This window comes from Parasteatoda tepidariorum, chromosome 7, assembly GCF_982258835.1.
Source record: "Parasteatoda tepidariorum strain Cologne lab strain chromosome 7, Ptep-v5.0, whole genome shotgun sequence".
Taxonomy (NCBI): Eukaryota; Metazoa; Arthropoda; class Arachnida; order Araneae; family Theridiidae; genus Parasteatoda; species Parasteatoda tepidariorum.
The window spans coordinates 2,967,821-3,039,909 of record NC_141761.1 but is presented as its reverse complement, the minus strand read 5'-3'; the positions used below and the strand labels follow the sequence as shown (position 1 = coordinate 3,039,909).

Here is a 72,089-nt window from a genome sequence, read left to right as displayed (position 1 = left end):
TCTATACATTAAATTCTAATTTTAGGCGGAGTTTGAAATTTACAGGTTAATATTATAGGGAGTTACAGGGTGTTATGTGTGCGTACCTCCTGATATGACTTTTGTCCCTTTTTCAGCCATTATTCGCTCTTTATCAAAGAAAAATATTTCTTTCCTCATATACAACACTTTATTCGCTTTAAAATATTGAAAAAAAGTTAAATAAACAATATAAATTAAAATAAATAAATGAATAAAATTTATCAGAAATTTATCCGATTATTAGCTATTATTCGCTGTTTCCCAAAGAAAAAATAGTTTTTTTTTATATACAGAACACTTGAATCACAGTAAAATATAAAAAAATTTATTAAAAAAAATAATATATAAAAAAAGAAAAGATTTGAATGTCGACCGTCGCAGGGTTTCGAACCCATAGCCCCTTGGACACAGAAATCTGACTTGCCACTCAGCTTCACCAATTGCGCCATGATTCACATGCCTGAACGCGAATATTTAGCTTAAAACGCCTTCTCCCGGTCAGTAAACAAAACTTATTTTGGCAGATTGTGGGCCCACTTATTGGTATATAAAAAAATCCTTCGGTACATATGTTCTCTACATTAAATTCTAATTTTAGGCGGAGTTTGAAATTTATAGGTTAATATTATATTGAGTTACAGGGTGTTATGTGTGCGTGCCTCCTGATATGACGTTTGTCCCTTTTTCAGCCATTATTCGCTCTTTATCAAAGAAAAATATTTCTTTCCTCATATAGAACACTTTATTCGCTTTAAAATATTGAAAAAAAGTTAAATAAACAATATAAATTAAAATAAATAAATGAATAAAATTTATCAGAAATTTATCCGATTATTATCTACTATTCGCTATTTAACAAAGAAAAAATAGTTTTTTTTATATAAAGAACACTTGATTCAGGTTAAAATATAAGAAAATATATTAAAAAAAATAATATAAAGAAAAGAAAAAATTCGAATGTCGGCTCTCGCAGGGCTACGAACCCATAGCCCCCGGGACACCAAACCTAACTTGCCACACAGCTTTACCAACTGCGCCATGATTCACTTGCCAGCCCGCGAATATTTAGCTTAAAACGCCTCCTCCCGGTCAGTAAACAAAACTTATTTTGGCAGATTGGGGCCCACTTATTGGTATATAAAAAAATCCTTCGGTACATATGTTCTATACATTAAATTCTAATTTTAGGCGGAGTTTGAAATTTATAGGTTAATATTATAGGGAGTTACAGGGTGTTATGTGTGCGTACCTCCTGATATGACTTTTGTCCCTTTTTCAGCCATTATTCGCTCTTTATCAAAGAAAAATATTTCTTTCCTCATATAGAACACTTTATTCGCTTTAAAATATTGAAAAAAAGTTAAATAAACAATATAAATTAAAATAAATAAATGAATAAAATTTATCAGAAATTTATCCGATTATTAGCTATTATTCGCTGTTTCCCAAAGAAAAAATAGTTTTTTTTTATATACAGAACACTTGATTCACAGTAAAATATAAAAAAATTTATTAAAAAAAATAATATATAAAAAAAGAAAAGATTTGAATGTCGACCGTCGCAGGGTTTCGAACCCATAGCCCCTTGGACACAGAAATCTGACTTGCCACACAGCTTCACCAATTGCGCCATGATTCACATGCCTGAACGCGAATATTTAGCTTAAAACGCCTTCTCCCGGTCAGTAAACAAAACTTATTTTGGCAGATTGTGGGCCCACTTATTGGTATATAAAAAAATCCTTCGGTACATATGTTCTCTACATTAAATTCTAATTTTAGGCGGAGTTTGAAATTTATAGGTTAATATTATATTGAGTTACAGGGTGTTATGTGTGCGTGCCTCCTGATATGACGTTTGTCCCTTTTTCAGCCATTATTCGCTCTTTATCAAAGAAAAATATTTCTTTCCTCATATAGAACACTTTATTCGCTTTAAAATATTGAAAAAAAGTTAAATAAACAATATAAATTAAAATAAATAAATGAATAAAATTTATCAGAAATTTATCCGATTATTAGCTACTATTCGCTATTTAACAAAGAAAAAATAGTTTTTTTTATATAAAGAACACTTGATTCAGGTTAAAATATAAGAAAATATATTAAAAAAAATAATATAAAGAAAAGAAAAAATTCGAATGTCGGCTCTCGCAGGGCTACGAACCCATAGCCCCCGGGACACCAAACCTAACTTGCCACACAGCTTTACCAACTGCGCCATGATTCACATGCCTGCCCGCGAATATTTAGCTTAAAACGCCTCCTCCCGGTCAGTAAACAAAACTTATTTTGGCAGATTGTGGGCCCACTTATTGGTATATAAAAAAATCCTTCGGTACATATGTTCTATACATCAAATTCTAATTTTAGGCGGAGTTTGAAATTTATAGGTTAATATTATAGGGAGTTACAGGGTGTTATGTGTGCGTACCTCCTGATATGACTTTTGTCCCTTTTTCAGCCATTATTCGCTCTTTATCAAAGAAAAATATTTCTTTTCTCATATAGAACACTTTATTGGCTTTAAAATATTGAAAAAAAGTTAAATAAACAATATAAATTAAAATAAATAAATGAATAAAATTTATCAGAAATTTATCCGATTATTAGCTATTATTCGCTGTTTCCCAAAGAAAAAATAGTTTTTTTTTATATACAGAACACTTGATTCACAGTAAAATATAAAAAAATTTATTAAAAAAAAATAATATATAAAAAAAGAAAAGATTTGAATGTCGACCGTCGCAGGGTTTCGAACCCATAGCCCCTTGGACACAGAAATCTGACTTGCCACACAGCTTCACCAACTGCGCCATGATTCACATGCCTGCCCGCGAATATTTAGCTTAAAACGCCTCCTCCTGGTCAGTAAACAAAACTTATTTTGGCAGATTGTGGGCCCACTAATTGGTATATAAAAAAATCCTTCGGTACATATGTTCCATACATTAAATTCTAATTTTAGGCGGAGTTTGAAATTTATAGGTTAATATTATAGGGAGTTACGGGGTGTGATGTGTGCGTGCCTCCTGATATGACTTTTGTCCCTTTTTCAGCCATTATTCGCTCTTTAACAAAGAAAAATATTTCTTTTCTCATATAGAACACTTTATTGGCTTTAAAATATTGAAAAGAAGCTAAAAAAATAATATAAATTAAAATAAATAAATAAATAAAAACTATCCGAAATGTATCCGTTTATTAGCTATCATTCGCTATTTCCAAAAGAAACAAAAGTTTTTTATAAATACAGAACACTTGATTCACATTAAAATATAAAAAAATTTATAAAAAAAAATAATATAAAAGAAAGAAAAGATTTGAATGTCGACCGTCGCGGGGTTTCGAACCCATAGCCCCCGGGACACCAAATCTGACTTGCCACACAGCTTTACCAATTGCGCCATGATTCACATGCCTGCCCGCAAATATTTAGCTAAAAACGCCTTCTCCCGGTCAGTAAACAAAACTTACTTTGTCAGATTGTGGGCCCACCAATTGGTATATAAAAAAATCCTTCGGTACATATGTTCCATTCATTAAATTCTAATTTTAAGTGGAGTTTGAAATTTATAGGTTAATATTATAGGGAGTTACGGGATGTGATGTGTGCGTGCCTCCTGATATGACTTTTGTCCCTTTTTCAGCCATTATTCGCTCTTTAACAAAGAAAAATATTTCTTTTCTCATATAGAACACTTTATTCGCTTTAAAATATTGTAAAGAAGCTAAAAAAATAACATAAATTAAAATAAATAAATAAATAAAAACTATCCGAAATGTATCCGTTTATTAGCTATTATTCGCTATTTCCCAAAGAAAAAATAGTTTTTTTTTATATACAGATCACTTGATTCACATTAAAATATAAAAAAAATTATTAAAAAAAAAATTATAAAAAAAGAAAAGATTTGAATGTCGACCGTCGCAGGGTTTTGAACCCATAGCCCCCGGGACACCAAATCTGACTTGCCACACAGCTTTACCTACTGCGCCATGATTCACATGCCTGCCCGCGAATATTTAGCTTAAAACGCCTCCTCCTGGTTAGTAAACAAAACTTATTTTGGCAGATTGTGGGTCCACTAATTGGTATATAAAAAATTTCTTCGGTACATATGTTCCATACATTAAATTCTAATCTTAGGCGGAGTTTTAAATTTATAGGTTAATATTATAGGGAGTTACGAGGTGTGATGTGTGCGTACCTCTTGATATGACTTTTGTCCCTTTTTCAGCCATTATTCGCTCTTTAAGAAAGAAAAATATTTCTTTTCTCATATAGAACACTTTATTCGCTTTAAAATATTGAAAAGAAGTTAAAAAAATTATATAAATTAAAATAAATAAATAAATAAAAATTATCTGAAATGTATTCGTTTATTCGCTATTTCCCATAGAAAAAATAGTTTCTTTATATACAGAACACTTGATTCAGGTTAAAATATCAAAAAATATATTTAAAAAAATGATATAAAGAAAAGAAAAAATTTGAATGTCGACCCTTGCAGGGTTTCGAACCCATGGCCCCCGGGACAACAAATCTAACTTGCCACACTGCTTTACCAAATGCACCATGATTCACATGCCTGCGCCGCGAATATTTAGCTTAAAACACCTTCTCCCGATATGTAAACAAAACTTATTTTGGCAGATTGCGGGCCCACTAATTAGTATATAAAAAAATCCTTCGGTACAATTGTTCGATACATTAAATTCTAATTTTGGGCGGAGTTTGAAATTTATATGTTAATATTATAGGGAGTTACGGGTTGTGATGTGTGCGTGCCTCCTGATGTGACTTCTGTCCCGTTTTCTGCCTTTATTCGCTCTTTAACAAAGAAAAATATTTTTTTTCACATGTAAAAGACTTTTTTCGCTTTGAAATATTGAAGAGAAGTTAAAAAAATAATATAAATTGAAAAAAATGAATAAATAAAATATATCCTAAATTTATCCGATTGTTAGCTGTTATTCGCTGTTTTCCAAAGAAAAAATAGTTTTTTTTATACAGAACACTTGATTCGCATTAAAATATCAAAAAATATGTAAAAAAAGAAAATATTTGAATGTCGACAGTCGCTGGGATTCGAACCCATAGCCCCCCGGGACACCAAATCTAACTTGCCACACAGCTTTACCAACTGCGCCATGATTCACATGCCTGCCATCGAATATTTAGCTTCAACAAAGAAAAGTATTTCTTTTCTAATATAGAACACTTTATTTGCTTTAAAATATTGAAAAGAAGTTAAAAAATTAATATGAATTAAAATAAATAACTAAATAAAATTATCCGAAATTTATCCGTTTATTAGCTATTTCCCAAAAAAAAATAGTTTTTTTTTATATACAGAACACCATATTTTTTTTACATACAGTTCACGTTAAAATATCAAAAAATATATTTAAAAAAATAATATAAAAAAAAAAGAAAAAATTTGAATGGCGACCGTCGTATGACGATCGTTGCCTATAATAAATGTATTTTTATTATAGGCAATTTTGCTTTTTTTATCTTTGTATTTTTAAGGAATTATTAGCATGCATAGATTCCTCAACAGGAAGAAACATTTTTGGTGCAACTTTTATCCACATATTTTTTTTCACTCTTATTACAGAGAAGGTAATAAATCCCAAAAATACACTGGAATCATGCGCAGAACATAAAGCTTGTAATAATTGATAGACTGCAAATAAAGGTTGAACAGTTGATCCACCAATTATGTGAGGACTGAAATATCATTCAAAGAACAGTTGATTTGTTCACATAACAGAAGAGCATAATTAGAACTACACGAAAGGTTTGCAAACAGTTAGTGTCTCTGCAACAAATTTATTTCGTATTACTTTTTTTCAACCTTTTCTTATACATTTATACAAGTGCATTTATGAATACATTATAAAAATAAATTTCATCACACAATTAAAATAAACTGTAATAACAGTTAATATCTGTGATATATTGGTGAGGTGACCCTTTGAAATATCAAGAACGTGATGAAATGAAAAAGTCATTACTACAAAAAGCAAATCAAAAAAATTATTACATTAGTTTTAAGAAAGTAGGAGTCATCAGGTATACACTCGATTTAATTGCAATGCATAAATATATTCGTTTTCCAGACACATAAGCAGGGCTCATATGCAAATAGTTAAATACTAGAGTTTAAAAATCGAATTTAGTAAACACTTTGTAGATAAAACACTAAAAAATGTACAATCAGTTCACTTAAAATTAAGATACATTACAGCTGAACAGTTTGGGAACAAAATTGCATTTTCAAAAGATTAGTAATTTGCATTTAAGATAATATTTTAAGTGTAAGAATAATTTTTAAACAATTTATTGGGAAATTTTTGGATTTATTATCAGAGATTGCCAAATGCTAAAGGTATATTGCGAAGATGAGAGGAGAGAGCTTTTGAAGCGAAACTGTGGTAGGCTTCACGTATATCACCGTGGACTGGATGGTAGGCACCAGAAAAGCAAGTTCGCTGCTGGAGGGAGGTTTCCTGGGTTCGAATCCCAGGAACGGACAAATTTTCAGAAAATTTTCTTCTATTTTTATTGTTTATTTTAAATTATATTATTTTTTATGTGTTTTTCGATATTCTGTAGGGTCCTGCATGTTGGAAATAATTTTTTTTTTAATTTGGAAAATGGGAAAAAACTGGAAAAATCCTGGAAAATCAGTTTATTTGCTCTTTTTCGACTTCTTTTGTAACATTTTGGATATTCTGGCATGCATGGTTTGTTTTCTGTGTGTGAAATCCAGCAAAGAAAGCGTAATGGAATAATAAAAAAAAGATTAAAAAAATAAAATGGCTCGAGAAAGGTTCAAATTTCGAGACCCCTAGCTCCCTTTAATGACAAGGTATAATTTTCAAACTCGGACCCTAAGTAAGGGTCTATGGTTCAAACATGGCTGCCGAAGAAAATTTTTATCACTACCCTCGAAAGAAAGAGACTGAAGCTGGCCGCTGGTAAGCCTGGTAAGCGCTGTCTGGTCCTTGCGGTTGCACTGAATATTGAGTGCACCTCCTGGACGGGTGCTTTGGTACCAGTGATACTTGGCGGGGGGGGGGGGGGTACAAGCCAATAAACATTGTCTTCTTTTTTCTTTTTCGATTCCAGCTCCATGAAGGTGAGTGAATTTGGACTCATCAAACTTTCTTCTGTCCCCAATTTGTTAAATGGAACAAAATGAAATCAACTGTTCAAATGGTTCACTATTAGTTTCTTCAGAATTCTAATTTTCCAAATGTTGAAGGGATGGGAAGAGACCTTTATTAAATGTCAACTTTTAACTTTCCATTACGACACGAACGTAATATTTTAGTTATATAAATTTTCTATTATGAAAAGCAATCTACTGACTAAAGTGTACGCATTTTCAATAAAGTTAATGAAGTGTTATTAATTCTTTGACCCAGAAGTTTCATTAAACGTGTCGTACTTTTTCATTATATTACATAAAAGTCAAAGCAATTGAAAATATTGTAGTAAGTCAATTTTTTTACTTGTTGTTGCTGTATAGATAAAATTCTTGTAACGCGGCTCACTTCTAAACTTACACTTATTAAAATGAAGTTCATCATTGAAGTTTCCTTAATTAACAAAATCAATTATTAAATTTTTGACTATAAATTAAAAAATTAAAACTACTTTTTGGATTATATATTTCAGTATAGATTTCAGATTATTTAAGATTTTTTAGTAAATATTAGACTGATATTATGATTTATTATACCGAAATATATTTTTACTTGCAATTAAGGTGTCAAAAGTACATAAAAGGGAAATTGGCTCATCTGCGTCAAAGGTTAAGGGAAGCAAGACGTTTTCGATGTCGAAAAAATGATTTTTTCAACCTTATCGACAAGCAATTTTTTCTTAATATTAAATACATTTTAAAACTTCAAACTTTACATTTATGAAAACTACATATTAATATCTTTCAATAAAAATAAAAAGGAATTTAAGATGTTTATAAATTTAATTTTTATAAATATTTGAAAATTTAATGTAAATAATTTTTTTTTTTACCAGACATAACTTTCGGTACGCTCGTACAAAAAACAAATCATTGTAAAGTTATGAAAATTTCTATGCTTGTACATATACCTTATTTACATTTAATTAACTATATAAAGTGTATTTTTTTCATTATAATTTTGTTATACAGGGGAGGTTTTTCAAAATTTGAACGAAATTTTGCATTTTTTTCAGAAATGCAACATTTATTTTGCTTAGATATAATATATTCTGTACATATTATAAAACAAACTAGTTCACCTGATTTTTCAAACATATTTACATGAGTGTATGCCAATTTTTTGTTGATATTTCATGTAGAAAATTTTTTGAGCGTACCGAAAGCTATGTCTGGTTAAAAAAAAATTATATATACATTAAATTTTCAAATATTTATAAAAATTAAATTTATAAACATCTTAAATTCCTTTTTATTGTTATTGAATGATATTAATATGTAGTTTTCATAAATGTAAAGTTTAAAGTTTTAAAATGTATTTAATATTAAGAAAAAATTGCTTGTCGATATGGTTGAAAAACATCGACATCGGACATTTTTCGACATCGAAAACGTCTTGCTTCCCTGGAATTGTGTATTGGTAGGTTAACAAACCAAGCTCCGTTATTTTATGTACTAATTCTTTTTATTCATTGAAAGCTCTTTTACACGTAGTTTCCAAATTTAAAAAAGTTTTTTTATTTAAAGATTAGACTAATAAAGCTAAAATTTAATTTAAAACTTACAAAAAAATTTTGAGTTAAATGTGACTAGGTTCAATAGAACGAAATTTGAAGAATTAAATTAACTGCTCAAATGGTTCTCTTAGTGGCTTCAGAATTTTCCAAATGCTGAGGTGGAGGGCAGAGATCTTTTTAAAACCATGAAATATCAATTATAATTTTCCGATATTACATGTAATTTAAAAAATCAAATTTTGGAAATATGTCTAAAAATTTTGTATTTGGATTTTATATTTTAGTATAAAGTAACGATTTTTCAGTAACTATTGAATTGTTTTTGAAATTCAAAATATTTTTTTACTTGTAATTAGAGAACTTGAAAATATATATAAGAAATACTAGCGTCCGATCTGCGTCGGTTAAAAAATTTTTCTCATTGTGTACTAGTATGTTATACTAAATTTTGTTATTTTATGTAATTCTTCTTATTCATTGAAAAATCTTTATGCACCAGGTAACCAAATCTAAACAGTTTTTGTAGTTAAAAAGTAGACTAATAAAGTTTTTAGAGCATTTTTAAAACTTTTAAAATAAGAAAATTTAGTAACATTTTGATGATTGATTGATTTGTTCATTTGCGTCGCACTAGAGCTGCACAATGGGCTATTGGCGACGGTCTGGGAAACATCCCTGAGGATGATCCGAAGACATGCCATCACAATTTTGATCCACCACAGAGGGGATGCCACCCCCGCTTCGGAAGCCCGACGACTTGCACGCGAAGTCAAGCACTTTACGGTAGAACAGTTTAACGGGGGCCAATACCGCACACCCTCGGTCCCAACGCAGACTGATCCATGTGGTCACCTACCCGCACATTGACCGCAGCCAGTGATGATTGACTTCGATGATCTGCTGGGAACCGTTTCTTAACGATCAGTCCACTGCGGGACGTAACATTTTGAGAGTAAGTTCAATAGAACAAAATTTACTGAATAAAATAAACTGTTCAAATGGTTCACTTAGTTTCTTCAGAATTCTAGTTTTCTAAATGCTAAAGGGCTGGGAAAAAGACCTTGTCAAAACCATTATTAAATCTTAATCTTCCATTATTACACGAACGTAATATTCTAGCTATATAAGTTCTCCATTATGGTAAGCAATCTCGACCAAGATAATTTTCTACTGACAAAAGTGTACAGACTAACAATGAAGTTTTCTGAACTGCTTTGTATCCTCGAAATACAATTCTATTAAAACAGCTAATAGTTTCCATTGCGTTTAAGATTTTATAGCTTTCAAAGCTTTTGATTATTCCACAAAAGCAGATCCTTGTAGAAGTACTAATTGCTTAACTGAAATTCTTACTTCCTTAATTAAAACTATACAAAAAAATTAGAAAACTGTAACGGAAAATCTTAGCAGTTTATATGAAGATCTTGTGACTAAATACTCCTGGTATCAGAGCTTTAAATAACGAAAAAAAATGCGATTTTTACTTAGAAACATGTAGCGCTGAAACTCTTGTAAAAAATGTAAGTTTAATTCATATTGTTAGGACTGAATATATTTTAGCCGCTCTGAAATCGCAAGATAAAGAGATTTCAAACAGAATTTCTTTTTAGAACTAGACTATTCCGATTCTTTAAATGAAATCAGTGAATGGAAGAAGAATGTGAGAAAGTTTCCAAATTTCTAATCAGAAATTTTTTTTTTATTACCTAAAACATACTGAGCTGGTAATTAAAATTTCATCATTCCTTTTTTGAAATGTTTAAAATATGGCTATTTTATCTGCCGTTTCATTTGATGCTAATTTTCACGCAAAACTAAGTTTAATCACCCTTCATTGAAGTCAATTAGACGGACAGAACGAGTGGCGTCTGTTAGGTCAAAATTTAAATTTTCAAACCACGAGTGAGTCTATCCATACACAGCACAAATGTTTCGAGCAGCTTTTGCTGCCTTAGAATCTAAATTAACAGCAAAAAGGAGGAAGTGCTGAAAATTTTCAACTGGCCATTCAATTTTAATGATCTGAAAATTACCATCAATTCATTCAGAAACAAATCAGTCTCTTTCGAATGATCTGAAACATTATGCCTCAAACTTTTAATTAAATATACAACGTTAAAAATTAAAATGTATATATATATATATGGGAACTTACCGACCCAATATTATTATCCACATGGGTAGAATGGATAATTAAGTTAAGCATTCATGCAACAGCCCGATGTGTCCAAAGTAGGTTAAGGGTTTACTCTTGATTATTGTAGTTGAAAAGTGAGTAAATCCGAACCAGGACCCATATTGCTAATGGGTAATAACACTTACTCGGCTATTAGTTGCTTCTTGATAAATGTCGCGTTTAATTGAATGGTTCCATTTTTGTATTACCTTTTCGGGGAACACATTAGGCCCATTTTTATAATTACTTCTTTTACATTTCGGTACTGAAATACAATATTATTTAAACAATAATCTGAAGAATATAGCGCAACCGACGAACAAACGAAGCTGTTGTTCAATAACAAATATTTAAAATTGGTGGTTAATGAGTTAAGAACTACTGTTTGTGACGTCGCTAAAAGATCACAACGGCCTTATTTCTCGGTGGCTATGGTTCAGAGCCGGAGTTTTTCCTTCTTTTTTTTTTTTTTCGTCTTTCGAGCTTAAATTTTATTTAATTTTACAACCGTCGTTGAACAGCCAACCCGATTCTATGGGTTTACGACTACTAATGTTTAACTCCGTAGCCTTGTAATTTTGAACCCAGTCCAAAGACAAGGGAACTCCTGTATAGTATTGAGAGAAATTTGCCTTCGTGATGGACTTTTTGATGGAGCTAACCCTTATTTGCGTTACATGGAGGGGAAGACCACGAGAGCCTCCCACGGTTAGCCTGACTGTAAGGGAACTCTAACCTATGATCCGTCAACCATTGAGGATATTTCATGTAGCACAGTGGTCGGTGCAAGCCGGAAGCGGAATTTGTATCAACTGGGATTCAAACCCAGTTCGCCTCATTGGAAGGCAAACGCTCTATCCCCTGAGCCATTGCCGATCTTTAAGCTTAAATTCGTGAAATCTTCAAAACATAAACGCATTTTTTATAATGTACTATAAAGGTCATGAGTGGTGCTGGCTCAGGGGATTAAGCATTCGCCTTCCAATGAGGTGAACCGAGTTCGAATCCCAACGATGACTAGTCGATGTGAATTGCGCACCTGACTCGCACCGACTACAGTGCTGACGTAAAATAACCTCATCGGTTAACGGATCATTGGTCCTCTTGTAGTCAGGCTAACCGTGGGAGGGTTTCTTCTCCATGTTACGCCAATGCTGGTTAGTTGCATAAAAAAATTCTCAATAAAGGCGAATTTCTCCAAATACGTGATACAGGAGTACCCTTGGATTGGGTTCAAAATGACAAGGCTACGGAGTTGAACACGGGTAGTCTTGAACCCAAAATTGGGTCCACGAGGAAACGACGGTTGTTCATCGATGGTTATGGTATAAAATAAAAATAATCAGAGTGGATGAGAGGGATGCATTTGTATTCTAAAGGCGATACGTCGAAAATTCTTTCGTATATATTTTTAGCAACTATAGATTTCATTTTGCTTAGCATTTTTATTAATTACTATCATCTGAACGGTATTAAATTGCACAGAAATTCAGTATATAAAAAAATTATCACGAGATATTTATTGTAGATTGAGATTTCGGATAATCTTTCCTTAAGAAAGGAAACGCAAAATAAACTTTCTATTCAATTTGGGGCCACCCTCTGATGTGGGGGCCCTGGGCAACTGTCCCGTATGCTCCTGCCTTAGTCAGGTCCTGATTACAATATGGTTCAACTTATCATTTAAATGCTGTATCAAATTTGAACACAATTACGGTTTCTAACGGTATATTATAGAACAGATTTCGCATGTTAAACTATCGTGAAAGTATTGTAAAAGGAGTTTAAAAAATAATATAATATAAAGAAACAAATTTTCCGGGAATTTTCCAGTTTTTAAGCATTATTTGAAATTTCCCGAATAAAAAAATTCTATTTTATGTATGGGATTCTTTAATAATATCGAAAAACACATTATATAAATAATATAATGTAAAATAAATAAAAGAAGAAAAAAATAAAAAAACCTTTAATATATCGAAAAACACATTAAATAAATAATATAATGTAAAATAAACAAAAGAAGAAAAAAATAAAGAAATTTAGAATTTGACCACAGCTGGGGTTCGAACCCACGCCCCCTCGTTCCATGCGTAAGTCAAAAAGGGTTTTGGGTCCTAAATGCTCTATAAAAATTTCCTTTGGTGCGATTATTCGGCCCATATGGTACCCTATTTTTGGGCCGATAGGAGTAATTAACTAATAATTGATATTTATAATAAAATGATATTTTGAGAAAGGAGAAACAAAAATGATAACAAAACATTTTCAAAATAGGCGTAGAGAGCCCTGACTTTAGATAGGCTAAACTTGACCTCACAGTCATGTCATGAGAAACAGTTGCAAATTCACTACCGTTGTAACAATTGATTATTATTTGCAAAAAAGCATCATTTCATATTACGGCGGATCCTTTCGAAAAACAGCCATAACAATCAAGTGTGTAGTCAAGCTTGATACAATAGTAATTTGATAGCTTTGCTTAAAACTCTGGAAACGAAAGAAGAAGAAAAATTCTGGAGCTTAGGGTGAAACTGGATAGCTGATTTTCAATCCAGTGGCCTTTAATGACTTTCTTTCCTTTTTTAGGTGTTTTTCTCTTGTCTGTTGTTTTTACCAATTATATTACAAGTTTTTATTTCGTTTTAAATTTTTTAACTGAACTGAAATACAAATCCAAGAAAAGTTTTCTTTTATTTAATTTTCTTTTATTACACACCTAATCTAATTTTCCTCAATTTTGTGGTTGGTATCGTTGCCATTATCATCCGCCCTTAGCTATTGTCCCGAAGTGCATTCTAGAACACATACTATTTAAATATTACCAAAAATAGTACGCTAAAATTCAAATTAATTAGTAATAAAAAAGGAAATTTCTTCTCAAGTAAGAAAATTTTCAAATTTAAGAATTGAAGGATTGAAGAATTAAACAGTCTACCAAGTCTTATGTGTAGAAATCAATAATTTATGAATTTAAAACTGACTGTTCAGTTACTGTGTACAATTTTATGTTCTCAGTTACAAAAATTAAATATCGCACTATCACACCTGAAAAATTTATAACAAGAAAAAAATGCCTAATTAAACCATAAAGAACCATTTAAACTGATTAATGAAAAACTAGTTCTTTCTAGGCTTTTTTAATGGATCTAATTTCACAAATAATAATCTGAGATTTTAGAAAATTATTGAGTGGCAAGTGGTATTTTTTTAGATTGAAATATGCTTAAGATACATTCATTATGGCACAAAAAAAATTTCTTTTATGAATAATAAATTTTATTTAAAAAATAAAAAGTTGCGTGCATGCACCATTGGCCAAAGCAGTGGACAAACCATTAGTTGAACATTAGCTATTTTTTCATGAAATTTGTTATATTTTTATTTTATTTACTGAACGCTGAACTCTTTTCCGTCATGAAAACATAGGATCAATCTTAAAGGGAATAATTATACATTTTCAAAAAGTCGAATTGAATAAAATTAGTGAAAAATATACATCACAGTGTTAATAAAAAAAATGTTTATTGAAATGGTGTTTTTACGCACCTTGCTTTAACCGAAAATGAGTTAAAGCAATCAGATCAATAGAACCTGAACATTTATAAATTGCAAAATGTTATTTAAAAAGCATTTTTTTAAATTTTTTGTCTTGAATTAAGCTTTAGTTGCTTTTTTTTTCTGTAGTGATGCCAATCTTTAGGGTAGATATAAAAAAAATTATGAAAATTTTTAGTTTGATGTAATGAATATGAAAAAACCAGTTTTCGAATCAAAATATATTTTTAGAAAATAAAGAGATGTTTTCGAAATTAAGGGAGCGCGAAGTATGATTCAAAAATGTTAAAGATTTTAACAAGCAAGTAATACTTAAAAAATTTGCATTTTCTTTTTCTTCAGAAATTTTAATTTTAGTTAAAACACCCCTTTTGACTTTTCCTTAGAGAAAGTGTAAGTGTTTGGAAACTTAAAGTTGCAAGAAAAGTTTTAAATACGCTTGTAAAAGTACGTTAAATAAAAGAAAGTTAAATAAAAGAATAATAATTTAAAACCACTCTTTTTTATTATTTTTAGAAAAGTCTTTCACTGCATTCGAATGCAGGGAAAATTGTGAGCAGAATCCTGTTCACAATTTTTAGATTTTGAGTTTCAATAGTTTTCTACATTTTTTGTAATAATTATATTTTTCGAATTTTTTTGTATTAATGTTCTAAACAAGTCATGGAGTGACTCTTCAAAGGTATTTCCCTCTTCAAAGAAAAGATAAATTACAATTTAATTGCATTATCAAAAAATTAATTTTTATTATTAAAAAATAAAAAGTAATAATTTATGTCATTTTCTTTAATCATCTAGCTTCTAGCTTCAGCAAAGTCTCGTTACTATACTCCAAACCACCGTATTTTGACAGGGCTGTCAGAAAGCACGCGAACCTATGATCCCAACCAGTGTCATGGAAACTATCTAACCCCCTCTCCAAAAAGTCCAAACTGTGATGGCAAGTCTGAAAAACTTTCAATACATATTTTCTCTTCCGTTTTTAGTACTTCTCTATACCCAAGTCTTTTATTTTAGCCTTTCTAGTTAAAGGATTTCATTTACCAGGTTATGCTTCAAATCTCTGTCTACCATTCGCGTATTTTTCTTAAACAGTGAGAATGTCCCTTGAGGTTAAACAACGGGTGAGTAGATGCTTTAGGCATTTTAGTAAAATTTAAGATTAAAGAACTCATGTAACAGAAATAGAAGGTCAGAAACGTCGTAATCAAAACAAACTGAATGCAAATTTGGCAGAAAATTTAATTTTTTGTTTTTTCAATAAGCTTCGAGAAATGAGCTTAAAATTTTCTATTTTTATAAGTCTATGAAGAATGGACCTCATTTAAGAAATCTATCTTCTCTTGGGAATTCCTTTAAAGAACATTAAGCATGAAACTTTAATAATACAAGTATAGTTATTTTAAAAAAGGAATGTAAAAAAACTACATTTCCTGTTATTATATTAAATTGTAATTTATTTAAATTCAAATATGTTTATGTAGGAACAGATTGCTAAACAATTCTATTTGGCTATTTTTACTATCACCCATTTCATTCAATTTATTTCGGTTTTATTCATTTTTTTTCAATGTCCTGGAAAAAATAAGCTTTTGCCAGTAAATATTCCTAACCATTACCAATCCAAAATTTCTTGACAATCTGGAATAGAAAATTTTGTTTACTATATTTTCCCTTTGGTTTTTGAGCCCACATTTTTTGTTGAAAGTTTTTTGCTTTGGTAAATTCTTTTACCCTTTATAGTTGAAACCATTAGTTTTGTCATATCTTGTATACTACTAACAGCTATGTTATTGATTAAATTGTTCTCAGTTAAAAATTCTTGCAAATAAAAGTTTATTCAGCTAACTTTATTTTTGTTGAAAGAGACAAATTTTTGAATTTTTAAAACTAAGTTTTATTTGCTAAGTTGAATAATTGAAGTTTATTATTTTTGTGAAATATGACTAATTTATTGATCTATGCCAATAATACTTACTTTTTTGATGATGCTACTGAAATTATACATAGTTTTTTTTATTTTTTAAAAAATTTCTGAAAAATATATGTTGTATAAAATAATTTTTTGATAATCTAATTTACAACATCAGATTACTGTGTTTTATACAATCTACCTCTCTTTTTTAGTAATTTATTGAATAGCACCCTTCTGTGTTTTTCACATTTTTTAATAATTATGAAGCAACAATACTGTGAATTCTGTTTTTTATTTAATTACGTAAACCAAGTTGAAAGATTAGATGAAATAATGATAGGTGGATAGTTGAAAACCCTTAGAATGTAGTAATCATTGATAAGAAAAGGACAGTAGAAAAAAGTGAATTTTTATTTCTGTCTAAAAATACCCTTGAAGAACATTTTCTTTTTTTTTGGGGGGGGGACACTTTTTTTTTAGATTTAGGTAAAATATACAAAAATTATTTAAAGAAATTATGCCAGAAGAATGAGATAGTTTTGATGTAATAAACGTGTGTTCAGTTATATATTAAGATTATTTTATAGGTAAATAAACCCTTGATGTACTTATTACAGTTTAGGAAATTTTAGATATTGACTTACTGACATCTTGGTAGACACTCATTAAGAATTGTATCATTAAGAATTAATCTTCTCTATTATGGAATTATAGAAAAATTATATGATTATAGTCGTTACACGTTTATAGTCACTGTCCACTGCAATAAAGTTTCTCATTCAAACTTTTTATTCTTTCACAGGAATGGACACCAGATGAATATATACCAAATTTTTTTTTACAATCTCAGAAAGCTCTCGGGTATCTGAACGACTTCATCACTGGATTGATTTAACTCTTGGTTATAAATGGTCTCTTAAACAAATGGATTTGTTTTTGGTGTGTTGAAAATCGTATTCATTTTCTGTACTGTGATTTTTAATTAGCTTTTAGACTTATCACTATCAATATAGATTAGTTTTTCAGGTAAAAATTAAAATAAATAATGTGAGAGAACTAATTTTTTTTATTTCTTATTAATTAAATTATTTATTAATAATTTAAAATTTAAATTATTCTGGTTTTAATTTAGGTGGGGGAAAAAAACGAACATGGAAACGTCAACTTAATTTTTTTTTTTTAAATCTAATATTATGGCAGATATTCTTGCATTTTGTAGGGGGGAAATACACTAATAATTTCCTTTTAAGCAATTTTGTTAATTCTCATCACATTAAAATAAAATCATAAAAAAGTTGTGAAATCCATAGCAGTAACTACCGGGGGAAAAAAAGATTGAAGCGAAATCACGAGAATCGGTTTCTTCGAAAAAAGGTTACTAAATGCGTGTTTTCATTTCAAGATTCAGTTGCTGTAATAAATAATATCAAATTAGTAATATAGGATTTTAAAAACTATGTGAAATCAAAAGTAATAACTAAATAAAAAAATTTCTGGAATGAAAATTTCTGCTGAGAGGAAAACCAAAATTATTTACTTCCTAACAGAAAAATCTTTTTTCAAGAACTTGGTATTGTTCTGTGACAATGTTGCCACAGGGGAGAAAAATATCACCCATTAGTATATTTTTAAAATATGTCACATATATTAAAATACAATCTAGTTAATTCCTACCTGAAAGATTACGTATCTTATGAAACTGAAGGTTTACTTTAAGTTTAAATCATTTAAGCTAGTGTATTTTATTTTTCTTGGCGGAAGAGCTTTTAAAAATCAAAATCAGGTTTAAAATGCTTATAATTAGAGATAGGTTACTTTAATATTTCTAAAATGATTTTCATCCTATGTAATTATTTAGAATTAAAACTTACTATTTATTCCACTTGACATTTTTTTTCTTTTTATACTATGATATAAAACTTATTTAGCATTACTATTTTTATTTCCAGGGAATGTATGAAAAAATATTTGAGAGAAAGGGGTGATATGGTGCTTGTTATCCTGCATGCTAATGTTGCTCAAAAATCATATGGCAGTGAAAAAAGGTAAAAATTTTATTTTTTTCTTTTATAAATTAAAATTATAGTTAAACCTGTATATCATGAACTTCAATTACATTTTTTTTCTAACGGTGAAGGGGGGGGGGGGGAGACTCCTTTTGATAGCCAAATATTTTATTTCACAAAATATTTATAAAAGGTTCTTATTTTTTGTTGAAAAATTTGGTTATGTCAGAAAATTTGGCTATGTCAGAAGTAACTGTTTTTTGAGGCAAATATGTGCTTTTTAAAATTTAAAAGGCCAACACAGTTATTATTTTGGGGAAAATGTTAAACAAATTACCGTCTTCATTCATTAACATATTTTTTTGCTTTCTCTTTGAATTTGTAATGTAGATGTATGACTGTAATTTTATTGCTTTTAAAACTGCTGACGTACAAAATCATGCATTTTGGTTTTTTTTGCCCTCCCCCATCTGTCTATCTACTTGGAGATGGTTGGAGGAAAAAACAGGAGCAAATAGTTCGAGATGGTGAAAGTGAGCAAGGCTCTCAATTATGCGCTTTCATTGGGATTGGAAATTCTGATCAAGAAATGCAACAGTTAGATTTCAATGGCAAAGCAAGTACTCATTATGTAAAAACTTGAGTCTTTTTATTTATTGATTTACTTTTCTTTTTTAATGTATATTTTATAAAATTTACATCATGCTGCTTTTCATTTTTCTTAAATTTAAGTGAAATTTTTAAAACAAATAGAATGTTGGCACAACTTTTATCAGAACTTTTTAATGTTATTATTGAAGTTATAGTTTATTTAAATTAAATGTACTTGAAATATTTGTAATTATTTAAATCAGTGTTTCCCAAACTTATAACTTTTGTGTACCTTTTTTAAATTTCTCGTTACGCTGTCTACCACTGATAAAAAAATGAATGGATTTTTTTACTTTAAAAAAATGGCACTAAAGTTAAAAATCACATCTGGCTGTTGATACCACTAATTAAACTGCAAAAAATAGTCAATAGAAAAATACTTAATCATAAAGTTTCATGGCTAGTTTTATTTTGAAATAAAATTGTTTGAAATTTTCGTTTGTTGCAAGATATTTTGCGTAAGAACGTGTACCCCAGGGGTGAAAGTGAGACGGAAAAGAGGAAAGGCTGGTAGAGAAACCATTTAAGTTATTGCTAGTTTTCGACAGGAGTTTACTTTAAAACTATTCAACAATTTCTTCTTTATCTTGGAAAAGAAGCAGTTTTACTTATATCTTAAATAGAAAAAATATTGATAGTTACAGATATTTTATTTTTCTCGAAAAAATGCTAAAATAAAATGTCTTTCGTTGCAGTTTTTGCTCTTTTCCGTCTTACTATATAAGGGCTTTCAGCCTTTGTGTACCCCCGATGAACTGTTCCCGCACCCCTGGAGGTACGCATACCAAACTTTGGGAAACACTGATTTAAATTTTCAATTAGTTGTTTTTATTTTAAAATATTTCTGTAGCTTTATGAAACAAAATTGAAAAAGTAGAATCATGTTGAATTAATTAAAATAAAATACTTTTGATTGTTAACTTTGTCATCTGGCTGCAAAAATTTCATATCCTTGCTGACATTAGGGCGGAATTCAGCTAAATTTTCGCAATTACAATGGCTCACTCAAGCCAATCAGAAACCTGTAATTTTGTAAACATATCGCATTTTGCTATACGCAAAAATACAGGCTTTTGATTGACAGAATTTTTCCACCGTATTTGCAAAAATTTAACTGAATTCCGCACTAGAAAGCCATGAATTTACAAAATATAGATTTTTCTTTTGTGTTCATATGATAGATTTATGAAGGAGTTAACATAAAACTGGCTGATTCTACACTGTACACATATTTTGTTAAAAAAAAGTTCATTAATGAAGGAAACCTAAAATAAAGTTTTAATTCGGCTTAGGGAGCCCCTCTGATGTGGGGACCGGGGCAACTGCCCCTCATGCCCCTGCCTTTGTCAGTCTTTGACTGAGTAATGCTGTTATTTTTCCACTAAATAAATAACAATAACTAATTTCATTCACTTTAAATATTTTTCTTTTTCAGAATTATTCATTATGAACAAAGAATTCGAACTTTATTCTACAAAAAAATAAATTGCAAGAAAGAGTGAGTGACTCAAAAGCAAAAATAGAGGTATTTTCTTATTATAATTTATTGTCAAAAAATGAAAAATTTGTATTTAAAATTATTCCCATCATTTTTACAATGGTTTTATTTTTTTTTAAAAAAACGTTTTTCTAATTTTAGTGTTCAAAGTTATTTTTTTTAATGATAAGGATATTTTTTTTCCATTTGAAGTTATAAAAAAAATTCTTCAACATTAAATATTTTATATTAGGTCATTAACAATACATCTTTTTTATAAAAATATACATAACTTTAATTTTTATACTTGTTGGTGGAATAAGTGAGCATCAGATATAATTCTAATTTTATTCTCAATATTCATTTTTTATGATGTTTAAATTTTCTCATTCAAACCCTGCTTTGGAATAGATATTTTTTAGAATCAGGGCTGATTGTGTTCCGGAAAAAATCTGGATTTCCGGATTTTTCGTTGACAGTGATCCGGAAGTTTCCGGAGATCGAAGGTCCAGACGTTTAAAAAAATCATTGATCACAGAAGTTTCCGGAATTCAAATTTTCAAAGGTGGAACTTAAAAACACAGTTTATTTTAATTGTTGGTAAGGGAGAACCAGAGGGATACTTTATAAGCTTATTTTCATAATTAATATTCATTTTTAATCAGTAAATAGTTGTTATAATCATTAATTTAAAAAAGAAAGACATATTTGTAAATTTTAATTACTTCTCCATGTCATCATAAGTATGTGTAAATGATATAGGTATGTGAAAATTTTTAAATTTATTTTAAGTGAACTAAGAAATATTGATAAAAAGGAAAAATTTTCTAATTTTTCAATTTAAACTGGGTTTTTTTTTAAACCCAGGAAATTTTCCGGAATTTTGACTTGGGCTCACAATCACCCCTGTAGAATGTAACTAAAAGAAAAATTAGATTCAGATTTTCATAGACATAATATGTCTTTATATAAAGTTCTAGCATAAGGTTCATAAGGAGGAAACTAATTACTATGAAGTTTTTTCAACATTATATCTTATAAAGTTTCATCATAAGGTTTTGATCAATAACAAATAGTCTGTTATAAATTTTCAATTCATGTTTACCAAACTCAAAAATTTGTTAAAAGGTAAGTGGAATATGGTATTATATCTCACTTTGAGCTACCTTCTTAACTTTTATATGTCACTTTGAACATTAGAAAGCCAGAAAATCTATCTTTTTCACGAATTTCAAAAAGGTCACTGTTTTCTCTGCATCATGTAATGTTAGGTTCTATACAAAATAATATTATTTAGAGTTTGCTGTAATATTTTGCATAAGTTTTTATGCTATCTAATTTTATGTTTTCTGTTATTATCTTGCATTAATTAATATTTTTGGAATAAACAAGAGGATGATTTGGATGGTAGTATAATATTTAAGCAATATAAATTTACTTAATTTTCTGTATTGTTGTGAAACAGTAAAACATGGATCAGTAGCTTTGTCATTCACTCATTGTTTACTTAGCAGTACATACTAAATAATAATTAATTCTGCTATCGTCAGTTTTCTTCCTCTTCCTGCAAATTATACTTTGTGTCCAGCTGGTTTTTTGTGAATGATGAGATGGCATTGCATATTTCTTAGGTTTTAAAATTTCTTTAATTTCTTAAATTTAATTTTTTTAATCATTTTTAATTCAATTTTAATTAAATTCAACTAATTATTTCATTTTTATTATATTTTATATAAAGCTAATATAAATATTTTATTCTCTTCTTAACAATCAATGTAACGGTTAGTGTTTTAATTTAATACAAATGTATAACTCATTAATTCACTGTTGTGGCTAAATTGAATATCAAAATCTATTTTTAACTCTTTATTCCTTTAACTATTTTATTTCTATTACCACAGAAATGTTTCTGTTACAGGGTTATATTAATTCTTATGGTCTTTTGGGTGATAAAGCTGTAACCAAATTATTTAAAATGGCTTGGGACTTTCGCCCTTCAGTCCGTCATTGACAAAAATTCTCATCATTTTTAATAATGTATTTCTTCGTTCCTATAAAACCTTTTATTTTGTCTTCCTTGCCATGGAAGTAAATTTTGAAATGCTCTCTAAACAAAACAATAATTGCTTTATAAATGCAATAATTTATTTATCGTTTTCTGTAATGATTATGTCGATAAAGAAAACTATTTTAAAATTTTTTAAGTTACTTTCTTCCAAAAATTTTCTTTTACTTTTTTCAATGGTCATATTCTTTCAGTTTTTGAAATTCTACCTAACAAAAAATCTGAATCAAAATCCAAAGGCACCGAAAGAAATTTTTTAAGGATTAAAACCAGGAAAACATGAAATATTTTAAAAATTGTCAATATTTTTTTTATTGTAAAAATAATTTTATGTGTGCACATCACAAATTTTTAACATTTCTATAATTATTTAGTACTTAGTACTACACCAACAATGTTTGCAAAAAATTAACATAACATTTAAATTTCGAAACATATAAAAAGGGTAATAAAAATTTTTTTATCTAGAAAAAAATTTACACAAACATGTAATTGCACTTAAAGCAGATGAAAAACATACTTTTTAACATCAACTTAAAAAGCTGTATTTAGTACTAATGATCAAAATTAGACTACTATCAGTTACTATTTTCAGAACGTAATCACAAAATTTATTTTTGTTTAAAGCAAGCCTATACCATTGCCTGTATTTTGCTCATTCAAAATTGTGGATTGCAAGAATCGTAAAAAGGTTTACAAAAAAGAGGCGTAATATGTAAACCTTTTAATGGGGCATTTTAAGAGAAGAAAATACAAAAATTGAAGAGATACTAAAGTTAAATTTCGGATATTGATAAATAGGCGATAGAAAAGGCTATATTAAGCATTTACAAATCTTGTTTTTACAAAGACTATACAGGACCTTTCAGATGAAAATTTACACAAGATTCTTTTCTACTGTGATTTCAATTTTTTTTCTTCCTTTTTACTATAATGTAGATGTTTTTCAGCTAAATTTTAAACTTTAAATCAATCGAAGAATTTTTTTGCTATTGTCATTATTTTACCGTTATATTATTTTAAACATAATGAAAATAAAAAATTTATATACTTGTTTCAAATTTCAGTCAAATAATTCAAAATTAAAGTAATAAACACAATTCTGATAATATAAATGCTCGCAAACTTAAAATGTTGTTTATTGTCAGTGCTAAAAGAAAATTGCTTCTAATATCATATCTTTACATTTTAATGCAATTAAACGAATACAAAACATTTTGTAACAAATCTATTAATGCAATGAATGGTGACCTTTATATAAGAGAAGAAAACAAATGCCAAGAACAAATTAATAAATGAATCTTAGAGCACATTATTATTTACACAAAAGACTTATCATTTATTAAAAATGAAAGAAAATTCATGAAAAATTAAAAGAAACCAAATTTTAAATACATTCAACAGTTTCATAAGGAGGAAACTAAGTACTATGAAGTTTTTTCAACATTATATCTTATAAAGTTTCATCAATGCTCATATATCTGCCAACCCACTTTTTCTATCATTCTAAAAATTTATTGCAAAGTTGCAGAATAAATACTTGACCTTATTTTTTTCTGAATTTTTAAATTCTTATTTGAGTTAACAATGAATAAGAATAAAAAAAATCATGATAAACATTACAACTATTTCAATAAATAACTATTTAATTTCAAAACTAAACATACTAAGAAATAAACTTCATCCAATTATAAAAGCAATATATTTTTACCATTATCCTTTTACATAAACATCTCTATAATCTTTTGGTGAAACACAATTTTAAAAAAATATTTGTTATTAAATACGTTTTTATTCTTTGTTCAAAACAGCAATAATGCTTATAATTTTCTTATTACTTTTATTTTTAAGAAATCTTTCTATTAATTTTTAAAAAAAATCTTGTCTGTTTAATATATCTTTCCATGAATTTACCACCATTTAGAGTTTATTCTTTCAATTGGAAGTCTTTATTTTTGTTTTTAGTTTTCTATTTATTAAATTATAAAATCTTAAACAATTAGGTAGATTACATTTAATGAAACCTTGGATATTCTTATGTTTAAATCTAAAATTACTTGTGGGGTAGGTGTTTCTCTTTGTTTGAAAAGTGCATGAATGTCTTTGAAACATTAATTTTAAATTCATGTAGTGCTCTCATTATAATTTGTTTTTGTAATTTTTTTGTACCATTTCATTAGTTTTTAAAAGAGCTTTAATTGTTTTAAAACTAATGGTTTTCTTACTGTTTTAAATTATTTTTTTTATGTAATATTGTCTTTTTAAAATCTTTTCCATTAAAGGGAAATGAAATTTTTTTCAACTATTTCTGAGGCATCCAAAGAGCTTCTGGGGAGACTTTTTGAACTAATTCTGGAAATTCCATGAATCGTGGTGCTCGAGGAAATGCTTCTGGTTACCACTTATCTAACTTAAACAGGATTGCTGATACAAAATCAAATATAAACCGGAATATGACTTTACTGCATTATATTATTGATACTTGAGAGAAAAAAGTAGGTATTTGTATTTACTTTAACATATAATCATGGTTGCTTTTGCCTTTTGCAAAGCCACATCCCCACTAATTAAACTAAGAAAAATCCAAATCAAGCTCAATTTCATCTAAAAATTTATGTGCAACTTCTTACTGCATTGCAAGCAAAGGAAAGAACACTAAAGTTGCAAAAAGCATCACAGTTTTGCTTGAAAATATCGATTTACTATGTTTTGAGGCATTGAATAATTTTTTTTAAAAATAATTATTCAATTTGAAAAAAATATTAATGTATAGTATTTAGTATTTAAAAAATATAGTATATAATTTAGTACTGGTATTTAAAAAAAATATTAAAATTAAATTTTTTCAAGTTAGATAAATGATATTTGTTTACATTTTAGTCAATTTTAAAATAATACTCGCGTTAATCACTTCTGTAAATTTTAAGATAAATACACTAGTGTTCAAAAATGAGAGAGTTTTCATATTTGGTAGCCTATCTCCATTATGACAAACCAGATTTTAATACACTATAAAGTTGATATCTGCCTGGAAAATCGATTCAACAAATATCCTCTCTTTTTAAAGTTTAAACTAGGTGAGCTTGATGGCTGCCTAATTTCCATTAAAATAAAATCGCCACACGATTCTATTCTGTAAAGGTTATCATTGAATTTTAAGACTTCTTCCATATACCTCACACCAGTCAAAGAACCTCTTTCAAAGACATGGATGGGTCAATGACCATTCAACATTTTGCCTATCAAGACAATCAAACCTCTTTTGCCTTAATGTCCAATTTTTCAGATATCTGGAGACATCAAATTTCTGGTTCTTTCCATACATAATTATGAATTATTCAAACCAGGCACTCACTATCTACCTACCAACTAAATAAATCAACTGCTTTAGCAGAGGAAGTTTGATAATCTTGGCAGGCATCATACTAAGTAATTAAAAATCTTTCTATGTTCTTTAGAGAGGTAAATTAGCTAGTGTGCAGCATATGGATAAATTCTAAAAGCTCTATGATTGCCTTGATCAACAATAGACACTCACTTAAAGCTGTTTGCTCTCGCAGAAGATATTCGCCAGATGATTGGCCACTCAGATCTTCAGCTTTATAGAACATAATCTAACTTTATAGTAGTACATGTTTGGAATGGAGAGCAAATAAAATAGAACTCACAATCTTTACTATTATCCAGGGCTTTACTATTGTACTATTGTACAATCTTTACTATTGTATTGAAAACAGCTTTAATGAGACTCTTTTAATTTTTTGTTGTTTTAATTTTGCTTTTTCTATTACAACAATAAAGGTTTAAAGTTATATCATTATTGAACTTGCCAGTGGTTATAAAAGCATATTAAAATTTATTGTCTATATTTATGAGAAGGTATAAAATATTTCTGTAAATAGGGAACGAAAGTAATATATTTTTTATTTGACAAAAAATTCATTTATGTTAGTTTTTTTTTTAGAATTCATTGATTGCACAAAGATTATGATAATGTTTAAAGTCCTATTAATATTGTTTTAACTTCTTGAGCATGTTGTATTGTTCTTTTATTTAAAGAACTTTTATACAGCCTCTCAAACCAGTCTTTAGGAGATTTTGACTCTAGAAATAAAGCAGTGGTTTACCAATCCAAGAACTTCTTGGGATAAGTGCTAAAAAAAGGTATAGTCTTAAAAGGTTTGACGGGGATTCTAAATTTAGAGAGAGATACTTATCTACAACTGTTATTGATTATCATAATAATAGTCTTTAAAAGATTTTAAATTTTCATGTCTCTCGAAAAGGGTTTCAGTGTAGCTGCCAACATTTTTCATAAAACAGCGCATTAAATACTAGTTGAGAAAATTTATGGTAAAGCCTGATTCACTTTAAGTTGAATATTAAAGCTTTAATAAATATAAAGCAATGTGTTTTATACTAAATATTAAGCAATGTGTTTTATACTAAATATTAAACAATGTGTTTTATACTAAACTTATGTAAGAATGCTACAAGATATGCTTTCAATGCAGTTTCAATAAATAAAAATGCATTAATGAAAATTTCAGTTTAAAAATTCAGCAGGCTTCAAAGGAAGTGTGCTGCGTCCCCAAGAGGCGAGAACTATTAAGCCCTCCAAAAGAACAGTGATTCTTTGAGAGGAAGTCTAATATGCTAATGAGAAGAGGCAGTCAGGGACTCTGGAACCCAACATCATACCAAATTTGGCAAAAGAGAAAAAATTTCAGGACTGAAGAATGTTAAGAACGTTCAGAATGTTATGGGGAATGACAACAAACTGGATTGAGCCAATTGAATGTGTCACCCAAGACATGAAGGTGATTCAAAGTCACGGTAAAAAAAAAAAAGCAAAAATGAGACGGGGAGAAAACTAACCTTGAAAGAGTAAGAGTGACCTTGACTCACAAAAAGAGGAACGATGAAAAAAATATTCCAATGCAAGAAAAATTTGATTAAATTTATTTTTAAAGGTGGATTGAGTATTTAAAAATTAAATACACTAAAAAAGAAAGGAAAAACAAATTGCGCGAGAAAAGAGAGATTGAATTAATAAAATAAAAAATAGTCACACATCACTGTGACATTATAGTTCATGAATAAACTTCCACAGCCTAGATTTAGAGAATTCAGATTCGTATATAAATAGACAGTACTTTTGTGTCAACTGTAAATTAACATAAGCTCTTTGAAGTTATTTATAACTGGAGTAGTCTACTGGGGTTAAATTCTGTGGAACGTGTGAAAATGAGATTTGTACTTCCAAAATTTAAAAAAAAAAATACATTTGCTCCAAAAAGAAAAAAATTACTTCCCAAAAACTAATAATATGCCCCATAAATTGAAAAACTTATTCTAATATTGCATAAGTATCCAAAAAATGCAAATGCCATCAAAATTTTTATTTTAACTACAATATGTTGTGGGCCAAAAATAGACCATATGCTATTGAAATTTACAATACCTTTACAATTGTGGATAATCTTTTTAAGTTTATCAAATAAATTTTATGAAGTAGCTGTTGCTGCCTTTAATGACTGTGCCTAATGTTTGTCATTTAGTATATTAAAGAATTAAAAAAGCTTCATTAATTATCAATTATAAATTGAAAATATTTAATTTCTAAAAAGGTTTAGTTTAAATATTATAATTAACTAATTTTTTAAACATATTTTAGAAATATGAATTCATTTATGATTTGTTAAAATTATTTTCTCTACCAACTGTGTAACTGTTTTCTCTACCAAATTACAGTTTTGTTCATAATATTTTGATGAACTTAAAGCCTGCTACAATAGTTAAAGAATTGGATTTTTTTTTTTATATATATATATAAAATTTCCTTTTTATTGTGAAGTTTCTCAAATTTTCTGTTAATAATTCCTTTTTTATTTTAAAATTTCTTTGTTAAAAAGCATACATTTTATTTGCTATTTAATATTATTTCTTTCTTTCTTATAGACTAACTTTAGATTACTGAATAATAAATTTTATAAATTAATTAGTAGAAATAAGCCATAAATATTGACTATGTTTTTAAATTATTTTTATTTTACGTATTTAAAAAATAGATCATTTAAAAAAAAATGAAAATAAAGACTTGTAACATTCATTTTAAAAAGAAGAAAAGTTTGGTTTTCTGTAATAACAATATAAATTCTGTAATGGCATAAAGTTATTAATTTAAATTAAATCTTTTAGGAACAGAAAAAAAAGTTAAGGAATATTTATAACACATTGTGCATGAAAGGAATGCTTATTATAGCTTTGTATGGATTTGATTTGGCAAAAGTGCAGCAATACATTAATAATTTTTATGAATAATATTGAATTTTGTCTGTTTATATAAATTTGTTACAAATAACATTTAAACTGATTGTTTTTACAATTACGAAACAAAGTCTTTCTTATTTTAAGGTGACAGAAACATACATTACTACAAAATAGTTTGTGAACCACCCTGGTGTTATTATTTGAATCTATTTTTGACTGGCTTTCCTCTGCAGGGCCTCGGAATCATGCCCAAAAGAGGTCTGGATGTTTTGCGATTTGAAGAATTTTGTTTCTACAAACTGCATGCTGTCAAACCACTCTGAAACTATTTCTATGATTGTGCCGAGAAAAGTAAGTTGTTAATAAGTCATATTAATTAAATTATTTATTTCCATTTATGATACAATATCCTTATAAAATTCATATAAAAGTGTATCAGTTTTAAAATTATAAGAAGCTAGAAAATTTAATAACTTTTGACCAAATATGGATAGTATGCTTTATAATGATTTAGTTATTATTGAGAACATAACTATCTGGAAATTAAACTTTCTTGAAAAAAATTAAAAAGTGTTATCTATTAGAATTACTGTATATTTTTTTTTACCTCTTTAACTAGTACCTAATATGATTTGGACTAAAAATATGTAAATGAAGATAAATAGAAAAATGTATTAACAGATTTTAACAAAAGGGCATTTTATTACTCTTTTTGGAAAAGAAAATTCATTAATCTAAAAATAGATTTGCTTTAAAAATATGCATATGATGTCTAATTTACTACATATTATAAAATCATTGAAATTTCGCATGTTTCTTGGGCTTAATTTCACTATAAATTGTTTTTGGGGTTACTGAGGCATTATCATACAGTCGCTTAAACAGAGTAACCCAGGTCAGAGGAAAGATACTGTACAAAGATAACTTTGATTGGGGGTTTAGCACAATTTTGATCACTTTGCCGAAACAAATTTCCCTAACTACTTGGTTGAAAAAACAGTGAAAAGAAACAAAGGTTAGCCACAAGATAGCCAGATCTAAAGCAGATGGAGATTCATAGTGTTCGATTAATGTCGCATGAAGAAAATGAAAGGCTTGATGTAGAACAGGCTGTAGTGCTTAGAAGGTAGAAATGTTGAAATACCTTATCCTTACGTAATGTATACCTTACTATCTATACCTTTAGTGAAATATCACATTAACTACTAAGGATGCTTTTGTTTCTTAAGAGAAAACATTTAATAATTTTAAAAACTGGTACCGAAATTTTTTTTTATTACAGCCGAACCTCTTGATCTCGAAATTGACAACAAAAAATTTAATATCATAATTATTTATGTTAGCCAGATTTCATCTTATCCAATACATTATGAAAACAATTTATTTCATACTATTAATACATATCGTGTACTACACTTATGTCCCATACAAATGAAAATAAGCTTAAGAATTTTAATAATTTTATTTAACTATTTTATTTATTTGCCCATCTGCTACTCCTAACAAAGGTGGATAATAGAAATAGCATTCCTCAAAATGAATAATTGACACATTATGCACATGCTTCTGATCTGTGTTGTGACCTTTCATGTCAGCTTGAAATTTTCATGTTCAATATGCTAAATGCTAGAATAATTGATAGCTGACTAATGGGACCAAACATATATTTCATATAAAGCGATATTTCACCCTAAGTGATTTCGCATTAGTGAGGTTTGACTGTATTTCTTTTTTTTTTCATATGAAAAAACTTTGATATTTTTACCTTTTTCGTTCATGGGAAAAATTATAAACACAAAGGAATAAGAGATATTGTAATTAACATATTTACAACTAACTTCGTAACTACCCTTGGAAATTCTCTTAAGTTCTACTTTAAAACAGAGAATTCCTTTTTTGATTCTAGTTACTGTTTTACCCTCTGCCTGACAATGTATTCGTCATGATGTCTTATTGTAATTGTCGCTTAACTTGATGGTATTTCTTGATTTTATACACTAAGTAACAAAAATATATCATAACTGGCTTTATATATTTACTTATGTATTATATTAAAAACTTATTTTTATTAGTCTGAACTTATTAGTCAGAGCAATTTCAAGAAGATTTGTTCCTGACACTGAATAGAAAAAAAACTAAAATCTATTCTGATATCTATGAAATTAAAGTACTAGTCATTGTATGTTTCATTGTAACTCTGGATAAAAAAAAATATTTAAAATGCGTAGCTGTCAGCTTTCATGAAAAGATTGGAGAATTCAAATTTTTTTTGAAAATATTACTACAAATACTATGTTACATTTTAATTCAGTTGAATTTTAGTAAATGTTTTAACTGTGATTTTTTTATTTAATCCAGCATTCAGATAAATTTTTGAAGCAACAGATTTAAAATTCCACTTAGTGCTGTTGGAATTTTAATATTGTCAGAATTGTGGTTTACTTTGAAACATTTTTGAACTCATTTTTGGTTTACTTTAAAATAACAAGGAAAAGCCCCTATCTACTCCAAAATGTTTCTTTTTATGTCATATATATATATATAATATATATATATATATATATATATATATTTCTTTTTTTTTTTAGTTTTGTGAAGAAAAAAAAGCATCATGAAACTTGCAAAAGTAAACTCCTTGAATTATACTTATATATAGGTATTTTGTGTGAAAAATATACGAGGGTTGTAAATTAAATAGTGGCAACTTAACCTTGAAACTCACTGAAGGGCAGACATGCGCAAATTGTTGAAAAATAGGGGCCAGCTTACTAAGTATAAGATATTGAAGACATCTATTACTACTCAAGAATTCACTTCATGGAAGAATTTGAATGGAAGAATTCAAGAATTTGAGCATCTTTTGTAGCAGCACTGTCTAAAAAGCAGTGGCAGAAACAGAAAGCACATTTCCATAACTAAGAAATTCAATAACACTTTGACTCTTTATCTCAGAGGAATTCATTGTATCAGCAAAACAATCAGTCACATTGAAAGAAACATGGGGAAAGAATGTTTCTTTTCCATTTCCTTTCAGAAAGCACATTTCTATGGGGAAACACATAACCAACATTGTCAGAGCTATCGCTGTTCACTTACGATCGACGGAAAATTCTTACACAAGCTTGCGGTCGTTGATGTTATGGTAAGGAGAAGTGCTTTGTTTTGCGCATTGAAAATCGGGAACAATGCTCCCCATTGCAAGTGCAGACATCAATCCATCAGGAAACATTGTGCATGTCTCAGTAAATTACAATTTTTAATGCATTGAGAAAAGATCCAGACATCAGATTGGAGAAGATATCACAACATTGAAGTTTTTCAGTGCATCCTTGTATCCTTTTCTATCCTTTTCTATCCTTTTCCATCCTTGTATCCTTTTCTAGTAAAAAGGTTTGTAACAACATGTGGTTAAGTTGGGATAGTTAGGAGATAGCCTTTAATGCAATTTTTTTTTCCTAATCAAGTTTAGTTTCATGCTTTCTTTTCTAAAAGTAAAAAGATATATTGATGTATTTTATAAAAAAAATATATATTTTACGAATAGTTGTTTTTAGAGTTGTATTGAACATTCAGTTTCAGATTAAGATAAGTTGCTGAACCATCTTACTCACAGGGTTATAAGAAAGGAACTGTTGAATTTTACTTTTGATGTTTGAGAACGTAGGCGATCTGGTTCTGGATATAATAAAAATAAGGGATTAAACCATCCAAAATGTAATAAGGATCTCTTGTTGTAAGTCTTCTAATATGATTTTTCAGTAAGAAATTTTCTTGTGTATATTTGAAGCAATTTTAAAAGAAAAATTCGAAACCAGCTATTTCCATTTAACTACTTCCTGTTCATTTTTTGCTTAGTATTTTAAACTGGGATTTTGAATTTTACTTACACATCTAAAAATAATTAAAACTATTGGTTCAAACAATTTTATTTTAAATCAGATTTAAAAGAAAAATTCAAAATCTGTGATTTCCATTTACAAGTTATGTGATTCTGAGGTGCTTTGGTCCTTCCTCCTTTAAACTTCAGTTTAGTACTGTATAGCCAATTTTGATTCTATCATCAAATAACAATTATCAATGATTTTTTTTATTTTTATTATTGTTAATACTTATTACTTTTTTTATTTTATAATATAAAATATATTACCATTTTATACTTTGAATTGACCAAGGTGAATGGAATGGGTCCATTTGAAAAAATTCACTTATTTCCTAAGTTTTTTTTTTTTTTTTACGCAATTTTTTTGTTGAATCTTTACAGTTTAAAATTTACTGTCTTGTCTTTTATCAAAATAAAATCAGGTTTAGTAATAATTGAAATTTTATTTCAAATTGACTTAATTTTTATTTATTGCAAATCAATTTTTTATTTAAATCTGTTAGTAGTACGCTTCACATTGCTGTACCACAATAATAGCGTTTCTAGATAGCATGTCTGGCCTAACGAGAATTTTTTTAAAAATGCAAGTTACTCTCAACATGTTAATAACAATTGTCAGCTTTTAAGCTTCATCTAACAAATTTTCTTTGTTTCAATGAATTTCATTCTGGTCCCGACTTGTACCCTGATTAACATTGATAATAATTTCTGATTTTTATAATAGTATTTTCTTTTTTCCAGACTTAAATTTTCATTGGCAACACTTTGGGCGAAGATTTTGACTAGGATCATTAAAGTGTGTATTAATCAGAAGTTAAGCTGTAGAACACCATGTGTGCTTTTTTGAATTATTTATTATGTATGAAAGTAATGAAACTTTATTTAAAATTTTAGGTTGCCAATTCGTTGCAAGGGATAATGGAGATTATTCTATGTACCAAAACAATCCAGATAAGCTTGTAGAGTGGTCATTAGTTGAAGAAATAGTATGTGCAGATTTTCTGTGAGATAGTCTGTCACATTGGGAAAAGTAATTTTTTTATTTTACAGCACATTTGTTTTCTGTTTTAATCATGCTGTTAGTAAATGTATAGTTTTATGTAATTTATATTACATCGAGTAGCCTGCACAAGAAATATTTTCTTAGTTAATTACTTTTAGTTAATTTTTTTTGCTAATCACTTCATAAGAAATTGAAAATTTTGTTTTAAGATATAATTTAATTGTTGTTATGCATCAACAAAGTGCTCAAAAATTTTATCTCTTAATTTAAAATAATATTGTTTAGGTTTTAATTAAAAAGTAACATAATAGATAAAAAATTTTTTTTAAACAATTGAAAATTTCTGCAATAATTTTTGTCCTTGTACATATCTCAGAATTTTGTATTTCTTCAGCGTTTAACATGTCATGATGCCATCTTGCCCAATTTGTCTTCACATTTCAACTGCTGCAAAGATGTGTGGACATGTTTATTGCTCTCCCGGCATTCTACATTATTTGGCTTTAACTGATAAATCTTGGCAAAAATGTCCTATTTGTTTTGAAGCAGTGCAGAAAATTGATTTAAAAAGGTAATTTTATTTATTTATTTATTATATTGTGAACTTGACAGTTTCTTGATGATGATTTGAAATTTCAACTAAATATAAATAAAGAATAATTCAATTTTCTACTTTAAATGGTTATTATCTGTTTTTTTCATTTATTATCTGTTTTTAGACTTATTATTTAATTACTGAAGTATTGTTTCTCATCTTATTTAAATATATATATATATATATATATATATATATATATATATATATATATATATATATATATATATATATATATATATATATATATATATATATATAAAATTCAATGAGTGAAAGTAAAGTTAGTTATATGTTTTCAGTCTTTTGGTGGATTTTATTTATTTTTCTCTTATAAAAAAAAAGTGAGTTAAGACAAGCAAAAAATTTAAGATAACAATAATTTGTCATTTTTCTTTATATTTCACAACATGTGTTGCTGTCTGTATGTATATCTATCCATCTATCTATCTGTGTATATATATATATATATATATATATATATATATATATATATATATATATATATATATATATAATATAATATAAAAACTGTTGTTTGTTGGTATTCTTGTTTAAGAAAATGTTTATAAGACTCTTTGCTTTTAATTTCCTACACGGTGAGGGCTTTATTATGTAATAATAAAATATTAATGATTAAATTAAATTAAGTGAGATTATTTCCTATAATTATATATTTTTTAGCAATCATAAGTCTTCAGTATATTTATATTTTTAAAGTATAAAGATTTGTATCAAATTTTTTCTACCCTTTTAAAATTTGGATACATACATTCTGTTTTAAAAGTTTCAATTTTTGCCACATTTACCCCTGTTGAAAGTAACGACAATTTTAGAAGTCAGAAATTAAAAGTGCTAAGCACATTTTTGTAGCTTTAGATAAACTTTTACTTCTGAAATCTTAAATTCTTAGTTCTTGTCTTATGATAGCTAATTATTTTTAACATATAATATAGCTGTTGGAATGCCTTTGCTTTTCCCTTTATCTTTCAATGACACAAGTTTAAAGGTATTAAAAAAAATTGAAAATAATTTTTTAAATTTATTCTTTGTGTTTTTTTTTAAACAGTGTTTTCATAAAACTATGCAAGTTCTGTAACTGTTGGAGATGAAATTAAATTATGCTTAATGAAAAGATAGAAAGGATCACTGATTTCTTTACCAGTTTCTATTGAAAATGCTCATACAGCTATATTTACTGTCAATGACGATATGTATTTTTTTTTTATAAATTATTTTTTACAATGATTTGTTACAATTTAATGTATTTGTTATAATATAATATATTTGTTACAATAATGTTTTACATTTGGTGTTGGGTAATTTCAAATTCTTGCCCTTTTTGATTAGTTATCAACAATCAATTGTATATTTTTTTTTTAAAAAACTGAACAACTTGTGCAGGAGGGAAGGAGACATGCGGCAGAAATTAGCCTGCTGCAACTTATGTCATTACATAAGTAATTATAAATATAAAATCAGTATGAAAACGCTCATTGAACTAGTATTTATAAATATCTTCATGAGCAGAAAAATAAAAACTTCATTAATGGATTAAAAAAGACTGAGAAACTTCTGACTCACCCCCACCCCCATCATAAATTCAGTTCGTTATTAGAAAAAGAGAAATGCATTAAAAAGCAAAAATGATCATTGAATAAAAATAAAATATTAATAAGTAGTAAATTGCATATTTTAAAAAAAAAAAAATAAGCATTGTATTTTAATATTTTTTAACAATGACTATTATTTCTTAACAATTAATATTATTTCTTAATATTATATCTTTGCAAAATAATGGTTAAAAATGATGAACGGCTGCATTAAATGTAAAAAGATAACCAGGATTTGCGCAATTAAACGAAGGCATGTTTACATAAGTGAGAGAGATTCTCCATCACTTCAGGATTTATCATGTCAGCGACAGGATGAGTCATGATAAAAGAAACACAGGGGATAATAATAATCATTGCCACAACTATCACTGTTCACTTGCAATCGAAAATTGCTCACTTGCATTCGAAAATTGTTTGCAAACTTGCAGTCATAGATGCCATGATTGAGAGAAGTGGTCTTCGGCAAACTTCTAACCATTGATGTACTATTGTAAGTAGTCAATAAAATTTTTTCCTCTACTGTTTTTCAAGTTTTTACTGTTTTTCCAGCCTCTACTGGTTTCTTGCATACAACAATGACTCCCCCCCCCCCTTCAAGAGCGTTGTACTCATTGATTAGAAGAAATCATGTTGTCTACACAAATGTATTGCTACCACCTATAGTGGAAATGACTAAATAGCTCTTCTAAGCTTTGTTTTGTAATTTAAGTTGCAGATTTTCTGTCCAGTCCGGGGGCTCAACGCTTGATGGGTGTTAAATTTTATTAATTTCCCCTAGTCTCCAAATTTTATTATATTTTAAAAATCTCCCTAAAGTTAGAAAAATGTCTGAAAAAACCCTTAGCATAAGAGATTTTTTTTTCTTATCTCATTATTTGCTTAAGAATATATGTGTGTAATGTGAACTATTAAATAATAATATTTAATTAAAAGAATGTTCTAGGTGATTCCAGAAATTACTCATGGCTGGTCAGAAGGAAGTCTTTTCTGTTATTGAAAGAGAGAGAGCTGCTTATGAAATGGACACTCCAGTGGCTTGCTTTATGGAATCTGCCTTTACGGTAAGGTCAAAGTTATGCCAATAATTCAATTATTTTTAACTTATCTGATTTTTTTTTTTTTTTTTTAGTTTAAGTTTAATTTTTAAAATTTATACCTGTGATATTAATATTTCTTGTATTTTTTATGAACTGTAACAGTTAAAAATAATTAATGTTTGAAAAGTTAATGTATTGATGAAAATATTTGAACTGAATATTGTATCTTGATAAAATCTAATTGAATATTATAATATTTTACAGAGTGTTCACTATCCTTATATTACTTATACATAAAATAAATTTGAAAGAATTTTCATAAAAGCATGGTTCATATTTCACTTCATGCTTAAAATCTTTATTAAGTGAATTTTGCTCTGATGTTAGTTGCATATAATGTGCTCAGAGTTTAATGCTAACACTGCCCAGAAAAAGTGAAATTTCATTAAACTTTTGTTTGTGTATAGGGAAGACCATTGTAAATTTTTTGATTAATTGATTTATTGAAAAATTGTACTGTTATTTATTTCACATGTGTTCATTAAAAGAAGATAACTGTATCCCTACAACCTGTTGATAACATTCGTCAACTTTTATCACTTAAAAGATTTAATTTGGTATTTAACATTCTGAAGCTTTTTTTTTTCTTTGCAGCTACTTCATGAAAGGGATATTGCTTTAAACCAGAATGTAGATCAACTTAAGGAGCTCATTTATAGAAGCAATGTATGTGATTTTTTTAAAAAAATTTATTGGAACAAAGTGTTTGTCTTTTAAAAACAAAATTAGCAAACAAAATTTTTAATTTTGTTTCTTCTTTCAATTATTTGAATATTATATTCTTGCAAACAGTGTCTTTTTATGACTTCTATAGCTATATATTACCTCGGAAACAAATTTCTTCTCTAAACCTTTCTTTTTATTATTTTCCCTTTTTTTTTGGTGGGCATAATTTCATAAATGCCAACTCTACTGTTTTTAACAGGAGTTGTATTTTGCTACTGCCTTCCAATTTTTATTATCTCGAAAATTTTCCCCTCTTTTATTATTTATTTATATTTTTGTGAAAAAGTTTAAAAAAATCCTCTTAATTTCATCATTAATCTGTTTGCGCTCAAAAGAGAGCGCCAGTAAAACTGTCACAAGTTTCATATCAGATAACGCTTGACAATATCTTTGCAGTTGCTCTCATTGGATGAAATACATTCATGCTTTGTTACATTTCTGCTGACACTGACTTAGTGAGAATTTGCTCTTAGAAATAATTTCAAATTGAATGAAAGGAAGCAAAAGTTTGGACTTTTGTCTATATCTGTTTATATGCTTTTTATTATTATTAAGTAATAAAGATTGATTCATATAGAATAATTACTTTATTAATTTTGCAGGCTTTTAAAAAATACAAAAAAAAACCTTTTAAAATAAAAATTCTAGATTCTTTTCAAAATTTTTACTATCTTATTTATCTATAAATTAATAATTAAATTATAGCTTCATTTTATTGATTTGAGTTTACAATGCTCGACATTCATTTCTATGATGTAAATTTTTCGGACAATTAAGCTTACATTTTTGAGTCACTTTTTTTCCCTTATTGCTGCTTGCTTTAAATAAAGCTATTTCAAGTTTTTATCTTTTTTATAGTTTTCAAATAATATAAGAATGTAATTTATGTGGAATTTTTATTGAAATTTAATACATTATATACATATACTAAATCTTTTAGTTCATATTGCTATCTTAAAATGCGATTAATATGTCTAAGGTTTTAAGAATGTAAGGTTGGTGGCATGTACACATTTTAATTTTAGTGTCTCTAATTTTTAAGCTTAAGATAATTTGTCTAAGGTTCAGATAATTTGTCTAATGTTAAGATAATTTATTTACATTTTGTTTAAAAATATTTTTTGCAGTTAATGATACAAAGTTCATTTAGTTCCTCCAAAACATATACTACTTAGGAAAATTATAATTAGTTTAGTTAACTTGTTAAAATTATCTCTTTAAAAATAAAAATATTTGCATTAAATTTTGTATAAGTTTCATATAATTGCATTTTAGGGTAATGTACCAGAGAGAAAACATCTTATTTCAACAAGTTCAGCTGAGTCTTATGAAGAATTACCTGAAAGTATGTTGTTTTTGCCTATCATATAATGTTAAATATTTGTTACTGTTAATAAAAATATGTTAATGCATATAAAAGAATTAAAATATTAATGTTTCTTTCCATTTTTTCTTAGTTTCTTATAAGATGCAAGTTAATTAATTATCTAATATGTTTAATTGTAGACATAATTAATTGATGATTGACATTCAAAGATGGTTATTTGAAGAATTTCTGGAGAAATTGTTTCAGTTGCAGCTGCGATTCAATTTTTTAGAATCCTTTAATTCAATATCGTTTTTACATGCACACATTTTTTTGATGTATCACCAGAAAGTCTAGCTGTGACAGGTTTTTGTGGAGTCCAAAAATCCAGCCATTTCATCTATTTCATGAATTGGGTAACCTCTCATTTAAGGTTTCATTTCAGATAGGAAAAATTATGAGAATATTTTGGCCTGTATTAAAATCATGCTATTTCCAGTTACAGCTTTAAAATTGTGATCTTGTGTACTTAAATTTTCAGTAGATTAAAGAAAAGTTTTCCAAACTTGCTAAATGTTTTCAGTTGACCAGGTACTATATGTCAATAATTAAAACATGTATATGTTAATTATGAAAATTTCTATGTGTTAAAAATTAGTATAAAACAGGTTTTTTTTAAAAATTTCCAGGAAGTATTTGCTGTAAAAAAAGGTGTTAGCATTGAATGTGTCGTGTTTTTATTTGTTAGTAGTCTAAATGAATTAGCAAATAAAAAGCATCACCAGACATAAACCTATTGTAATCCCATTGAGAAAAATCAAAACAATCTCGTCATTCTCTCAGTTTGAAATAAATGTTATTGTGCCTAAGTTTAAAAAATGAATATAAAAAAAACTGTGGTTTTTAAATATTTGTCCTAAAATAAAAAATTGTTATGGTGAAATTTATTGTTCAGAGCAAGCTTAAATAATGAAATGACCTTATGTTTGTTATTGTACTTTGTTGTCCAATTAAATAAATACAGTACTTAGCTGTGAAATGAAATTCAATGATCCACAATGAATCTCTAATTCATAGGTGAGGTTTTAACTTGTAAGTTACTGAATTGCAGTCACTCTAATTCTATTTTAGGAAGAAAAAAAATATTTAAATTACTGAAAATTCTTTTAGTGTTTCAAAATGTCTGAATAGCATGGAATATGTGATGCAAGTATGAATTCTATTTCAGACTGAGAAAGAAAAGGGGTGACATTTTTCTAACGGTATTTATTTATCTATGTTTTACTGCATTATTATACTATAAAGTTGAAACAATTTCTCTTTTATCTTCAAAGTGTGAAGAATCTTAATAAGTTTTTAAAATATATTTTCCCTTTTTTTTTCTTTCTTGTCATTCTTATTTATTTTGTTAAGCAAACCAAAGTCATTTATTGTTATGTTTATTCTACATATAGATAGTTTGAATTTAAAGTAATCTAAAGTATTGTAACTGTTTCATTCTTCGTTTTATTTAACTTTAGCTGAAGATGGGCAACACATTTGTATTCACAACATAAATGTAAAGATGTTAAAAGAATATGGCTCCTTGGAATTTACTCCTGAGACAAATTCGATATTGCAGAATTCAATTTTTCTTCTGTCGTCTCAAAAGAGACTATGTCTCAGTTTAAAGGTAAGTTCTATGTTGTTTTCATATTTGAGAATAACAGTCATGAAATACTTTTTGTTAATTTTATTTGCTGCAAAAGGGATACTTTAAGAATTATTTTTAATTATATTATATAATATTAAATTATTATTAGTTAGATAGCTGAAAAAATGTGCGTCATATTTTGTTTTGTTTGCCATGATTTTAAACTTTTATGAAAGAAATATGTGTGGCACTTGAATAAATATTGTGGAGTACTTAAGGAAGTATTGTTAATTCTTTCATAAATATTGTGTAGCAATTTGAAATTTCAATTATTATTTTTATTGCAAAGAATTGTTTGAAAAACAATTTTATTGCTCCAAATCCGATATTGATTTGCTAGAAACAAACAGGATAATTTAATTTCTTTCATATCAGAATTTATTTAACTGATGAAAAAACTTATGCTAAGCTTTACTTCCTCTCCTAGACAGCAATTAAGTAGTTTGCTTTGCATAAAAGCTACCTTATTGTTGGTACAAGTTCTTCAGTTTAATTTGGATCTTTTGTTATGTTTTTTATTATTATTAATTAAGTATAAAATCTATGGCTTTAAAAATATTTTTTATTTTTCGCTTTCTTTATCAAGTAATAAAAAATCAATAGAATAAAACTAAAATTTAGCTTTTATCAATCAAAAAAGGAAGAAGAAAAATATTTATTAATGTATTTTGTTTTTGTAGGTGTAGTGCCTTTCCTTTCTAACTTATCTCTTGTTTGTATTACTACAGGGTTCCCACAGTCCTTAAAATCTTTAAAAATTGCTCAATTTTTATTTTGGAAAATAAGGGCCCTTAAACGAACTTAATTTTGATACATTGGTTTTTAAAGTCCTTAAATTTTCAGCATCAGTATAGTTCATAGAAACAATTTTTCAAAACAAAAAGTCGTTTTTTTATCGCTTAGAATTAAACCAACAATCAAGGGTAAAACATTTTAGAGAGACAAAAAGGAATATGACAAAAAGGAATGCACTCACACATGAGAGACAAAAGGGAATTTATGAGAGACAAAAAGGAATGCACTCACACATAAGACATCTTGTATGGATTAGCAGTTCCATTTTGTTGATGTTTATTAATTTTCTTTTCCTATTTTAAAATTATCAATATTTTTTTTAGACTTTAAAAGCCCTTAACTGTGCAAGAGTGTGTTTCTTCCTCTGAAGATGAGAGTAAAAGGGATTTCCTCTCTGTTTCATGCATTGGGAAAAATTCTTTCCTCCAAGCGTAAGTTCATTTCATGTGGGATTCACTATTGTGCTAAATAACTTAGAGTTTATTTTGCTTAGGTGACCCCTCAAAGAAGTCAAATCACAATGTACTTCCTACTCATCTGAAAATGTTTGAGAAGGATCCTCTAATCCTCATGTAAACAATTTAGAAATAAATACTGCACTTATTTAAATCTAAACTGCTGTCAAGCCACACTCCCAAGGTTTCAAGATGTTTTGTTCCACATAAAAAATTGTGTAATCCAGCAAACCGAAGACTCTCCATGTAGTAAATGGTGACTGGTGCATGTTTAATCTGCCGAGTCACAACATCCTCCATGTCCCCATAACATTTTATGCCTCTGGGAGTACTGAGTAGGAGATTGATCGTTCTCTGGTTTAGGTCAAAGTTATAATCTGTGAATGAATGAAAGATTATAGGAATGGATCCGCTTTAAATAGATGTGACTTATGGGTGTTTCAGAAGTCGAATTCTTGGGCATAGATGGCGCCAATGGAAACATAAACAAGAAAAATCTCACCTCGGTGCCTTAATAGACAACTGCAACAACAAAATATTTTTTTTTAAATTTTTAAATGTGGACTATTAAGAAGTGAATAATTCATTTTTTTTGCCAGCATTAAAAACTTTCAATACGTATATGAATCTTTAATTGCTCAAACTGTCAGAATTGTATTCTGAAAATGATTTGTCATCTCCCACTGTGACATCTGATTTCAAACTTTTGCTAGTATTTTCTTACACGATGTCATCTTTTGTGATATACAATGCATTTGTTATGTGAGGTTTTTGTAAAAACAATGTATTATAGTCTAATTGGATACTTTTCTCACCCAACAGCTATCCATTCTGAATTTTTGACTTGTAAATTCTAAGCTTCTGTCGAATATATAGGTACTTAACTATGAAGTAGAAAGTTGATATGGTGACCGTGTGGTCTAAATGAAATTGCACTTCTGAACATGAAGTCGCTGCATCGTAAATACACAGAATTACAGCAACTCTTAAATGCAGAACTTATTTTTACAAAAACATCATTCTTCTATCTACTTTATTCTGCATTTTTAATTTCTCTTCTAAGCATCCTGTTTATTAAAATACAATTCCACAAAATATCATATGCTCAGAAAGCTCTTAAATCTAAACAATCATAAAATCAAAAAGAATACAAATACCACATCTTTAATCGCCAAAATAATCTATTTATTACTTAACAGAAAGATTAAGTTCAAATTATTTCTCCAATGTTGGCAGATATGCAATGCAGACTCTGTTTAATAATTATCGCTTTAATTCATTTACTGATGTTTTCTAATCTTGTATTGTATTATTTTAGGAATTGTTTGATAAGACATCTGAAGATTTTACTTTGTTTTTGCAAGATATTCCCTTTGTTGGTTAAGCAAAGCTGAATATGTGAGTGCTCTATCACTTTTTTTTAAAAACTGCTAATAATTTAATTAAAACTTTGAGAAATAGTTTTCTCTGGTTTATGTATCTTTTAGTCCACAAATTTGAAGAACCCCCAAAATTATTGTCTTCTGTAAACCGAACACTCTGTTTTTATATTTACATTTGCTCAAACTCATTAGCTTTTCCAAACTTTCCTCTATCAAGCGTTACTCAATTACCCTGTGGCAGAATCATGGTGACATTGTCACAGAACGTTACAGAGCTCTTGCAGAATGAGTTTTCTTTTGAAAAAAAAATTCCTTTTCTTTTCTACAACAATTTACATTTAATATTTGAATCCTGCATTTATATAATCACTTTTTGACTTGCTTAATTTATGCTGGTAGTATCGTAATTCGATGTGTCGGTGTGTAAATAATGTTTTGTTTGTATTTTCAGCAGATGTTGATATTGATTTTCACTTGGATTTTAAATATTCCTATATATTTCAATATGGAAAATTCGAATTGTGCATTAGAGTATTTACTTTTTAAGGCAATAATTCTATCAAATGTTTGGCAGTTATTACTATTAATTTCACCATGATTTTTAAATCTGATATTTTTCATACAATATTTATTACAACAGCCTGATCTTGAAGCAAAGCATGCATTTGAGGAGTACGATTTGCGTGATTTCGTGACTGATCTTTTTTTTGCAATTATACTTCTACGGATTTTATGATTTCTAATTCTTTTTTTTGTTTTTTTTGTTATGATGATTATTTACAGAATGCGAAGAAGGAAATAATTCAACCCCCCCAACAAAATGCGAGAATATAACCCATAATATTAGAATAAATAATTATTCCATGTTCAATTAAAAATTTATATAGTTTTTTTTTAAATATAGTTATCCAGTTTTTTTTTAAGCACAGCTCTTTCATTTTAAATTAGTAACGTATATGTTTGTTATTATTTAAAGTATCTTGCAGAAAGATATTAGTGCTTGAGAGTTCTGTCACAGATTGCTCGATAAAGTTCTGCCATGTGGGCTCAATTAGAAAGTAATGCAAAGTTTTCAATACCCAAGGACTCTATTATTGCGGAATTTTTTTAATGTTGTATGTTCATTAAAAAAGCAGAAATTTTCTTTTTAAATTCTTGTTTCTTAATAAATTTGTTTCATGCAAAAGGCTTTATTGGGACATTAAAAAACATTTCTGGGACTGAAAGTCATGAGACACTTGATTTATTTGCAATACTCCACTCTCTCGTTTTGGAATCACTTGTTTCAGTTGAATTTTTTTTTCTGTTCCGTGCAATTTAGTTAAGCAAAATCTCTTGGCAGTATAATTAGGAGTTTTTGAAGTCACATATTCATAAGTCTGAAGATATGCATTATATTTTTCTTTCTTTCTAAAAATTTTCAAATTAGTTTTAGAGCTATTAAATTAAATTTAATCTTTTATTTCTAAAGAAAACTGATCATGTAAAAATTATTATTTCTTTCAGCCTCGTACTCTTTTGTCTGAAGATAAAATGATCTTTTCATTTTTTAGGGGGTCTTGATTAAACATTTTTTTATCATAATTGTGTAGTGAGCCACGTTTAGCAACTAAGTACTGATTCAAATATCTTAAAAAGTCTCAAGCAATTTTCTAAGTAATTTTTGTATATTTTAAATTCGCAAATTTCATTCCGTAGTCTTGGCTATTATTGCCAGTGTCATTTTTAATAAATCTTGTTGTATCTTACAAAATGAAACTTGTGGAAAAATCCTTATCATTTTTAGCTTTCTTTTAAAAAGTAAAAAAATTGCTTGATATTGAAATGAGATGTTTTTCATTAGTTGCCAAATAAAATTCATTCGAAAAATATGAAAAAGATTTTTTTTTAAAATTTTCTGTACATGCGCAATATAAACAAACTACTTTAAATACTCATATCTTGAGCTTATTGAATTATTTTAAATCAATATTTTTGTAAATAGTTTTAAATTTTTCTAAAAATTTGTTTAATTGTACTGAATATTTTTAAAGTTATAGCAAAAAAACATAAGACAAAGAAATTTGTTTTGTATAATCTCCATAAATATTTAAGCTAGGCTTATAAAATTTTATGCTGTTATTACAAACCACTACCAAAATAAGCAATAAAAGCTTCTTAATTGATTTTCTTGCATAGGTGTATAAAAATACTTTTTTTTAAAAATTTATTATCAGTTTCCTAAAATTCTGAAAGCTTTAAACTTTGCTGCGAAGTATAAAAAATCTGATGAACTAAAAAATGATTAAATTACTAAATAATACTCTAAGTATTTCTTGAGAAATTTTAAAAAATATTGTAAGGTAGTGTATATATATATTTCAGAGTCATGACACAATGAATGATTGTATGGTGTCTTTGGCATCTAGATGTCTGTTGTTCAAGTTGTCCTCTGTGAATAATAGGAGATGGAGACCTGCACAAACCTCAGTTTCATGAAAATTTATCAAAGGTATAAATGAAAATTCTTTGCAAAATTAATATCATGCAACTTTATATTTGCTTTCATTTTTTAAATTTTCTTTCTTTTTTTTCTTTTTATCTTACACCAGTGGCGGTAGCAAAAATCTCTGAAATATGCTTTTAGTGGTGAGACTTTATTTTAATAGTTACTTTGTACTTTTTTTTAAAAAAAGGCAAAATTTTAAACCTAAATTGCTTTCAAAGGTATTACCACTTAATAAAAAATATCTTAACTTCTCTGTACTTATGTGAGTAGTTGAAGGTTTAAAGGTAAGTTCTATGTTGTTTTCATATTTGAGAATAACAGTCATGAAATACTTTTTGTTAATTTTATTTGCTGCAAAAGGGATACTTTAAGAATTATTTTTAATTATATTATATAATATTAAATTATTATTAGTTAGATAGCTGAAAAAATGTGCGTCATATTTTGTTTTGTTTGCCATGATTTTAAACTTTTATGAAAGAAATATGTGTGGCACTTGAATAAATATTGTGGAGTACTTAAGGAAGTATTGTTAATTCTTTCATAAATATTGTGTAGCAATTTGAAATTTCAATTATTATTTTTATTGCAAAGAATTGTTTGAAAAACAATTTTATTGCTCCAAATCCGATATTGATTTGCTAGAAACAAACAGGATAATTTAATTTCTTTCATATCAGAATTTATTTAACTGATGAAAAAACTTATGCTAAGCTTTACTTCCTCTCCTAGACAGCAATTAAGTAGTTTGCTTTGCATAAAAGCTACCTTATTGTTGGTACAAGTTCTTCAGTTTAATTTGGATCTTTTGTTATGTTTTTTATTATTATTAATTAAGTATAAAATCTATGGCTTTAAAAATATTTTTTATTTTTCGCTTTCTTTATCAAGTAATAAAAAATCAATAGAATAAAACTAAAATTTAGCTTTTATCAATCAAAAAAGGAAGAAGAAAAATATTTATTAATGTATTTTGTTTTTGTAGGTGTAGTGCCTTTCCTTTCTAACTTATCTCTTGTTTGTATTACTACAGGGTTCCCACAGTCCTTAAAATCTTTAAAAATTGCTCAATTTTTATTTTGGAAAATAAGGGCCCTTAAACGAACTTAATTTTGATACATTGGTTTTTAAAGTCCTTAAATTTTCAGCATCAGTATAGTTCATAGAAACAATTTTTCAAAACAAAAAGTCGTTTTTTTATCGCTTAGAATTAAACCAACAATCAAGGGTAAAACATTTTAGAGAGACAAAAAGGAATATGACAAAAAGGAATGCACTCACACATGAGAGACAAAAGGGAATTTATGAGAGACAAAAAGGAATGCACTCACACATAAGACATCTTGTATGGATTAGCAGTTCCATTTTGTTGATGTTTATTAATTTTCTTTTCCTATTTTAAAATTATCAATATTTTTTTTAGACTTTAAAAGCCCTTAACTGTGCAAGAGTGTGTTTCTTCCTCTGAAGATGAGAGTAAAAGGGATTTCCTCTCTGTTTCATGCATTGGGAAAAATTCTTTCCTCCAAGCGTAAGTTCATTTCATGTGGGATTCACTATTGTGCTAAATAACTTAGAGTTTATTTTGCTTAGGTGACCCCTCAAAGAAGTCAAATCACAATGTACTTCCTACTCATCTGAAAATGTTTGAGAAGGATCCTCTAATCCTCATGTAAACAATTTAGAAATAAATACTGCACTTATTTAAATCTAAACTGCTGTCAAGCCACACTCCCAAGGTTTCAAGATGTTTTGTTCCACATAAAAAATTGTGTAATCCAGCAAACCGAAGACTCTCCATGTAGTAAATGGTGACTGGTGCATGTTTAATCTGCCGAGTCACAACATCCTCCATGTCCCCATAACATTTTATGCCTCTGGGAGTACTGAGTAGGAGATTGATCGTTCTCTGGTTTAGGTCAAAGTTATAATCTGTGAATGAATGAAAGATTATAGGAATGGATCCGCTTTAAATAGATGTGACTTATGGGTGTTTCAGAAGTCGAATTCTTGGGCATAGATGGCGCCAATGGAAACATAAACAAGAAAAATCTCACCTCGGTGCCTTAATAGACAACTGCAACAACAAAATATTTTTTTTTAAATTTTTAAATGTGGACTATTAAGAAGTGAATAATTCATTTTTTTTGCCAGCATTAAAAACTTTCAATACGTATATGAATCTTTAATTGCTCAAACTGTCAGAATTGTATTCTGAAAATGATTTGTCATCTCCCACTGTGACATCTGATTTCAAACTTTTGCTAGTATTTTCTTACACGATGTCATCTTTTGTGATATACAATGCATTTGTTATGTGAGGTTTTTGTAAAAACAATGTATTATAGTCTAATTGGATACTTTTCTCACCCAACAGCTATCCATTCTGAATTTTTGACTTGTAAATTCTAAGCTTCTGTCGAATATATAGGTACTTAACTATGAAGTAGAAAGTTGATATGGTGACCGTGTGGTCTAAATGAAATTGCACTTCTGAACATGAAGTCGCTGCATCGTAAATACACAGAATTACAGCAACTCTTAAATGCAGAACTTATTTTTACAAAAACATCATTCTTCTATCTACTTTATTCTGCATTTTTAATTTCTCTTCTAAGCATCCTGTTTATTAAAATACAATTCCACAAAATATCATATGCTCAGAAAGCTCTTAAATCTAAACAATCATAAAATCAAAAAGAATACAAATACCACATCTTTAATCGCCAAAATAATCTATTTATTACTTAACAGAAAGATTAAGTTCAAATTATTTCTCCAATGTTGGCAGATATGCAATGCAGACTCTGTTTAATAATTATCGCTTTAATTCATTTACTGATGTTTTCTAATCTTGTATTGTATTATTTTAGGAATTGTTTGATAAGACATCTGAAGATTTTACTTTGTTTTTGCAAGATATTCCCTTTGTTGGTTAAGCAAAGCTGAATATGTGAGTGCTCTATCACTTTTTTTTAAAAACTGCTAATAATTTAATTAAAACTTTGAGAAATAGTTTTCTCTGGTTTATGTATCTTTTAGTCCACAAATTTGAAGAACCCCCAAAATTATTGTCTTCTGTAAACCGAACACTCTGTTTTTATATTTACATTTGCTCAAACTCATTAGCTTTTCCAAACTTTCCTCTATCAAGCGTTACTCAATTACCCTGTGGCAGAATCATGGTGACATTGTCACAGAACGTTACAGAGCTCTTGCAGAATGAGTTTTCTTTTGAAAAAAAAATTCCTTTTCTTTTCTACAACAATTTACATTTAATATTTGAATCCTGCATTTATATAATCACTTTTTGACTTGCTTAATTTATGCTGGTAGTATCGTAATTCGATGTGTCGGTGTGTAAATAATGTTTTGTTTGTATTTTCAGCAGATGTTGATATTGATTTTCACTTGGATTTTAAATATTCCTATATATTTCAATATGGAAAATTCGAATTGTGCATTAGAGTATTTACTTTTTAAGGCAATAATTCTATCAAATGTTTGGCAGTTATTACTATTAATTTCACCATGATTTTTAAATCTGATATTTTTCATACAATATTTATTACAACAGCCTGATCTTGAAGCAAAGCATGCATTTGAGGAGTACGATTTGCGTGATTTCGTGACTGATCTTTTTTTTGCAATTATACTTCTACGGATTTTATGATTTCTAATTCTTTTTTTTGTTTTTTTTGTTATGATGATTATTTACAGAATGCGAAGAAGGAAATAATTCAACCCCCCCAACAAAATGCGAGAATATAACCCATAATATTAGAATAAATAATTATTCCATGTTCAATTAAAAATTTATATAGTTTTTTTTTAAATATAGTTATCCAGTTTTTTTTTAAGCACAGCTCTTTCATTTTAAATTAGTAACGTATATGTTTGTTATTATTTAAAGTATCTTGCAGAAAGATATTAGTGCTTGAGAGTTCTGTCACAGATTGCTCGATAAAGTTCTGCCATGTGGGCTCAATTAGAAAGTAATGCAAAGTTTTCAATACCCAAGGACTCTATTATTGCGGAATTTTTTTAATGTTGTATGTTCATTAAAAAAGCAGAAATTTTCTTTTTAAATTCTTGTTTCTTAATAAATTTGTTTCATGCAAAAGGCTTTATTGGGACATTAAAAAACATTTCTGGGACTGAAAGTCATGAGACACTTGATTTATTTGCAATACTCCACTCTCTCGTTTTGGAATCACTTGTTTCAGTTGAATTTTTTTTTCTGTTCCGTGCAATTTAGTTAAGCAAAATCTCTTGGCAGTATAATTAGGAGTTTTTGAAGTCACATATTCATAAGTCTGAAGATATGCATTATATTTTTCTTTCTTTCTAAAAATTTTCAAATTAGTTTTAGAGCTATTAAATTAAATTTAATCTTTTATTTCTAAAGAAAACTGATCATGTAAAAATTATTATTTCTTTCAGCCTCGTACTCTTTTGTCTGAAGATAAAATGATCTTTTCATTTTTTAGGGGGTCTTGATTAAACATTTTTTTATCATAATTGTGTAGTGAGCCACGTTTAGCAACTAAGTACTGATTCAAATATCTTAAAAAGTCTCAAGCAATTTTCTAAGTAATTTTTGTATATTTTAAATTCGCAAATTTCATTCCGTAGTCTTGGCTATTATTGCCAGTGTCATTTTTAATAAATCTTGTTGTATCTTACAAAATGAAACTTGTGGAAAAATCCTTATCATTTTTAGCTTTCTTTTAAAAAGTAAAAAAATTGCTTGATATTGAAATGAGATGTTTTTCATTAGTTGCCAAATAAAATTCATTCGAAAAATATGAAAAAGATTTTTTTTTAAAATTTTCTGTACATGCGCAATATAAACAAACTACTTTAAATACTCATATCTTGAGCTTATTGAATTATTTTAAATCAATATTTTTGTAAATAGTTTTAAATTTTTCTAAAAATTTGTTTAATTGTACTGAATATTTTTAAAGTTATAGCAAAAAAACATAAGACAAAGAAATTTGTTTTGTATAATCTCCATAAATATTTAAGCTAGGCTTATAAAATTTTATGCTGTTATTACAAACCACTACCAAAATAAGCAATAAAAGCTTCTTAATTGATTTTCTTGCATAGGTGTATAAAAATACTTTTTTTTAAAAATTTATTATCAGTTTCCTAAAATTCTGAAAGCTTTAAACTTTGCTGCGAAGTATAAAAAATCTGATGAACTAAAAAATGATTAAATTACTAAATAATACTCTAAGTATTTCTTGAGAAATTTTAAAAAATATTGTAAGGTAGTGTATATATATATTTCAGAGTCATGACACAATGAATGATTGTATGGTGTCTTTGGCATCTAGATGTCTGTTGTTCAAGTTGTCCTCTGTGAATAATAGGAGATGGAGACCTGCACAAACCTCAGTTTCATGAAAATTTATCAAAGGTATAAATGAAAATTCTTTGCAAAATTAATATCATGCAACTTTATATTTGCTTTCATTTTTTAAATTTTCTTTCTTTTTTTTCTTTTTATCTTACACCAGTGGCGGTAGCAAAAATCTCTGAAATATGCTTTTAGTGGTGAGACTTTATTTTAATAGTTACTTTGTACTTTTTTTTAAAAAAAGGCAAAATTTTAAACCTAAATTGCTTTCAAAGGTATTACCACTTAATAAAAAATATCTTAACTTCTCTGTACTTATGTGAGTAGTTGAAGGTTAATTGTAGTTTTGTAAAATGAATTTTGTTATCTTACTTTTGGTAATAATACAGTCAATGCTTTCTTGCTGTCTAAATTATTATGTTGTGAGTTTTGAAAAATAATACAAATGAAAACATTCATCTCTCTCGAAATAGTTTTTTTCTTGGAAAAAAAATTATAGTTTTATTTTTTCTATTAATAAAACAGACAATATGTTACAGTGCCTCAATTCGAAAACGAACCAAAGCAAATTCCAAAAGCTACTAATTCTTCCATGCTTTATAATTAGTATAAAATTTGTATGGGCATAAATAACATTATTTTTTATAAAGTTTCATTCTGCTCTTTTAAAATAACCTAACAGTTACTATCTATCATAATTCAGCGAGGAAATATTTCTAGGTTTTCATTATTAAGAATTATGATCTATATACCTTGTGAAGGATTTTCTTTTTTTTTTTTTTTTTGAGGAATTTTGTGTTTTGATTATTTTTTATTTATTATTTTTTCCCAGTTTGAAGGACTAGATACATCTGTCTTTACACTCTCAAGAAAATGTTTTATAAGTATTGAAAATGATATCTTCTCAAGCAGCATGCCTCTATTTTGTGTTAAGAAAGAAATTGTGCGCATCATTACAAAGGTTGGTTAGTCCAGGAGTTTTCTTGTCTTCTGGATTTGGTTCAAAATGTACAAGGAAACGTAGTAAAGCATTGATGGTTGTAATCCTGAAATTGGCTTGACTGTTCAATACTGGTTATAAAATAAAATATAAAGTTGTGCTAAAGGTAAATATGTTGAGATAATGCTATCTTTAATGAGAGAAGAGGATTGTACCATTCTTTTACTCAGTACTGTACAGGTCTCAGAATCGTAACTCTTAACACTAAATTTTTCAGCAACTGATTATTTGGAGATATAAAAGTGACAAAAATTATGGCTTTTGAAACAAATCTAAAATAACTTTTTTTTACTCCTTGGAACCATTTTGAAAGCAATACAGAAGAGTATAGACTGTGTAGGAGAACAAAAGAACTTAAACTGAAATGCTGTGAGAAAATATTTTTAGTGATTTAAATGCAGTTGTCAAAAAAGGCAATATGTTTTAGTTCTAATTTAGCCAAAAATTAGAACGTTGATTTCAAATATTCAATAAAATTTTATATTTTTTGCAATGAAATGTAAAATTTAAGTGTCATGTATTTTTTAATTTTGTATATTTGCCAAGGTATTGATTTTTTTTTCTAAATATATACCTAAATAAATTTTTCTATACATATATAGAATTAAGTAATATGTGCATTGTAGAATTCCACTATTTGTGAACGCTAACTTGTATTGAAATCTTTGTTGTTGTACAGTTATACTGTATTGTTTTTATGCAAATTAAATAAATGCAAATCATTTTGCTCTTTCATAAATTATGCATCTTTCTTTCTAAGAAAACAAATATTATTATCTTTATTTCAACGCGCATCCTCACTCAAGAAAAGACTTTCTGATCTTTTTCTCTAGAGTTACATTATTCATACCTCACAAGTCTCCTGTATTTTACGACTATCTCCTGTTTAACTGCATATTCTCAAATTTTTCCATTTTTGTTGAAGAAATTTTTTAAAAAATTTGGCAATAAAATATTTTTTGATGGCAAAAATACTTCTTATTCCTTAACAGATAGTACTAATGCCGGTACTACAGTATAATGATTGTGAATAGTTTAAGTAAAAATATCTTCAGTGGTTGACAGATCATAGGGTAGAGTCCCCTTGCCGTCTAACCGTGGCAGTGTTTTGTGGTTTTCCTCTCCATGTAACGCAAATGCGGGTTAGTTCCATCAAAAAGTCCTCCACAAAGACAAATTTCTCCCAATACTTGATCCAGGAGTTCCTTTGTCTTCTGGATATGGTTCAAAATTATAATTCTATGGAGTTGAACGTTAGTAGTCGTAAACCCAAAAAATTGGGTTGACTGTTAGACGACAATTATAAATTAAAATAGTTTGAAGTAATTATTAATAATGCTTTAAAAAAGTCTTTTTTAGATTAAAATTTATACACATATTTTTTACCTCGCTAAATGTAACTGCTTTCATTATATCCAATTTAAAATTTCTCTTTTTGACTTTGGTTATGCATGATGTAAAACTTTACTAGTAGCCTAAAAAATTTCGCTAGTAAAATCTCAATGATTTCATTTCTCCAATGCTGGCAGGTATGATTATTTCTAATGTAACTTGGTGATTGTTTCATTCACCAAATGTTAGCTAGTTTAGAAAGCTGCATTTTGTTCTTGATACTTAAGAACTATTTTAAATAAATGCTAAATGCTTTATTGCAAACTGTTTCATGCAATCTGTTTTATGCAATGCATTCCTTCATTTAAAAACTCTGATTGGTTATTACTTTTGTATTTTTGATGCTGGCTCTGTACAACTTATATACCAAGCAGCAGAATTTACAGAGTTAATCTGAAGCGCAATCTTCATATTCTTTTATTCAAGAATTCCATTTCTTCATATTCCAAAAATTAGGCATAGTCTAACATATATCAAGCAAAAATTGTACATCAATTAAAAAATGTAGCACTAAGTCATATTTTATGTAAATTTCTGAAATTCTGTAAATAAATAAATAAAAAATTCTTAATTTTTTAAAATTTTATTTAATTTGATAACTTTAAAGGAATTAACGAAAAGTAATTAAAATTTTCAACATAGTTTTCTGTCTGCTGATTTTAATATTTAAAACAAATCTGTGTTTGCTTTAAGAAAATCTTCAGATATGCTTTGAAAATAACTCCTACTCTTACCACAAATAATTTCATCACTCCCTCCAAAAATATTACTCTTTTTTAATTTTGTAACATAAATTTGAAGCAGCATTAAAGTGCAAGGTATATTGAATTATCAGAAAATTTTATTTGACTTTGGTTTATACTAATGACTTTTTTATACTTTGTAGTATTCTGTCAATTCAGTTTTTTAAATTTAATGAGATATAAACATATGTTTAAGGATGTTTTTTTTTTAATTGAAAATTATTCTATATCTTTTTAAAAGGTAGGAAAAACTCTTTTCCGTATCTTTCGATCTTTATTTTCACCATTATTGATACCCATTTTCATCATTATTGATTTCTTACTTTTATTCTTGTAAAATTTTAAATTTTTAACAATTTGTTTTGAAGCGGTATCACAATTGATGAAGGAAACAATGCAAACAAGTCGGATGAAAATGTCAAGATATTGCTTGATAAAGAGATTGTTATAGAAGAATACGACTTTTGAACACAGATTGTTTATTGTGAAATATTTCTATAATGAAGATATTTATTAAATTTTTGATTTCTTTTTTACTTGAATTAAAGTCACTTTATATTAATGACTAAATGTCAATTTAATTGCAAACGAGAGATAATTTTTTTAAACATTTAGTCTAATTGCAGTTTGTTTATATGAGTGTTATGCAGTGCTCATTTTAATTAATCCTTTTAAGTAAAGAAATACAATATTTTTATTGTAAAAAAAAGAATACAAAAGTGATGATTTGTGTCTGGATTTTAAAAAAAGAGGATTTTATACTGTGGAGGTTGAAATTTTTGGATGTCGAAAACTGGTTTTTGACAGTATCACTTGAGATTTTCTTCCAAAGCTGTCTTAAAGCCCATAATACTGTAAGTAATCAAAATATTTTCTGAATGGATTTCCTGTTAATAAAAAAATTAATTTTGTTTCATCTTAGTTTTAAATATTCGTTTAAAAACAACGTTGAATTTTTTAAGAATACATTTATAAATGTACGTTGATGCAGATAAATATTTTTATAAACACTGATAATCTAAACTTGAGAGCTTATAATAATTTTACTAATATATTATAGGCTCTAACTATCATAAGAAAATATTACTAAAACTCGAGAGCTTATAATAGTTTTGAATAATTAAAAAATAGCAGCTACTTTTTACTGTGCCTCAAAGGAAAAAATCTCTACTGCGCACCTGGAAAGTCATGAGAAATCATGGAAAGTAATGAACAAAATTTTTCATAAAATCTTATGATTTTAACTATTTAAAAAAAAAACATGATACGTCATGGATTTAGGTCGCCGAAAAATGTAATTTTTAAAATAGAATTTTCCCAATTTCACAGTGTTTCAATAAAACGAATATCTAAATTTGTAACAAAATCCCCACTCACAGTCATATTTTATTAAAATATAAAATGTTTTTAACCTGTTCTTTAAAAACTAAAGTGTTCTTTCAGAAAATGAAGGAAAGAACGTCATTTCTGGAGTGAATTAATTAACTTTTAAAGTTATGTGATTTCAGAATTTTTTTTTACTTATTTTTTTTATTTTATCAATTTAAAATTCTAGTTTAAGCTTTTTAGATAACACTTTTAAGAAGAAATAAAACAACTTTAAATAACAACATATATCTGACTGTATTTAGTTATTTGCTTTCGTATTTTTTTCCAGCTATTTTATTGCTGCAACTCTTTCTTTACTCTGTTTTTTAAGTTTAAAATCTATTAATATGAAAATGCAGAGTATAACAGTTTTAGTTATACCTATCATTTCAATTAATGTTATTACAATGCTTTTTCAAATTTATGGTTGTGTTTTTGTCGGCGAAAATTGTAACTTCAATTGTAAGTAAAGAAAAATTCTTGGAAAGTCATGGATTTGAAAATCTAAAATGTAGCAGATACCCTGTATTTAAAAAAAAATTTCTGTCTGTTATGCCTTTTGCCTTTGTTTTAACTGTAGATAGTCCCGGTGGCTCAGTGGTAAAGTTGCACTCTTATTCTTAGGTCCAGAGTTCTTGCTTCGGACCAGGCAAGGTTGACACAGCCTTTCATCCATTCAGTGGGTCAATAAAATGGCAGGGATAACACAAAAAACCTAAAATTTTCAGGGAATTTTATTTTGACTCTAATTGTCAGGGAAAGTTGTAATTTTTTACAAAATACCTGGAAAAATTCTTCAACATACCTGGTAATAGATCAGTCTTAGAATTGTTAGTAACAGTAATCAGTTATCGAGATTCGAGTTAATTTTAGCATCTAGTAGAGTCATTTTATAAAGTATGTCTATATTAAAAGGACTATATTAAAGTATGTCTAAACTGGAATTCTTTTTTTAGAGAAACTTTTCTATATTTCCATTCTCATTCGATTATATGTTTTTACTCACATAATCTAATATTTGACATTACAAATAAATAAAAAATTTAAAATTTTCGGATGAAAAATTGCATAGTATGATAAAATATGGTTTGGATTTCCATTGAAATTTACTTAGTATACTTGGAAAAGTCAGGGAATTTTTTTTCTTCAGAAATTGAGTGGGAGGCCTGCTGCAAAATAGGTTTAATTATGTTCAAAAAGTAGAAAAAAATCACAAGATAGTATCATTTATGTTAAAAAATAAAAAGTTTTTACTCGCAATAATTAGTTTTTTTCCCCCCTCTCTTAAAAAGTTTTTTACTGGTAGACCACAGTTTTCATGTAAACTTTTGAGTTAAATAATTCTGCTATCTATTACAGTTATTTGTTGCAAAAATGTAACATTTTAGCCAAACTTGCATGTTTTATTCCTCTTCCAATGATATTGTTTTGGTCACAAAATCTAGTATTTGGCACTACAAATAAAAAATAAAATCGTTTCTGATGAAAAATTTTCACTGATTTTTTATTTTTCACTGAATTTTTCCTGAAATACCTGGAAAAGTCAGGGAATTTTTTTCCTTCTGAAATTGAGTGGGAACCTTGAATGAGTACCAAACATTGGGGATTTCCACACTTGGTTGATCACCCAATATTTGCTCTGGCACTCCAGAGCCTAGAGTCACAAAAACTTGTATGGGCTCAGTAGGCTTTAACCCTTCATAGGCTGCTGCATGTGTAGAATTTAAAATAAAAAACTTTTTATTTCAAGTGTTCAAATGAACTCAAATGTTTTGTACTAAATATGATTTGAAGGCATGTATCAACATTTGCTAATAGTTTAAATAATGCATTAGTTTAGCTTTACAAGTTATCTTTTTTCATTTTTTTAATATTACTTTAAAATTGTGAAAATAACTTTCTCCTTGCTACATTCATCAGGAAAATAAGCAGAATGAATAATTAAAGAATAAAAATAAATGAATCGTGCCAAGAGATTTATTTGAAAATTAACACCAAGCATTGTTCTTCACTGCATTATAGTTCAAGTATAAGAGCAAAGCATTCATACAACAGCCCATTGTATGCCAAGAGGGTGGTGAAGGTTAGGGCTCCGGAATCTCATGACAAACATAGACCTGTCAACATCTCTGGCTTTTAGTCAGAGATTTTTCTTAAATATTTATAGGGGTAACAGAATTTCTGTTTCAACATTTGGATTAAAAAGATTTTGAGCAACACTTTATGTGAATAGTTACAAGGTATATATATATATATATATAGCATAATAAATAAATACAAAAAGAAGAAAAACAATAAGTTTTATTTGATGCGCTTAAGCTGCAAGTAAATAGAACTCATAAAATAAGTTCAAAATCTGGAGAAAACATGAAAAAAAATTACAGAACAATGAAAAAAGGGGAAAAAAATAATAATAAAATTCTAAAGGAAAAAAATTAAGAAAAATCCGGAAAATGAAAGAAATAATCTTTTCATCAGCTCACACGATTATGACTGCAAAAAGGAGTGCTTTCTAATATTGTATAAATATAGCCAAAGCAAAATATATCAATACAATAGTGTGAATCATATATATTTTTTTCTCCAGATTTTTATTATTATCTTTTTTTCTTTTTCCCTATTTTCATTGACCTGTAATTTTTCACAGTGTATTAAAGGTAAGTAAACAACATTTTTTTAAATTTATTTTTTTCTTTGTATGCAGTCAAATTTCGAGATCGTTAAAAGTGTGCCGCGACAAAATTACTGGTTTAGAGTCTTAAGCCTGATGATCAGCTTGCTTGATTCTTGCGTTGCTCTGATTGCAGTTAGTTTTTATCAATATATTTCCATATCAGGGAACCTATATATAGCAGGGCTCGAAAAAACTCAAAAATTTTACCCGTCCCCGAGGACGGCTTGTAAAACAATGTACCCGTCCTTCTTTGAAACTAACCCGTCGCTTCTAAATAAATAAAAATATAATTTTCTCTTATTTATTACAAATATTTATATAAATTGCACAATGAATTAGTAGTTACTTGGATTACAATTACTAGGATTGCATTATACAGTAATAAAAGGAATACTAGGTTACTAATAGGAACCTAGTATTTCTTTTATAAAATAATTTATTTCTTTTATGAAATAATTTATTTCTTTAATGAAATAATTTAAATGACAATGTATCCGAGGATACTGCGTTTTTTAAATGAATCAAATATGACGTCTGCCAGTTCCGCAATCAAGCTAATGATTTACAGAGGTTTCTGCACAAAAATCTGAAAGGGGTTTTCCATTTAGGTAGATGTACATAATTGCGTTTCTTGTTTAAGACCAGTACGTAATGCTTATTTTTTGCAAGTTCATTGCTGAAAAGTCCTTTTCAACCGCCGCAGTACGGGAGACAGAGAAAACATCAATTCCACCATGCTCAGTATGTTGCTTTATTTCTAGATTAGAGGGTCATTTTAGAAGTGAGGCGCTAGACTCTTGTAAGATAACAAAAATTGAAAATGTATCACCACTCATTGAAATGCATAACGGGAAAATGGCCGTCCGCGCGGACGTCGGATTCAAGAAATTCGTTGTCCGCGGGGAATTTTTGACCGCCGAGGGCGGGTGGTTTTTCGAGCCCTGATATATAGTATAAGTTTTTGTCAGAGAGATCTCACTTAGACAGATCTCCGTTAACTGGATACCAAAGTTAATTTTTTTTTAATTTGCTGACGTTTTTATTCAAGAATTGAAAACTGGAAAATTTTAAAATTTATCTAGAAGACTATTTAAAACGTAAATTAATTTTATCTTTTTTTTTTTTTTTTGAAAATTTCACATGATTCTTTGCTTAATCTTCATAAATAAAATGAATGATTGATACAGTATTTTAATCAATTGAGAAAAAGAAAACTAATTACAAACGGTGGTTATGATGCAAATATTGAACACTCGAGTGTTTGTATTTTATTATTATTATTATAAAAGATTCACAGTTAAAAGGTTTCTTGGAATGCAGAATATTTTGAAGCAAAATCATAAGAGTCTGAAAAAGAAAAATGAAAACCCCAATTACATTTGAAAATTTGTTGTTTTCAAAAAGAGTGGTGTTTGCCAATGTAATTGCCTTCTGTCATTTCCGATATTACGAGACTCCTTTACGTCAGTTTCACAGAATGTCTAAAATCAAAATACAAAATCACTATTTTAAAAGCCAAACTGAGTGCAAAAAAAAAAAAAAAAGACACACGATTGTTCAGTTTATCATTCAGTGAATGATTTTTTTAATCACCTTATATGAGGCACGTTTTATGTAATCATAAATAAAGCTAAACATGGATAAGGACCAAATAATGCTAATCTTCTATATATTAAAAAACTTTTTGCCATTAATTTTCTTTTTTAGATACCTTCACGTTGTTCATTCAAGCCTAGCCTAAAGTATTTATTTTAAATAAAAAATCTGGTGAACAAAGGAATTTATTGTCAGACTATTTTAGAATGAGATAATGCTTTCATAGCTAATGATCAGGGGAGCCGAACAGTTTTTGATGCTGCAGTTCCGCATGACCTAAACTCTGCTAAGGCCTTAGCATTTTTACTATTTATTTATGCGCGCTTTTAAATTTTAGATTTTAATTTAAAATTTATTTTATAAAATGGACCATGATATTTAAGGAATTTTAGATAGTATTAGGATTTGTATGTCATAATTATTAAACATCAGAAGAAAAACTAATGTTGCATAATCCAATCGAAAATTAAATATTTCGACCCGACACAAATTATCTGTATTTAAATAAAATATGCATAAAAAACGCGAGAATCTTTCTTTTTTAATGTTAAGCCTGAAAAATTTAAAAGACTGATAATAAGTTATTATTAAAAAAAAAAAAAAAACTAAGAGTGACGTGGGGAGCTATATGAGAGCTCCGGATTGATTGCTTCGGTTCTGGGTCTGTGTAAATGTATTTTTTGTAAGTATGAATATTATTGCATTTCACCTTACCGTGTATATGAGAAGTGCCAGGCAGTAGAAACTCCTGATGTGCTGAAGGAATGAAGTAAATAGTGTGGTGTCAACGCTGGGATACGAACCCCTGTTTAGTTGGTCAAGAAATTGACAGCTCGCAGCTAAAGTAAATATTAAGCTTCAAGAAGCTGAGTGGCTTTATAAGGCGTTCACCAATATCACTTACCTAGAGCCGTGATGGCTCAAGGGATAGAGCGTTCACCTTCCAATGGGGTGAACCGGGTTCGAAACCCAGCGATGACTGGTCAATACAAATTCCGCATCCGACTTGCACCGACCACAGTGCTGATGAAAAATATCCTCAGTGATAGACAGATCACTGGTTAGAGTCTACTTGACGTTAGGCTAACCGTGGTTGGTTTTCCTCTCCAAACTGAGAATATGGCAGTAAGGAATAATCCAGGAAGAATAATTTTACTCCAGGTGTTAAAATGTCGACGAATTGGAGATTTTAGCCGTGATGACTCAGGGGACAGAGTTGTCCCTTTCTCCACATAAATGAAACAGTCTCCCCGCACACGCTCCAATCCTCTTTTTTAAATGAGAAATTTATTTATTTATGATCTTTTTATTTAGTTTTCTTTATAAAATGTAAAAAAAAAAAATTAAATTTTTAATTTTTTTAAAACAAAGCATAGAGGAATGATACTTATGTAATAAAGAGATAGAGAGAACTTATTTCACTTTTCAGTATCACAAATAATTTATTTTAAATAAGAAAATTAAATAACGTTAAAAATAAAAATATACTTTTTTTATTACATTTCCTACCCTTCCCGGCAGTGCCAACTTAAGGTGAAACGTAGTATAATAAACACTCTATTATGTATATACATACACATTAAACTTGATTGTCATATTGTTTATCCCTTATTAAGCCTATAATTATTTCCTCTGGTTGGGTACACTAGCTTGCGGCAGTGGTCCCCATCCCCCCAAGCACTTGAACGCATTCATTCCCCCCCCCCCAAAAAAAAAAAATTTGCTAACTTCCCCCTTCCATGTTAGCTTGTTCGAAATAGGGCTACTTTGCTTGCTCATAATATGACAATGCTTCTTTTATTTATGTACTTAAAAAAAAATTCTCTCGTCTAAATTCCCCCCCCCCAAAACTATTCGTTTTATTTAGTGTAAAAATTCCCCCCCCCCTCAAGCTTTAAGTGGGCACATCGCGCGGAATATTTAACTTAAAGCACCTCCTCCCGGTTAGTCAACAAAACTTATTTTGGCCCATTGAGGTCCCACTAATTGGTCTATAAATCATTCCTTTAGTACAATTGTTTGTAACCATAAACTCCAATTTCGGGCCGAGTTGGAAGTTTATAGGTTAATATCATAGGAAGTAGCAGGGTGTGATGTGTGCGTGCCTCCTGATACGACTTTTGTCCCTTTTTCAGCCATTATTCGCTCTTTAACAAAAAAAATAATTATTTTCATATATAGAACACTTTATTCACTTCAAAATATTGAAAAAGAAATTAAAAAAATAACATAAAACAAATAAATAAATATAAAAATTTCCCAAAATTTATCAGTTTATTAACTACAATTCGCTATTTCATAAAGGAAAAATAGTTATTTCTATATACAGAACACTTGATTCAATTTAAATTGTTGAAAAGTATATTAAAAAACATAATATAAAATAAATAAAAAAAATTCAAAGTCAACCCTTGCAGGGTGTCGAACCCGAGACCTCCGTGCCTTCAAATCTAACTTTCCCACAGAGCTACTTACTGACCCATGCTTCGCATGCCAGGCCCGCGAATATACAGCTTAAAACACCTCCTCCCGGTTAGTCAACAAAACATATTTTGGCCCATTTTCGGCCCACTAATGGGTCTATAAAAATGTGCTCGGGTACAGTTGTTCGTCACTTTAAACTCTAATGTCTTCCCCAGTTTGAAATTTATAGGTTTAAATGTTACATTTAAAAAAATAGAATTTTAGACATATTTTTTTACATTGTACTCTTGTCTGTCCAAAAAGTAAATTATAGTGCTTGGAATGATTATGAATACTTAATTTGGGCTATATTAAAACTGCCTGCACATATTTTAATTGAAAATTTAATTTTTTACTTTTTGCCAAAGATTATGGTCTTCTGGCTCACAGTGGTATGGTGATACAGTATCTCATTATCAATTATCTGACCGAGCGTGAAACATATAGTTTAATATTAAGGGAAGATATGGGGCCATAAATGTATGAACAATATATAACTAACCAACAATAATTGAAGAGACACTTTAAGTTTTTAACATTTATTTTTTAATTTCTCAAGAAATACTTAAAGCATTATTTTGTTATTTTAGAAGTGATTTAGATTTTTCTTACTTGGCAATAAGATTTAAAGATTTCAGAGGTTTGAAAGACCGACAATAAGTTATGAAAGAAAACAAGTATTTTTGAACACCCTATGCCAGAAAATCAAGCTTTTGTAACTTGTTATCGATTACTTTAGTTGTTATTTTTAAAAACTGCTTAAAGTTTCGTAAACTTAGTGTAAATATTTACGGATATTTTTATGAGCAATTTTATTTTTCACCTTACATTTTTTGCTTCATAAATATTTAATGGAATTAAACAAAATTTTTCGAAAAATTTATGACTAATTACAAAATTGTCAATTTGAAATTTTTAAAAAAAATTCCATAAAAACTGCTCAAGATATGACTATTCAAGTTAGTTATTATTTACTGCACTTGCGCAGAAAAATTTAAAAATTAAAATTATTCTTAATATTGTAGGGAAAAGTTTCAATCATTTTTCTAAGTAGTTTCCGTACTTTTTAAGAGAAAGCTCAAAACGATAAGTGGTTATCCAAAAATTTAATCTTGTACTATTAAACAAGATTCATTAAAAATAAGACAGCCTAAAAAAGAATATTTAAAAAAAAGTATATTACATAAAAAAGTATGTTTGAAAAAGATGTAAAAAGTATGTTTACTTTCATATGTTTTCTTTGTCTATAACATAAAATCTTAGTATTCGGAAGATTATTGTAAGATATTATAATTTTTTTATTAAATTTTGCCTTAAGATACAAAATAAAATTCGTTAAAAAACCCTGATCGTATTGAACTTTCTTTTGAAAAGTACGGAAACTACTTTGAAAAATGCTTGAAAATTTTTAAATTTTTATGATATTCAAATCAAAACGTATTCTCATTAGTTGCAAAATATCTTTCATTACTAAATTGGGAAAAAACTTTTTCAAATTTTCTCAGTGCATGATAAGTATAAAAGAACAACCTTAAATATTTCCAACTAGCACAGTTTTTAACGATTTTTTTCTAAATCGCAATTTGCAATTTTGTAATTAATCTTTAATTGCTTCAAAGATTTCGTTTAATTCCATTGAATATCTATAAAGTTATAACGAAAAAACGTAAGTCGAAAAAATTAATTTCTCAGAAAAAGTTTCATATCTCCATAAATATTTACTCTAGGCCATGCGTGAGTCACCAAACTTTTTTGATCATCAACCCCTATATAATTTTTTGAAATTGATCACCATAAAAGTAATTTTCCGTTAATTAAAATAAAACTATTAGATGCTGCGTTTGTACATTTATTTATGTTTTAAACATTTATTAAAGTAAAAGTACATTGTGTGACAATAGTTTAATGAAAAATATATTAACGTTGACATTTAAATACCTTAATATTTATTAAATAATAAGTAATTATAAATAAGTAGTAATGCCTTATTTTTTAAATGTATTGATAATTAAAATTGATATCTAAACTAAACGATATCTAAACTAAGCGAATGATGGTTTTATCGAAACAATAACTAATTATCCAAAACTATAAAAGTTTTAATAATGACACTGCAAATATTCAACACTGTTCACAGTTTGCAAAGATAGCTGAAAGTGCGTATGATATGTTGTTGCTGGCCCACACGGTTAGCGGAGATAAACCAAGTCCATGACTCCAGAGACTCTGAGCAAGTCTGTAACAAAAGGTGGATCTGAAAAGAGGTCCACTTTAGAGATATTTAGGCATTGAAGTATATGTTCAGGAGTAGCTTGTTGGTCGTTACACTTAGTGCAAACAGGGAAAACTCTTGAACCATTATTGAACAACATAGTTCTTAGGTGACCGCTTCGAAATCTTGATATAACCGTCTGATCCCGCCTGCTGCACTGAAGGGTCAAGCTGCCACCTGGGCGGTTGCACTGATACCAATGATGAACTGGAGGGGCCACAGGATCACGAAGCCTGTTAAAACGGGAGTGGAGCTCCGAGAAAGTCAGAGATGCCGAAGAATGCAGGGGCAGATCAGTTCCGCTCTTAGCCAAGGAGTCTGCAATATCATTACCATCAACATCGACATGAGATGGGATCCATTGCAAGTATATATTTTCGTATGATATTTGCGTTTGTAACGTCAATGCTCGTCACACGTGACATTTGGACAAACGCACATAAGCATATGACTTATAAACCAGAAGCACAGAGTTCGTGCCACTGCGCGCTGGTACGTAAATACTTGTTTCACCCGAATAAATATACGTTTATTAATTTATGTTCTATAAAGGAACTGGTATTAAGTCAAAAATTCACAAATTTTACATATTCAATTAGGTATGTGTGATTTGCGTATTAAGAACTGTTTCTTTTTTCGACCCTTCTGGTTCGGATCGACCCCCCCCCCTTTTGTTAAATAGACCTCCGGGCGTCTATATAGACCACTTTGGCGACCTCTGCTCTAGGCTGACGAAACTTTATAGGCAGTTATTATAAATAACTACTAAAATAGTCGGTACGAGTTAAAAGCTTGATTTTCTGGCATATAGGATTGTTCAATTATTTCGTAATTTAATGTAGGTATCTCTGAAAGATTTAAATTTTACTTACAAGTATGACGAATAGCATGAACTAAAAACCTCCACAGTTTCAAAACAATCCTTTAAGTACTTTTAGAAAAATTTTAAAAAAATGTTAGAAACTGAAAATATTACTTCCGTTATTGTAGGGTAATGTGCGAGCAACAGTTTCTCTCTTTTAACACTTTAAAACGCACTTAGAATTATATACTCACATATTTTGCCATATTGCGGGTCCCCTAATTTGTCAATAATAATTTCCTTCGGTACGGTACTTTTGTATACTATAATATAATACCTGAGCTAGATAGGAGATATGGGTCCATGCATGCACATATATGAGCAACAATTTCTCCATCTAAACTCTTTAAAACGGTCCCGGGATAGTCAGATTGGCAGGGAGCTAGATTCTCGTTCGTGAGGCCGAGAATATGAATGTATATGGTGACTGGTGCATGGTAATTCTGTAGGGTCACAAAAGGCTCCACAATCCCATCACAAATTGTACTTCTGGGGGTACGGAATCGGAGATAGATAATTCTCTGTTTCAGGTCAAAGTTACAATCTGTGGATGAATGAATGGGTGTAAAGCATGGGTGTGGCAAAAGTCCAATTATTAACCATAGAGAGCTCCACAGGTAAGCAAATGAAGCAGAATTATACTTACGTTACAAAATAGCCCTAATACACCCTAAGTTGTAACTGTAAGTTGTAAATTTGAAGTCTCCAAAATAATCTAAAATTTTTTTTGTATACTTCTTTACACTTATTAATAACTTATAGACAGCAGTGTAGTTTATTGGCATTTGCTCGAGAAAAAAAAGAAAATAGCCAAATCTTGAATGTCAGGAAAATGACATATTACCTTAGAAGTTTAAAAAATAGTCATTTTAAGTTAATAGTAAGTAACTCAACGTAAGCCTTTATGTTAGATGGACCATAAATTGCTTAAATTAATTCTTCTTATCCACTGCAGAAAGAAACAGAAAATTTTTTGCTGCTGATATGTACAGAATAAAATTACAAATATAATTACAGTACATTAACATAAAACTATAAATGTATTAAGTGATTTAATACAAACATTTGCTTACCTCCTCAGAAATGGATTTATTTATGACTTTTTCGTTGGTTAACAACGATAAACTTTATTAAAAAAAATTAAAAACAATAATTTAAGTTAAAACAATTAATGAAACAAAATGTAAAAGTAAACAAATATTTTCTAATTTAAGTAAACATAAGTTAAATAAGTGGCTAATTTAAGTAATTGAGCACAAGAACTGTAAGTGCTTTGTATATGAGACGATTTAGAATGATTATATATCAGAGAAATTCTCTTAGGAAAATCACCGGAAAAAAAACAACAACAAAAACAAGAGGCTCCACCTACTTGAATCCCAAGCTTTTATACATCTGTTTTCCAAGAATAATAATTTCCTGTTTGAGACAATTTTTGAATAGATAGCCAAGAAAGTGATGGGTCTGTTGATACCCCACATTTTAAGAAAGAGGACTAAAGGGGCCAGGGCAATAAATAAGACAATTTCAAAACCTTCATTGAGCTGGAAATATGCATATGTATATGTTTTTGAAATTTTAACACCTTTTCACATATTTGAAATTAAAGTTAAATTTACAAAAAAAAGTGTCATTACAGTGTTTACCAAATGACACCTTCAAAGGCAGTTATTAATGATAATTTAAGAGTAAAGATGACAAATGCCAATAACCGAAGTGGACAACATTAAATGCAAGCAACAGAGAATTTTTTGATCTTCCCTGTATCATAATTGCTTTATTATAGATTCTAGGGACATATGCGCTAACTTAATTATTTAGAGGGACAAGGACAAAAACTTTTTAAAAATGTTTTATAAATATTTCTTAGTATACTTTCTTAGTATACTCAGTATACTTACTTAGAATGCTTTTTAAAACGGTTTTATAAATATTTCTAAATTTTTAAAAGTTTTGACACCTATCCTATGATTTGGCATTAATATCAAAGTCCTCATTTGAAACAAAAAATTACAAATATTAATTAAGTGACCGCAAAGGGACAATCTCAAATCTAATACTAATAATAATTAGAAAAGTAAACGAGAGTAAAGCCTATGTCTGAAATAACGAGTAATAGGCATTAAATACAGGCTACACAGAATTTTTTCAATACCCCCTATATCATATTTGCATTATTATCGATTCTAGTGACACCTGCGTTAAATATATAGCGTAACATGGACAAAAAAAACGGAATATTTCTAACCCGTTTTGTATAATATTTGCAGTATTACCGTTTGTAGCGATACCTGTGCTAATAATGAAAAGTGACATGGACAAAATAAAAATAAAAAAATGTTTTATAGATATTTCTCAGCATAACTATATATTTTTAAAAATTTTGACACTTATACTATGGCTTGACATGAATATCAAAGATCTCACTTGATTAGAAAAATTATAAAATATTATTAAAGTGTCCGCTTAATGACCCACTCAAATGCAGTTATTAATAATAATTACAAAGTAAACTAGAGAAATGCCTATAACCAAAGTAGACATTAATATATTTTAAATGTAGGCAACACAGAATATTTTTAACCAGACTTTTATAATATTTGCTTTATTGCCCTTTGTAGCGATGTGAGCGCTAATAATGTGGAGTGACATGGACAAAGTAAAAAAAATAATAAATAAAAAAAGTTTTATTGATATTTCTTAGCATAACTATATATTTTTAGAAATTTTGACACTTATCCTATGACTTGACATGAATATCAAAGTTCTCACTTGATTAGAAAAATTATAAAAAATTATTAAAGTGTCCGTTTAATGACCCACTCAAATGCAGTTATTAATAATAATTACAAAGTAAACTAGAGAATTGCCTATAACCAAAGTAGACATTAATATATTTTAAATGCAGGCTACGTATAATATTTTTAACCCGTCTTTTATAATATTTGCTTAATTGCCCTTTATAGCGATGCGTGCGCTAATAATGTGAAGTGACATGGACAAAGTAAAAAAAAAAAAAAAAAAAAAAATTATTGATATTTCTTAGCATAACTATATATTTTTAGAAATTTTGACACTTATCCTATGACTTGACATGAATATCAAAGTTCTCACTTGATTAGAAAAATTATAAAAAATTATCAAAGTGTCGTGTGTCGTTAATTATTAAAGTGTATTTTTAATTGTGTCGGTATTTGTCAGCATCAGGCAGTACGAAATCATATGCATGATTTCGTAATGTTTCTCAGTACTGAATTATTGATTCTTTGGTTATTTTTTATTCACCTTGTACGAAGAACGGGTATTCAGCTAGTAATAGATCTAAAGAATATGAATTCCAGCTCTATTAAGCCTTTAATAAAACAATAAACAAATTCCTCAAAGAAAAATCAATCAAGAAAAAGAAAATATTTAATTGATCATCATTCGAGGACACTTTGATAACTGCAGCAACATATAAGTCGCATAAGATTGAATCAAATCTGTTGAAGAATTCGGTTATTATTTATTAGATTTGCAGGCTTGTTTGCTCAATTCAGGCTGGAAAGATTTCCGTACCGTTATGTGTGGCCGAATAATCGCCAAGTCTTGCAACTTCAGATCAGCGGACCCCTAGAAACTAAAAGGAACGTCACAAAAAGAGACCAACTCGAAGGGTGTAACTCATAACAACTCTCGAGCAAACATCTACACGTTATTAATTTTTTTTTAAAGTTTTTCCCATTTAAAATCAATTTGGTGCCTTGGAGATTGTAGGTAAAGATACGGAAATATCCTATATAAATTATAAGACATTGTCGAATAGAGAAATTGTGGAGCATATTGACTCAGAGGATAGAGTGTTCACCTTTCAATAAGGTGAACCGGGCTCGAATCCCGGCGATGGCTGGTTGATTCGAATTCCGCACCCGGTTCGCACCAACTATAATGTTGATGTAAAATAACCTGAGTTGTAGACTGATCATGGGTTAGAGTCCCCTAGTCATCAGGCTAACCTTCAGAGATTTTCGTGGTTTTCCTCTCCACATAACGCAAATGCGGGTTAGTTCCATCAAAAAGTTCTCCACAAAGAAAAATGTCTCCCACTAATAGGCCTAGGAGTTCCCTTGTCTTCCGGATTTGGTTAAAAATTACAAAGCTACTGCGTTAGTTACATTACAGAACATTAGTAGTCGTGAACCCAAAAAAATTGGATCGACTGTTCTATGACGATTTTAAAATAAAATAAAATACATAAAAAGTCCGCTGTGGTAGATTAATCATGGGTTAGAGTCCTCTTGTCATCAGACTGACCATCAGAGATTTTCGTGGTTTTCCTCTCCATATAACGCAAATGCGGGTTGGTTCCATCAAAAAGTTCTCCACAAAGAAACATTTCTCCCACTAATCGGCCTGGGAGTTCCTTTGTCTTCTGAATTTGGTTAAAAATTACAAAACCGCTGTGGTAGACTAATCGTGGCTTAAAGTCCCCTTGCCGTCAGGCTAACCATGGGATGCTTTCGAGGTTTTCCTCTCCATGCAACGTTAATGCCGGATAGTTTCATCAAAAAAGTCCACCAAGGAAGCAAAATTTCTCCCAGTATTTGATCCAGGAGTTCCCTTGTCACCTGGATTGGGTATAAAAATTACAAGGGTACGGAGTTGAACGTTCACAGTCGTAAACACGCTAAAGAAATTTGGATTGGCTGTTCAACGATGGCTGCACTACAGAGAAGGGTATCTGAGGGCACTTGCCTCCCAATGACCTGAGTTTGATCCCAATGGTAGCTGGTCCATCCGAATTCCGCTCCCGACTAGCACCGACCACTGTACAGACGAAAAATATCCTCAGTAGTAGACGGATCAAGGGTTAAACTATTCGCTTGCTTTCAGGCTAGCCGAGGAAGGTTCTCCTCTCCATGTAACGCAAATACCGGTTATTTGCTTCAGAAAGTCCTCCTCGACGGCAAATTTCTCCTCAATACTTGATCTAAGAGTTCCCTTGTCTTCTGGATAGGGTTCAAAGTTACAAGACTACGGAGTTGAACATTAGTAGTCTAAAACCCTAAAATGAGGTTGACTGTTCAATGACGGCTATAAAATAAAATGCAGAATAGGACATTTTAAAGAAAAATCCAAGGTTAAAACGGGTTTCAAACCCGCTACTTCCGCTAATAGAATTAGATTATTATTTCTGATCTTTTTTTACGATGTTTACCATATAGTCTGCTGCGCAGGGTTATCTTACCTTTTATTAAATTTACATTCCAAAAAAAAAAAGAAAGAAAGAAAAAAAAACACTCAATGGACTAACCGCATTAAGAGACGGTTTCCAGCAGATCACCGAAGTCAAGCTTCACTGGCTGCTGTCAGTGTACTGGTGGGTGACCAATTGGTTCTGTCTGCGTAGGGTTCGAGGGTGTGCGATATTAGTCCTCGTTAAACTGTACTACCGTAAAGTGCTCGACTTCTCGCGCTGGTTGTCGCTCTACCGAATCGAGGGTGTCATCCCCACTGGAGATGATCAATATTGTGATGGTATGTCTTCGGATCATCCTCGGGGATGTTTCCCAGACCCATTGTGCAGCTCTACTGCGACGTAAAAAAACTACAATTACAAGCACAAAGAAAAAAAAAAAAAAAACACGAAAAACAAGTAAGCTAAAAGCGTGAAAATATTTTTTCGCACAATTTTTGGAAATAGGTTTGTTTCCAACAATTATCGTTTTTTTTTTTTTTTTTTTTTTTTTGTAAACAAGAAATTTTATCATTAGTAAGAGATAACAAAACTTAAATAATTCCTTTGCTAGTTTAAGACAGTGCTTAATATTCATTTGTTCATTTGTTTATTTATTTTCTTGATAAACTTATATGTATTGTATAATACTTAGATTTGTTAATCTGAAATGTTCTAATGTTTTTAAACATTATTTAGTTCTCAGAATTCCAATTGCTATTTTTAATTGAAGTATTATTTTTATTTCTTTGTTTTGTAATTTTTATATTGAGAAAATAAGTTTGCACAGAAAAGAGCATTACAGAAAAGAGCATTATTTACAAATATTTACTTCACTTTTATGACACATAAAATATACAAAATTTTTAATTTTATCGATAAATTTTTTTTTATAGACAATTAGTTTAAACTTAAAAATAATTCCTAGGTTAAATTGGCACATTCTATAAATTGGTTTTAAAATGAGTGCAATCCTCAAATTTTGAGAAAGTTGTGTATCATAAAAATAACTTATTAAAAGTATCGAATACATGCTTTTTCTTCTTTTAATATATTGGGGTGCAAAATCAGGTTCACAAAGCATTTGGGACTAAATTTTTTATTCAAGAGGCAAATAGGACCCCTTGCAAACCTTGCCTTGAAGTTTGCATGAACAATAATTTTCCTGATTGGTGTGTTTTTCTTTTAAAAATTGCCATTATGTGCACCAAGGAAAACAAT

At 28.7% G+C, this 72,089-nt stretch overlaps 1 protein-coding gene across 22 annotated transcripts; it reads left to right on the top strand.

The window, feature by feature from the left end:
- Positions 1–15,678: 15,678 nt before the first annotated feature.
- Positions 15,679–56,339, top strand: LOC122273057 (uncharacterized). 22 transcript variants are annotated; one of them, XM_087167066.1, is made up of 22 exons: positions 15,679–15,883; positions 17,210–17,346; positions 18,357–18,452; positions 18,804–19,044; positions 20,500–20,589; positions 24,889–25,101; positions 29,024–29,230; positions 33,501–33,555; positions 33,654–33,789; positions 34,157–34,333; positions 36,917–37,034; positions 37,665–37,736; positions 39,072–39,141; positions 40,623–40,774; positions 41,914–42,021; positions 43,364–43,443; positions 45,792–45,918; positions 47,339–47,446; positions 48,789–48,868; positions 51,217–51,343; positions 51,444–51,480; positions 54,787–56,339. In XM_087167066.1, the coding sequence occupies exons 11-15, from the start codon at positions 36,936–36,938 to the stop codon at positions 41,956–41,958; spliced, it is 438 nt and encodes a 145-aa protein (XP_087023192.1). In that variant the 5' UTR covers positions 15,679–15,883; positions 17,210–17,346; positions 18,357–18,452; positions 18,804–19,044; positions 20,500–20,589; positions 24,889–25,101; positions 29,024–29,230; positions 33,501–33,555; positions 33,654–33,789; positions 34,157–34,333; positions 36,917–36,935; the 3' UTR covers positions 41,959–42,021; positions 43,364–43,443; positions 45,792–45,918; positions 47,339–47,446; positions 48,789–48,868; positions 51,217–51,343; positions 51,444–51,480; positions 54,787–56,339. The 22 variants fall into 22 exon arrangements, with proteins under 22 accessions (XP_087023192.1, XP_087023186.1, XP_087023187.1 ...); XM_087167060.1 differs by lacking the exons at positions 51,444–51,480; positions 54,787–56,339 and adding exons at positions 32,453–32,612; positions 52,116–53,022; XM_087167061.1 differs by lacking the exons at positions 51,444–51,480; positions 54,787–56,339 and adding exons at positions 31,468–31,505; positions 52,116–53,022.
- Positions 56,340–72,089: the final 15,750 nt, after the last annotated feature.

What these genes read in the sequence shown, in the direction of transcription:
- LOC122273057 (XM_087167070.1), top strand. Translation starts at nt 36,936, where the DNA reads ATGGCTGGTCAGAAGGAAGTCTTTTCTGTTATTGAAAGAGAGAGAGCT. An exon ending in TTATGGAATCTGCCTTTACG is followed by an intron (nt 37,035 to 37,664) that starts GTAAGGTCAAAG and finishes TTTTCTTTGCAG; the next exon opens with CTACTTCATGAAAGGGATAT. An exon ending in AGCTCATTTATAGAAGCAAT is followed by an intron (nt 37,737 to 39,071) that starts GTATGTGATTTT and finishes ATTGCATTTTAG; the next exon opens with GGTAATGTACCAGAGAGAAA.